Source organism: Spinacia oleracea, chromosome 3 (genome assembly GCF_020520425.1).
Source record: "Spinacia oleracea cultivar Varoflay chromosome 3, BTI_SOV_V1, whole genome shotgun sequence".
In the NCBI taxonomy this organism is placed as follows: Eukaryota; Viridiplantae; Streptophyta; class Magnoliopsida; order Caryophyllales; family Amaranthaceae; genus Spinacia; species Spinacia oleracea.
In genome coordinates, this window is record NC_079489.1 from 6721138 (window position 1) to 6793226 (window position 72089).

General features: G+C 34.8%; 3 protein-coding genes and 2 long non-coding RNA genes across 11 annotated transcripts in view; 4 read left to right on the forward strand and 1 right to left on the reverse strand.

The window, feature by feature from the left end:
- The window catches only part of LOC110797251 (uncharacterized), a 14811-nt gene extending 11224 nt beyond the window's left edge, over positions 1–3587 (reverse strand). For all 3 annotated transcript variants that reach the window (XR_008929810.1, XR_008929809.1, XR_002535792.2), the window contains exon 1: positions 3351–3587. This is a non-coding gene — a long non-coding RNA (uncharacterized lncRNA). The remainder of the gene's footprint in view (positions 1–3350) is intronic.
- A 13207-nt stretch (positions 3588–16794) lies between these two features.
- LOC110797257 (uncharacterized) lies at positions 16795–21084 on the forward strand. 4 transcript variants are annotated; one of them, XR_008929812.1, is made up of 3 exons: positions 16818–17225; positions 17320–20367; positions 20521–21084. It is a non-coding gene; the product is annotated as an uncharacterized lncRNA (long non-coding RNA). The 4 variants fall into 4 exon arrangements; XR_002535796.2 differs by having other exon boundaries at positions 16852–17225; positions 20046–20367; XR_008929813.1 differs by having other exon boundaries at positions 16855–17225; positions 20123–20367.
- Positions 21085–28912: 7828 nt separating this feature from the next.
- LOC110796874 (uncharacterized) lies at positions 28913–32308 on the forward strand. The gene has a single exon (XM_022001960.1). The coding sequence runs from the start codon at positions 28913–28915 to the stop codon at positions 32306–32308; it is 3396 nt and encodes a 1131-aa protein (XP_021857652.1).
- A 5631-nt stretch (positions 32309–37939) lies between these two features.
- On the forward strand, positions 37940–42231 carry LOC110797265 (putative disease resistance protein RGA4). 2 transcript variants are annotated; one of them, XM_056838494.1, is made up of 3 exons: positions 37940–38407; positions 39037–41853; positions 41926–42231. In XM_056838494.1, exons 1-3 carry the CDS (start codon positions 38361–38363, stop codon positions 41942–41944), a joined length of 2883 nt encoding a protein of 960 aa, XP_056694472.1. In that variant the 5' UTR covers positions 37940–38360; the 3' UTR covers positions 41945–42231. The 2 variants fall into 2 exon arrangements, with proteins under 2 accessions (XP_056694472.1, XP_056694471.1); XM_056838493.1 differs by having other exon boundaries at positions 37941–38407; positions 39037–42231.
- Positions 42232–43781: 1550 nt separating this feature from the next.
- LOC110796533 (syntaxin-related protein KNOLLE) lies at positions 43782–45773 on the forward strand. Its single transcript, XM_022001596.2, has 2 exons — positions 43782–44349; positions 45096–45773. The coding sequence occupies exons 1-2, from the start codon at positions 43967–43969 to the stop codon at positions 45637–45639; spliced, it is 927 nt and encodes a 308-aa protein (XP_021857288.1). The 5' UTR covers positions 43782–43966; the 3' UTR covers positions 45640–45773.
- Positions 45774–72089: the final 26316 nt, after the last annotated feature.

The following is a 72089-nucleotide window of genomic DNA, read 5'->3' on the forward strand; positions in this document are numbered from 1 at the left end:
ATCACTAAGGCCCAAAATCTCATACAGTAAATAATAACCATCAAAACATGGAAAACATGCCTACACAAACTTCCTCGCAATTCTTAAAAAATGTGCATCTCACACAATAATACACCTTTCAACAGTTACACAATTGCTCCAGAAAACCCATTCAGAATAGACTTTGTAATTCACAAAGAGTCACTACCACTACCTTAAAAATAACCCTTCTGAGAAACTACTTCATTAAAACGTGATTCAAAAAGTTGAGTAACTAGAAAGTAATGGTTAAAATCAATTTTTCACAGAAAATTATGTTTGAATCCTGAAAAACGACAAACATAAAAGAATCTTTTCATTAGAAATTATTTCACAAATCTGATATAAACACTTGACTTCTCAACACAGCTCTCACTCCTAATGACGACACAACTCATCATTTAAACCCACAAATCAAACAAAATAATAAAAGTAAAGAGTAGTGATGTTAGCTGCCCATTTTTTCTCTTAACAAAGTTGCCTAATACAAAATAATTCGTGTCCGAACAGGATGACTTCAAGTACGCTCTCAATTTCCATAAAACAAGAAAAACTTTACATCACCAAAACCTCAAAAATAAACAAATCACAAACTCGCCTACAGTCCACATTGTTAAGTTGTCAGGAGACCAAACATCTCATACAACAATAACTATCAAACTTGCCTAACTGTATTCCTTTCAATACTTGCACGAATCCTCAAAGAACTTTTTCAAAGTAAAACTCTCCATTAACCTCAAAATAAATACAACCACAATAAATCATGTACATCTCTTCTATAACAACTATGAATAACTGTCCTAAAAAGAATGTTTTTCATCATAATAATTTCACCTAGTTAAACAGGTAGTAGTTAAAATAATTTTCTTTAGAAAACTCAGTTTGAATCTGCATGAATGATAAAAGTTATAGTTAGCTCAAAAAATTCATATCACAAACTCGGCTAAAAGCTTTTTTTTTACTTTCTCTAACCCCTCTATTACTCAACGCCACTCAACATTTAGACCCATGAAACACAATTTCAACTATCGAAACATAATAATCTTGACTACCCAATTTCCTTCGATAAGTTCACTAATTAAAAGTACTTCCAAAGTTTTAATAAGAGAACTCCAAGTACGATACAGTCTGCATATGCCAAAAAATAAATTCTATCACCAGAACCTCATATTAGACAAATCATGATCCCTCCTTTAGTACACATAACATCACTTGGACACCAACTACCTGATACAACAATAAGCATCAAAACATGATAAACTTCCCCATCCATATTTCTCTCCATTCTTAACTTCTACGTAGTATAAAATAAGCACTTAGTCAACGTTATTCATCATTTAGACACTCAAATCAAACACAATAATAAACCCCATAACATGGGGAAAAAAAAATTCCTAACCATATTCCTCTTGATACTTACACGAATGCTTCAAGAATTTGTTTAGAATTTAACTTTCCATAAACCACAAATATACACTACCCATAGAACCTCAAGAATAACTCTCTCGAAACTATTTCGTTAAAATGAGGTTCAACGGGTAAAATTAAGTAACTAATAGTGAGAAAATATAGGAAAATGTGTACGAATCCTTACCTATCACAAACATCTTAGTTCTCACATAGCGCTCCCGCCTGAAGTCAACACCACTCGTCATTTAAACCCACTAATTAACACAATTATAACTTTATAAGCATAAAAAAAAAAAAATGATCGTGGCTTCTCATTTTTCCTCTAAAAGTTGCCTAATACAAAATACTTAGTGTCTGAATAGGATTACTCCAGAGTACACTTTCAACTTCCTTGTACCAAATCATTCCATCAGTAGACCTCACAGATAAATAAATTCCAATATCTCATTTAAACAACATTGTTCTATCACTTAAGCCAAAATATGTCATACAAGCATATCAATCAAAGCATGATAAACTTGGCTACCTATATTCCTGTCAATACTTAGTTACTTACATGGATTCTCAGTAAACCTCAAAATAAACACCACCACAATAACCTGAAGTAAGTAACTAAAACTTAAAATATATACGAAATATCTTTTAGAAAAATCAGTTCGGTTCCTTACATATTGTAAAAACTAATGTTAGCTCCTTTAAGATCATATCACAAAATCCACTTTAAACCTAATTTTTGCTCTAATATCACCTTTACTCGACAAAACTCAACACTTAGACCCATATATCAAACTCAACCTTAACCATCGAAACATAACGATTTTGGCTACCTAGTTTCCGGTTTCCTGAAGTTAAAACACTTCTAGAGTCTTAAGAAAAGAACTCCAAATACTAATATAAAACCATCAAGAATAATGATCTTAGCTTCCCATTTTTCCTCTAAAAGTTGCCTTATACAAAATATTCCGTGTCTAAACAAGATAACTCCAAGTACATTTTCAATTCCCATATACCAAATAATAAATTAAAGCACTAGAACCTCAAAACTGAACAAATAATGATCCTTCCTTAGGTTAACATCTTTCATCACTAGACCCAAAATATCTCATACAATAATAACCATCAAAAGATGGAAACTTGCCTGCCCATATTTCTTTCAATACTGAACTACTAAATAAGTCTTTAGAAAACGGTATCCATAATTAATACCCAAATAGTAACCCCCAAATATGATAAACTTGCCAGTTGCCATCCAATGTTCCTTTATTAACTTACATCAATTCTCAAAGAACCCTTTCAAAGTATAACTTTCCATAAAACCCACAAACCACAAACAATTATAGCCAATAAAACACACTCAGTACTGAAGTTGGCTTCTCATTAACCTCGAATAAGTTTCCAAATACAGAAGAATGTCATAACAAAATTACTTCAAAAACCACATAGTATATAGAATCACTAGATCCCCAAATGCCTGAATATGCCTCACAGCTCACATGATTAGTCTAAATATGCTTTGAAACCATGAACAACTTACTATAAATGTCTGATGTACTATAACAACAACATTATAAGATCAAAAAGAGAAGTAAGTGGACAATTTAGAAATTCAAAAATGTTTTCCACTGGGAACCAAAGCTTTCATCTAAATTAAGTCCAACAAGTAACTATATGAACTGTGGATGTTTCATGGTTAACATAAGAACAAAAAAAATACTAGACCGGTAACTTTTAACACCTGAGCAACCAATTGCATGACCAATTCCATACTCAGACAATACTTCAGCTTTACTTGGCAATTTGGTATACCACAAAGAACTCAAAGTAGGAATTTACTTACGAAGTAACAATTATACACTCATAATTCAATTAAACAACAAGAGAAACAAAACTATGAAAGAAAAAACGATCAATTCCACAATTACCTGATAATTTTCATCAAAACCCTAATTCCAAGTCTTCAAACCCTAGCTTTTCCCCCCAAAAAGTTTATGGAACACGAAGAGGGACCACGAACAGGGAGAGAGAAAGCACGAAGAGGTTCGACATTGGTTCTGAAGAGCTTCGCGAAGGTGGGAGAGTGGCGAATTTGCCAATTTGGTTAACGGGAACGACAAGGCGAGAGAGAATTACAGTTCTCTTTTAGGTGGCCGGCACTGTTTCTTTTTTCATACAGTAAATAAGTAATTATTTAGTTGTTTTTGTTTGTTAAATTAGAGTTTAATAATAACCCTAATGCTCTGTTCTATTGAACTTATTTGGATTAAACTTATATTATCTGAATTTAACTGTAACTATCCGAACTTATTTTAGAACGATTTTCCCAGATATTGATAAAAGAAAAATAAATTTCCGATTTGCATCGATTTTAAAACTAATTCCCATGATACTGTCCACGTAAGATTGGAACTCGCTAAAATAGAACCGCTATTACTGATAACGGTTTTAAATAGTAGAACCTCTAGCGGTAATAGCGGTTCTATTACTCTTATTGTTGCCCTTTCATCATTGCTTTGAATTATATGAGCAAATTTCTAATTTCATTACAACTTTGAGAAGTTCAACTTGAAAATCCATTACACAAACTACCATTTTCGACGATCTTTACCATCACCGGGAACCAAATTGTTATCACGAGTCTCCAAAATTAGAGGAACGTCTTTATCCAATAGATCATCTGGGCAAAATCTACAGGGTAAAAAGCAAGATAAGGGAATAAAACAATCTAATTGATCATCTAGGTATTCCTTAATTTATTCAGATTCTTGTTTTTCTTCCTCATCTAATTTGTCAGATGTTAAAACCCATATTTCTTGAAGGAATTGACAGCAATGTCCACAAGGGTAGGTCGAGACGACGATGTTTTTGAGATGGGTTTGTAGGTGGAGACTGGAGAGAGATTATTGATGAGGAAATTGCTCGTGCGTGGATTGAGTGGTGGAGGGGTAATACTGGGAAGCAGTAAGAGTAGTAGAACCGCTATTACCATTAGCGGTTCTAGTGTTTAAAAATTAAAAAAGAAACGGAGCTACACCAAATCCTACGTGAACAGTATAATGGAAATTAGTTTTAAAACCGATGCAAATTGGGAATTTATTTTGCTTTTAACAATATCTAGGGAAATCGTTCCTTATTTTATCTGAAAAAACTTATTTTGTTTGAAATAAATTTATTTGTGTGTGAAAATGTCTTAAAAAAACTTATTTTTGCTGAACTTATCTAAACTTATCTGAAATTAACTGAACTTATCTGAACTTATTTTGTCTGAAATAAGTCAAAATAAGTCGAACAGAACATAGGCTAAATTAAAAATGAATACATATTTTTTTCAATTACTTTGGTGGGGTTTGCTACTTTGATATATGCTTCTTCGAATCCATCGGGTTCTCATCGAAAAAAAACCTCAAATTCGTATTCTGATAACTAATTACACTATATTGTTCCCTCAAACAAGTGACTGAAGTGAACAACATATTGACCTCCATCAAACGCTCAAGTTCTAGTCATGGACTTATTGACACTATTTATAGGTCACTATATAGCTACTTCGCATTAGATTCACCTTTGAAACTCTCAAATTCAATTCTTAAAAACTTCAATTCAAACTATTACGTTAGCATAAACAACTAAACATGGTAATCTTTTGGGTTGTGCAAGCAGCCCAATATCACAAGATTTCCAACTTATTGTGTCCAGAAATACGAATATTGAACTATTAAAAATTAGATTTGGCAAAAGTTAGTGCGTAAAATGAATATAGCTCGGTGGTTTTGAAGCAAAAGGAAACAAGACTTTATTTCAAAGGATATATACAGGTTGTTTAGAAATTCCTAGTACGGAGTATATCTTTACTAACGTGTCAAATTTGTTTATATGAATAAAAAAAACTATCATTTGACTTTGGAGAGAGATCAAAGCAAACCAAAATACTAATCAAACATTTTCATTTACCTTTGTAACTATTCATCTTTTAGATTTTTATATAAAATGTCACTCAAAGAACGCGTGAATAAACACTGGTAACACTATAAAGAAGCATACTTTGTACTTTTTTTAAAAAAAATTATAAAGGCTACTTCTTTAGAAATATAATATCAAGTAGATGAATTATGTTGCTTTGTCTCCGGCTCTCCGCCTTATTTCAGTAATTTATCATTTCCATTTTTGTGAACCAAACAAACCAATCCAACCCAACAGATCTTGTCCTGATCAAACCAAATCAAATAAAACATCAAATGCTCATACAAAAACAAAATCACCTTAGTTCAAAATTCCTAAACAATACTATTGGTTGATAAAAAAAAGGGGGGGGGGGGCGGAGGATGAACCTGCATAGTTATCGTACCCAAAAGTGCATTAAGCTAAGTATTATGTGCTTTACGGAGTACTGTGTATCAATACTCGTATATCATTGCTCGACAAACTTAAGTTCGAGTACTTATATTTGTTAGTACATTTTCTTAGGTACTCTGCATAGATATCGTACCCAAAAGCGCATTAAACTAAATATTACGATCTTTACAGAGTGCTCCGCATTTAATACTCTTATATCATTGCTCGACATACTTAAATTTCAGGTACTTATATTTGTCAGGACATTTTCTTAGGTAGCTAGGTGTAAAAGATAAAGGATTGCCTTTTCATGGCTTTGGCTTTGATCATTAGCGTATCTCCTAGCTAGGCATTATTAGGCAAGGGAGATCACGTAGTTGTCGAAATGTTGGAGTAGAATAGGTCTTGAGTGTCTTGGCAATATTTATGGTGTGCATGGGATTGTTTGGCCCATGCATATCTAAAGTGTCCATGTCCATGTCTTGTATTTTCATTGTTTTTTACTTTAGGTCAAGTCTCCTAGCCAATCATCAATATGGTCAAGTCATGCCTTTTATCAATTTCCCTACCTTGTTTTTGCCTTTTTGAATTTTTGCTTTTTTTTAAAAGCTTTTGGCCAATACTCTTAAATTAGTGTAACGATGTTTTCACAATAAGAAAAGTTAAAATAATTAATTTTGGTGTAAAAGGGATAATCAAGTTTAATTTTCAACTAAAATAAGTTATGGTAAATTTTGTTTAGGGAGAATAAGTTAAGGGGTCGTTTTGTTGGACATTTTGGAGTGGGTTGAATAGAATTAAAAATCATTCCATCTATTTTATTGTTTGATTGGGCTTTTTAGGAAAGAAGTCTCATATCAAGGGGTCTATCTCCCCCCAATAGCCCTGAAATCTCATATCCACCTCTTACGGAATCCAAGTAAAGTTTTAAGGTCTTCGCAATATTTAAAGAGGACAACAAAATGAACCAAACCAAATCAAATAAAGTGTAGAATGGTCATCTTAAAGGTAAATTCCTCTAACCATGATTTATCAATAGTTCATCTACAATGACGACTACCTCATTAGTTTGACAATTAATTAAAGGACTTTCGATCTGAAAATGAGCAGAAATTCCACCAAAGAAAAAAAAATCAATAAAATGACTCTAATTGTCCGATATCTTAAAATACAAATCATTGTTTACCATTTAACATAGAGAACTAGTATAGCACCCGTGCGATGCACGATTTATGATATGAATATTAAATTTGCTCTAAACTTTTACTAAACTATATCTATAGACAAGTATCATTAAAATAGAGCTTATATATAATCTTATTATTGAAACTAATGATGGATAGATCTGTTACTGTCTCATTCCTTGTCTTATTTATTTAACAAACTCAAAGTAAAATAATATAAGGGTACGTAGATACATTTACGTTCGTTCTTCCCCTCTCATAACCCATGTCAAACATAAATTTATTCTCATCCGTTCTTTACCTCGATATCATACCCACTTAATAGTCCCCTACCATCTATATCATTACCCCATCATTTAACGCACGCCCCACCATATACCTTATTCAGCTAGAGATAACATCGAAGCGGGGTGGGTTGGTCCCTCAACACATGTATCTGCGTAAAATCATCATCTCCATGCTCGTCACCACGATAGGTATGATACTCATCATCCCCGTCATAATCCCCGCCTTGTGGGTGAAAAATAAAATTAACCAAGCTTCATCGTCCGTTCGTGTATCCACACCCGCCTCAAGCCAAGCCCTAGACAACTGAACTAGACATTATTTTTTGATAAGAGGGTTTTGACTTTTAAAACTTTAAGAGTATTTGACAATTTGTTTGTCGGATTACATTATACTTTGGACACATATAGCGTATAAATATTTTCTTAATTAAAATTAATGATGGATAAATTTGTTATTGCCCTTTTCACTGTCTCGTTTATTAGAAACAGAAAACAAATAAAGGTACATAGACAAAATTATTTTCATTCTCACTCATCACATGTGTCAAACCTTGCCCTAGAAAGCTGGACCCGACATTATTTTCTGGTAAGAGATTTTGTAATTTTAAAACTCTATTCTAGAGTATTTGACAATTTGATTGTCTGATTAGATTATACTTTGGACACATATAGCTTAAAGATATTCTCCTAATTAAAACTAATGATGGATAAATTTGTTATTGCCCCATTTGGTGTCTTGTTTATAAAAAATAGAAAATAAATAAGGGTACATAGACCAAATTATTTTCATCCTCATTCATCACATGTGTCAAACCTTGCCTTAGACGGTTGGACCCGACATTATTCTTTGGTAAGAGAGTTTTTAATTTTAAAACTCTTTTCAGAAATTAATTGTCTAATTACACTATAATTTGGACACATGTACTGTACCGTATAGATATTCCCCCAATTAAAATTAATGATGGATAAATTTTTTATTACCCAATTCGGTGTCTTATTTATTAAAAAAGGAAAACAAATAAGGGTACATAAACAAAACAAAAAAATCATCTATCAACACATGTGTCAATCATAGTGTTATTCTCATCTACCTTCCACTTCGATAGTCACACCTATCTAATCATTTTATATTTACATCATTACCCGATCACTTAACACCTACTCCACTATTTTCTTTATTCATCTAGTCATGACTTTGAGGTTGGTCAGTGTCTCCGCGCTCGTACTCATCTAAAATTCTCATCCATATCTCCGTCACTCACAATAGGAAATATACTCACCCCTACCAATCTCCTTAAAGGGTTAAAAATAAAAACTCATCCTCGATCTATCACCGACTTGTGTATCCACACTCGCTTCACACCCACCCCTAGACTAACACTGCTGCATTGGCTACTGGCGACATGCCTCCCTAATACTACATATACCATTAACAGGGTATTTTTGGTGAAGAAACAAGGCTGATATCTTCACCTTGGAAGTATTATTACTTGAGATTGTCTGAAAGTAGGGCTGCAAATGAGTCGAGCCGAGTAATAACCTTATCGAGCTAAGCTTGTTAAGAAATATTGGTGTTCAAGCAGGCTCGAGCAGGCTCGAGCAGGCTCGAGCTTGAACGAGCTTTTATTTTTTTTGTTCGAGCCAAACTCGTTTAATAAAATACTTGCTCGGGTTCGACTCGAGCTTGCTCGTTTGTATTTCGAGCTCGAGCTCAAATCGAACGAGCTTTAGTAAATGATGGAAAACCTATAGCGGCCATAAAGATTGACAAAATCTGAAGAGGTAGCTAATTTAGAAGTCCAACAAAATTCTTGCATATTGTCGTGATTGAGAGGACTAAAAGAGGAAGCATGCAATATGAATATATGACTTCGGGATTTTGCTTGAGTTAATTGACAAAATGCAAGAAAATATACGTTGACTATTGAGATTCTAGATATATAATTCCTAAAATTTCTTTACTTTTTACAATATTAAATTTTGACTTTGCCATTATACTAAATAATACTTCGTATATATATTTATATTTAAATTTGTATTAATCTATTAAAGTAGTTTACGAGCTAAAAACGAGCTACTAACAAGTAATTAACAGGCTACTAACGAGTTATAAACGAGCTATAAACGGGTTGTTCGTGAACATTAACGAGTCGAACGGGATGTTGTTCGAATAAAGCTCGTTTTACTAACGAGCCTTAAATATTTGCTCGAGCTCGTTCAATTGCTTAATGAACGACCTTTGACCGAGTTTTGACCGAGCTTGTTCGTGAACGTCCTAGCTCATTTGCATCCCTGTCTGAAAGCAAGAGAAGTAAAGGAATTAGCCATTATGACCATTTCAACGTGGAAAAGTATACGACATACATATTAAATTTCCATATCAATTGAAATTTTGAAACACATAAAACTTCCACGAGAAAGACCAAAAATAAAGATCATGAAAATGGTTAACAATACTTACTATAACCCAATCAGTTCGAGAAGGGTATATTCTCAAGGTCCTGAAAATCTCATTTAACCACCATTATATTGACATTTGCGCTCCCAATTCACGTCGGCACCACCCTTGTATTGACATTTGAGCTCCCGATTCACGTTGGCACCGAATAACATCTTGTTACCCTCCTTGAATCCTCCTTTATTCTAGTCACCGTTTCTATCAACTGGATTTAAAGTGTTGTCCAAATGGATATGTACTTCGTACAACATCCATCGAGTCAGATATGCTCGGCCGTACGTATAGTACCGGCTCCTTCCCCAAAACATTTGTCAATGCATTGAAAATGTCAGTGGCTATCCCTTCCCACCATATCTCATTCTCAAATGTTACCTGGGTCAGACGCAACTCTCTAGCAGCAATTAAAATAAATATACAATTAGTTATTTATCTATCTATCTATCTATTATTATATACTGAAAGACACACCATGAATGACACGTATCACGTCCTGGTGAGTCCTTAGTATTTTTTCCTTTTTTTTGCTGAAAAGATTTCACCATATTTTAAAGAATCACATCTTTTTATTTTTTTGATAAAAAATCATTCATTATATAAAAGACACACCATGAATGACACTTATTACGTCCTGGTGAGTCCTTAATATTTTTTTCCTTTTTTTTTGCCGAAAAGATTTCACTATATTTTAAAAAATCACATCATTCCTTTTTATTTTTTTGATAAAAATCATTCCTTATCTAATTGATATCTTTAATTAATTTTTTTATGCATGTTATAAATATCTTTATATTATATTATTTTCAAAATATATTAATATAGCAACATTCATCTTTTGTACTACGCAATATTATTATTTTTACAATTTCATTTCTGAACAATCAATAAATAATTACAAACTTTATTATAAAATAATATCAAAAAATATTACGTTTTCCTTCTTTGCGAGAATGTTTGTGGTACATTTTTAACTACCATGATCAATAACTATAACTATCAATCAATCCATCAATTACTATAAACTTAAAGACACGCAAAACTCCCTCAAAAAAAACGCAAAACAATGCACGTCATCCCCTGGTGCGTACTATATTTTTTTAATTAAAAATATATGATACGTATATTTATTTGGAAAGAAACAAAATTAATTTACATTGGAAGAAAATTACATAGAAGTCTATTAAGGAGTAGAATTTTGCCATAATTAAGCCTCAGTCATCAATCAATAATCATCAATAATTAATAACTGTATACTAGAAGACACGCCAGACATGACACGTGTCATCTTCTGGTGAGTCTTTAGTTTGTTTTTTTTGTTTTTTTAATTTAAAAAATGTTTATTAATAAAATTTAAATGTAGAAAATAATTTGCCGTGGCTATAAATTCTTATTGTAGAAAGTCAATTATAGTCCATATCTCTTACATGCATTATATAAGTTATTATTTGGAAAAAAAAGTACCCGTATTGATTAACTTAAAAAGAAATAAATTTTCAAAACTTTTTAACAACATTTTAAACTTCTTTGTATTATATTAATTTAATAATGACTTAAAATCCTTTTGTCTTATGAAAAATGAATGTGTCATATTTTCAAAAAAAAATATGTAACGAAATTAATAATTTAAGTAAAGAAATAAGCTGGAATATGAGTGAAAGGGGGAAAAGAAAAAGTTGCGAATAGTAAATTTGAAAAACTTTATATAAATAACTGAAAGAAAAAATATTGGCACATTGTTACCTTATATTGAAAATAAATATGAGCACACTTATTTCAAGGAATATAAGTTTAGATAAATTTAGTTAACTTAAGGCTTTGTTTTATTCGACTTATTTTGTCTAAACTTATATTAACTCAACTTATTTTATCTGAAAAAAAATTATTTTGATTGAAATAAACTTATTTGTGTGTTAAAATGTCTGAAAAAAACTTATTTTTTTTAAATTATTTATTTAGGGAAAATTAAATCAATTGGAGTTGATGACTCATTTACGAAATATATTTTATTTTATTAACTTTTCTGTAAATGATTATTAAATATTAAAAGTATTACAAAAAAATATTTACGGAGTAGTAATAATCGTGCGTTACACGGGTACTAAACTAGTTAGTCAAAACAAGTTATCATGTCATATATTCTAACACTTACTAATAGACTATACAAATATGTGTAAATATTTTTAGTCAAAGTTTTTGTAAATATGGTTAGTATACGTTGACAATATTCTATCAATTAGTTTCTAGTTTCTAGCAGTCTAATCAAAGCGAACTCCAAAATTACTGGATTCCTGTTGCAGTCTAAGATTATATATAACAATTTGTGTAGATTTCTGTCGACATCCCATATACCAATTTGTCCGTGTATATAGCCATGTACCACAGAATAACTCTTAGGAGACTGTTAAGCAAGGAAAAACACAATATATATCACTGGTAGTGCCGGAAAATAAAAAACAAATCTACTATATGTATGTTTGGCTATATAATTACAATACCGTGCAACGCACGGGTACTATGTCAATAAACAAAACGTTGTAATATGTACGTTAGTAGGTTATTCATTCAAAATTGTCATACTCTTAACTTAATTGACCCATTTAAAATTTTATTTTATTCATCAACTTTTAAATCGAACTTAATATAAGTCATAAAATACAAAATTAAAATTTTCTAGGTAATATATATGAATATGCTTACCTATCTTATTTTTCTTATGTATTTTTTATATTATAAGATTTTAATTTTTATTACACTTTTTAAAAAATTGTTAGAAAAATATATAAATTCATTCGATCTTCATCATTCTCATCTATTACATGCCCAATTAATACCCATTTTATGTATACCGGCCCACCACTTATCTTATTATGATTCTTTTTATAATTGGGCAATAAATTTCTTTTATTGTTCTCGGCTATATAAACATAAACAAGGGGAGTATATTTTTAGTTAAATTTTTGTATCGATATTACGACATATACTTTCATTAAATTAGTTTTGCATGTACAATTGCATGGACATAATATGAAACAGATCAGTTGCGTTGACATATACTTTGTATGTCGAAGTAATACCATTTAATGTTTACTACTTTACTAATACATAAATATAAAATTAGTTTGACAACAATATCTTTTAAAAATATACTTCGTAATAAGATATTGAACTGAAGTATATCCTCCGTATAATTGATTTGTTTAATTAAGAAGGGGAAAAGATCTGAAAAATATTTTTAGTATGTTTGCTATCAACAGAATTTTTAGGATTTATAATGAAAATCCATAATATTATTCTTAACTAAAGTGTTTAAAAAAAATTGTTTAATTAAAAGAGAGGCGAATTAATGAGTGACATTTGTCATCACCACGTTGATTTTCTTTCTTTTAGTATAATAAGATATTTTTTAGTTTGGCAACAATATCTTTTAAAAATATACTTCGTAATAAGGTATTGAACTGAAATTTATCCTCTGTATAATTTATGTGTTTAATTAGGAAGGGGGATCCGGAATTGTTTTTGGTATGTTTGTTATCAACAGAATCTTTAGGATTTACAATTAAAATCAATAATATTTTTCCTTAACTAAAGTGTTTTAATTAGGTATTGAACTGAAGTATATCGTCCGTATAATTGATTTGTTTCATTAGGAAGGGGAAAAGATCTGGAAAGTATTTTTTTGTATGTTTGTTATCAACAAAATCTTTAGGATTTATAATGAAAATCAATAATATTTTTCCTTAAAAAGTGTTTTAATTAATTTTGTTTAAGTAAACGAGAGGTGAATCAATAAGTGACATTTGTCATCACCACATTGATTTTCTCTCTTTTAGTATAATATATATAGATTTAACTATCAACTTTAAAATTGAGCGATTTCCTTCAATATTGCTTAAAGATCCAATAATTCCCAAAATATGACTTTCTAACTTATTTTCCTCCATACTGTCCACGTCAACATGGAAGAAAGAAAGTAATTTTTTTTGATTCAGCTTAGAACCGCCAATTGAAATGGCGCGGTTCAATGGCATAAACCGCTAACTCAATTGGCAGTTTGCTTTATATGTTATGTTAACCGCTACCTAAAATGGCGGTTCATTAAATACATAAGCTGTTATTTCAGATAGCGGTTTACCCCTTTAAACCGTTGTTTCAGCTAGCGGTTTATTGTAGATTTTATATATAAAAAAAAATAGACCGGCTTTCTTATTAACGTGAACAGTAAAGTGAAAAATAAGTGAAAAATAGCATATTTTGAAAATTTACGAATCTTCAAACATTATTGAAGGAAATTGCTCTTTAAAATTACCTTCTATAAACTCTAATCTTTTTCCTAAAAAAAAATTTACCTAGGAAAACAAAAAACAAATTACCTAGGATAAAAATCTTTTTGTAAAGGCTGATGTTGTTCATTTCACTGTCATTTTCCTAATAGTCCTCTACTCCAGAATAGAGTACTTGATTGCTATAATGTGAACTTAATTAAAAAATCTCATAAAGTGGAAAGAAAGAGGGAAACAAAGACTTTTTACTAAAGACCTAAATTTGCAAAAAACAATAAATAAAAATCAATCAGAAATTACAAAACATGAGCAAATCCTCCTCGATTGTACTTTTAAGTTGCCAAAACTTTAATAATTACCTGCACCTCGTGTAGATAAAGCAGTAAGCTAAAGTCGGCCTACAACAATCATATCATTTGACTCCAAGAATTACCAACATCTACATTTTTTGTACAAGTTTTAATTTTCTGTAATTAATCACTTCACTTAGCTTATACGCCGTACATGATAACAATTTAAGTAATTTGTTCGATGTAATAACAAGTCATGTCAAGAAAAATATGAATTTTAAAAGATAAAATAATTGGTTGAAATTAGAGGGTCCTGAATTTATTTTTATTTCCAATCATACATTTAATTTATTCACCTTATTCTTAGACCATATGCATCATTGACCTTAGATCAAATGTAAAAGAATTTCTCTCTCAAATTTCCCCCTTTTCAACCTCGTCTTCCACTAACTTGACATACCTTCTACCTTACCTCCTTTTTTTTCTACTACAATGTTAACGTGGTGTCATACTCTATTTACCCCATTATAAAAAATTAATTAAATAAAAAAAACAATGAAGCACGAAGTTCAATGCATTGCAGCAAGACGGATCAAATACAAAACAATATGAAATGATGAAAATTATATTGACATAGGGGGCAGATATATGCCATACGGTGGAGGTTGGTCAAGTGTTGAACCACACTTATGTCAACATTGTAGAGGTTTGTTACAAGCAATTGAGGCTTGCCCCTCCTCATCTGTCAAAGTTGATGATGGTCTTATTGCTTATTCGATTAGATCAGAAAAAAAGTAACAGTCACAAAAAATATTCAGACCAGACAAAACCAGATCAGAAACTAGAAAAATCAAACCAGGTCATATGAAGAGAATAAGGCTACAAGTCTAAAATCACTTGTCAAACAAAAAAAAAAGAAATTGGCTAAGACCACTGGTCCACTATTGAGTCTTTGGCTCTTTGCCCCTAGATGAACCTCAAGGAAACATAAGGGGATTCCAAACAAGTTTGGGCTTTCAATCCCACATCAATGGTCCAATAGGCCTTAATTTTTTGCAGGGTTTGGTTGGAAAATGTTGATAACTTAAATATTCGACACTTATTTTTTTCAGAATCACACTATAATATAACCCTCCGTTTCTAAATAAGTGTCACATTTCAATTTTTGACGTTTCCTTATAAGTGTCACATTTCTATTTTTGAACATGTACTTTTCCCACTTTTCCATACACTTTTCACACTTTTTCATACATTTTTCCCACTTTTCTATAAATCATAATTACTTTTAGTTACACATTCTACACTTTTCCACTTTTTAATCCCCACATACACTTTTATTTGTACTTTATTCAATTAAACATGCAACTATCTATTTTATCCTTTCCCCAAAAAAAACATTTTCAATCATTAACTCTTACACATTTTACAATTTTATTAATTACCGTGCCCGAGCCAAAATGTGACACTTATTTAGGAACAGAGGGAGTACTAATCCGTTTTAAATAATTGCGTAGTATTGACACTATTAATTGACACTATTAACTTTTTTACTACAAGTCAGCCACAATTTTCTATAATAAATAAACATAAAATGTTCTCTATAATAATTTAAACTAACACATAATTATAAATATTGATGGTCAAAATTACACGTTAGAAAGCATTGCAATCAAAATAGTGCAACTATTTTAGAACGAATAAAGTATTCAATTACACAATAAAATGACTCAAATTATAAAAACAACCTTAGTAATTACATTGTACTCCGTACTAGCAGTTGTTCTTTTAGTCATTCTATTAACTATTGATTTACGCAACATTAAATTGAAATGATTGTCTTATCATACGAGAAAGACATATGACCACCCTCGGTCCTAAGGCCGTACTCGAAAAGTCGCACTTATCTCCCAAAAGCTTAATTTCCTCCTAACATTAAAATGTCAAGGCGACTCTTTGGCCTTGTGAGCAATTCACAAGTTGTTGTAATCAGCTCATGTCATTACCGTTTTTCCGTTTTTTCTTTGTTGTCCAAGTTTAACAGGTTTTAAGGGAACTTTTCAATGGTTATCAACCCAACTGCTCAATCTTCGTAAAAGATGTCATTAATTAAAGGAAATGGCTTTGGCTCGCTAAGTTCCAAACAACGTTGTAAACAAAGTCGTGCAGACAATCAAGGGTTGGCAAGCAAAGGTCCTACTACTCATACGACTTTTAGTCACTTGTTTTTAGTTTGTGTAAGGTTTGTAAGGGGTCTTAATGACACTTTGGTTTAGTTTGTTTTAGTTGTAGACTTTTAGTTGTCATATCATATATATAACCTTAATGCAAATTAAGCATATATCAAAAAAAAATTAAAGATGTCAAGATCTATAAAACCCAAAAAAATCAACTAACACTCACAAATGGAAACAACTTTTTGTTGAGGAGAAAATTACAACAACTTATTACCTAACCTAGTTGACATTTACAAGTTTATAACATCATTAGCTAATTATTCAGCTAATTAGCTAACCTAAACATTTTCACAATTTTGTCATTATTACGAGATATGGTCATATAGCCATAATATATACCTAGGTCTTTGATGGCTCCTACTTTCTACAAACAACTCCATATCAATTTACCAAACTACCCCTCCCTTATCTCTCTCTCCTCTCTCAAATAATTACTCTCATGATGATGTCCTCTGTTTCACTCCACAAACCCCCATAAAAATCACTCACTTTCTTGTTTCTGAATCGAAAAACCAAATCATCTCTCTCAATTCCAAAAAAAAAAAAAGGAAGCTGGATTCTTGAGGGGAATGACGTCTCGGCTCGAAGGCTCCCAATTCACAATCGAAAGTTCTTCAATTTTTAATTTTAAATCGTTAAATTTCTGGGATTTTTCCGCCTTCGGACCAGGCTTCATTCCCCTTAATTTGAGCTTTCAAATCACACAAATTCAGTTTCTACTGCTTCGATTACATCTGGGTATGATCAATTTAATCCATCTCTTTCAATTCAATTCAATTAATTTGATTAATTTTCAATAATTTTTTAATGTGGTTTTCGTGAAATTCAATAGGGTTTTGATCTTCATTGAGTGCAGATTAGTGTAATGATGAAAAAGTAGGTATGGTTTTTGGTTTGTAGATTGATTTCTCTTTATTTTGGGGAATTTTTTGGATTTATTAATGGTTTGAGAATTTCAACGCTAGTTATCATATCATATCATCATATCATTCATACATATGTCTGCTTATGTGGTTTTGTTTGTCAGTCATTTTGACTCTTTCTTGTAATCCCTAGTTTTCCATCATTGAACTCATCTTTTTTCATCATTACCATTTTGAACCTTCTACCAAATCTAGGGTTTGTAGTACTATCATCTTCTTCTTCTTCTTCTTCTTCTTCTTCTTCTTCTTCTTCTTCTTCTTCTTCTTCTTCTTCTTCTTCTTCTTCTTCATTTCCTTCCTATTTTTTGTTCCAATCTTAATCTTTTATGCTCGTATATCTTGTATTTGCCTCCTAAAACTTGCAAATAGTGGATACTAATAAAGGTTAAAGGTTGTGTACATCTTGACCTGCCTCTTAAAACTCGCAAATAGTGAAATCTAGTAAAGGTTAAAGGTTGCGTTTATCTTGACATGCCTCTTAAAACTCGCACAATTGTGGATACTAGTAAAAGTTAAAGATTGTGTATATCTTGATCTGTCTCTTAAAATTCGCTTTTGACTAATAGTGAAAACAAGTTTTAAAGTTGCTTACATCTTGACCTCCTAAAACTCGTATTATGAGCTATTGTTGTTGAAATCTATTTGATCTTAAGCATTTTTTGTTTACATTATAGAGATTTCAAAGAGAGAGATTTGATTGTTTTTTTTGCTCTTATTTTATCAAAATGTTGGTAGGCTTCGTACATCTTGACCTCCTAAAACTCGCAGTTCCCCGATTTGTATTGGATTGTTATTGTTGTTGTGGTTGTTTTTTTGATTGAATCACGTGTTATTGTGAAATCTATTTGATCTTAATTAAGCTTTTTTAATATGAAAGACGATCATCTTGTTGTTTTATTAAATGTTGGTAGGTGAATATATAAATTACATACATACACATACCAATAAGGTGATAATTTATTTAATGTGGTGCATAGTGTGTGAGGATCATTGAAGATTTTGCAGGCAGCAGGCACTAATTAAAATGTTGCTAGAAATGTCGTCAATGCCATTGTTTTACTGGGAAAAGAGGTTTCTCTGATATTTTTATTTATTAATAATAAATAAATAGAAATGCTCGTCCCTTTTGATTTTTTTATTTAGAACTAATTAGATTCCTTTTTGAGAATAAATTTATTTAGTGAATTTTGTTGCAAGAATTAGATGCACATTCGTCATTTCGTCACTTGATATGTTTGGAATAGGCAGAACAAACTATGTTATCCAAACTCGGATATCCATATCGAATACAAATATATGTTTAAGTATCAAACACGGTTATTTTGTTAAAAAGTTGCATGATTTTGATCTAAAAGAATGTCAAACTGTCTATATTCATGTTCGAGTGTTAAGGATTCCATGCCTCCGTGACTCCGTCCCTTAATACTCGACCGGTTTTGACTTTTTACACTATTCACATAATTCACTTTAACCCTACTTTATTTCTAGTATATGAAAACAAATGTTAGTATATAATATATTGTTGGCTTCATCTTAATATATATTTTCAAAATATTAATATTTTTATAAGTTTTTATAATATGTAGTTAAAGAAATTGGTGGTTAAAGTTGTGGATTGGCAAATGTGTCCGATCAAAACAGGTCGAGTATTAAGGAATAGATAGAGTAATATACAGAGTAGAAGAGAAATAAATGTACGGAGTAGTATAATGCAATTTGTCACGAAGTTACAGTGTGTCCCCTTGGCTTATTCTCTGAATCTTTTTACCCCCTTTCCCTTTTCTTTTTACTTGTCTGCTACGAAAGTGAAACTTGCATAATTAAAACTAAAGGAACAAATCCGTACAGTTGTTTCCATTTTTGTTTTTATTGGATAGTTCATTGTTGGATCTAAAATAGCACATCGAGTTTGATACATTGTGATATTACCAGTGATGATAAGCTTCCTAAATAGGGTTAGTATAGTATAAAATGCAATAAAGACATAGAGTAGCTAGGTCTTTACGACTGGTTGACTACACGATCGAATATGACTATATGAGACGATTTTTGTGATGAAGGATAACTTTGTAGGAGGTTGAATATAATATAAATGAAAAATGGGACGATTTGAGACATTTTGTGGTATGATCTAATTTGGTTTGAATGTTTTATGTGATTTTATTTTTATTTTTCTGGTTTGATCTAATTCGATTTTTCTGTTTTGATCTAATTCGATTTTTCTGTTTTGATCTAATAAGCAGTATAAATAAGGTGAAGAGAATAGGGCCTAATACTCACGGAGTAACTATTTTCACCTTACAAAATAACATGAAAAATGATTTCAAACAAGATCCAAATTCTAGTCGCATTTGTCGCAAATTAATTTTAGCGACGGAAAATAGGTGTTTTGCGACTACTTTGTTCAGTCGCAAATTCACGATTTTCTTGTAGTGATCAATAGACTCATATAAGAGTTACTCCCTATCAAGTTGAATTAACAATTAATTAAATCTACTCTAATATTTTAAAACACAATGTTTGCATGAAGTGATGCCACGTGTCATCTCTGCCACGTGTCATCTCTTTTATATTATTTTATTTTTATCAAATCATCATTTATATTTACAAACTTTTGTGTAAGACGGTCTTACAGGAAAGACCGCATTGATGACACTTAAAATGCCACGTAGTCACGCTGACGTCAGCAATATATATCCCTTTTATTTTCAGATTCCAAACCCTAATTCATTTCTCTGCCTCCCTCCTAAACTCTTCCCCCTCTTTCTCTCTCCTAACCCTCTGTCTCTCTCTCTCTTAACACTCTGCCTCTCTCTCCTCTCCGCGGAAGAGCTGGCGTGTGGCCGTTTTCGGCGATGTTGAAGCGCGGAGAGGTGGTGTGTGGTCGTTTTCGGCGACGTTGAAGCTAGAAGACGGTTGATTCGGCGAGGAAGGCGGTGGCGTTGTCGCTACATGAGGTAATTATTCCATATCGCTCCTCCTTTCTTCAATTCTGTTAGGTTTTTGAATTTTCAATTCATTTTAGGTTTATGATTTTTCAATTCTTTTTTTTTAGATTAATTTTTTAGATTTTACATTACGGATTTTGAATTTTTTGATTTCTTTTGTAGATTTGAGACTTTGAGAGGAGGTGGCAGCGGCGCCTGGAATTACTTTACTGGAGGTGGAGGTGCCGTCGATGATGGAGGCAACAGAGGCGGATAATTAGGTTTTGGATGATGGAGGCAACAGAGGCGGATAATTAGGTTTTGGATGATTAATGCCTTGTTAACATTTCTCGTCGTCGTCGTCGCACTCGCTACAACTCTTTGAAGGAGAAGGTGAAGGTGGATGCGGCATTGGCTGCAGCGGTACAAAGGTGAAGGTGGATGCGGCGGTGGATGTATGTCAAAGAAGAGAGCAACACTATCGAGGCACACACCAACCTTTACCCTCGCCCCTGGCCTGGTGGTCGTTGGTGGCAGAAGAGCACCTCCTGCTCATGTTGTTGTTCGATGTTGTTTATAGCTGGTGGCGTGTTTGTTGCGTTTGTTTGTTTGATTTGTTTTAATTGAGAATAATTTTGGTTTAGTTATGATGATTTCGTTTTAATTAAGAATATTGTTGTTTTAGTTAAGGTTTTTTGAGTTTTAGTTAAGTTTTTTGAGTTTTAGTTACGTATTTTTCAGTATCAATTCAGGGCTTTAGTTATGATTTTCCGAGTTTTAGTTATGATTTCACGAGTTTTAGTTACGATTTTCTTGGTTTTAGTTAAGATTTTTTGAGTTTTTGTTATGTATTTTTGAGTTTCAGATAACGAATTTCAGAGTTTTAGTTAAGATATAAAATTTAAGAATTAAAAATAATTAGTTAAGCAATTGAATCAATTAGTTAAAAATGAAACTAATAAGTTAAGCTTCAGAACCAATTAATTAAGCAATGTAATACATTAGTTAAGTAATGTAACATATTAGTTAAACCATGCAACCAATTAGTTAAGCAATGTAATAAATTAGTTAAGTAATGTAACATATTAGTTAAACCATGCAACCAATTAGTGAAGCACTGGAAACAATTAGTGAAGCACTGGAAACAATTAGTTATGCACTGGATTTAATTAAGTTAATCACTGGAACTAATTAGTTAAGCCTGAAATCCATTAGTTAAGCTTGAAGTCCAATTAGTTAAGCTTGAAGTCCAATTAGTTAAGACTGGGAAAAAAATTTCGGAAAAAAAAATTAAAATTTAAAAAAAAAAAAAAAAATATGCTGACGTCAGCACATGCGCCAACATGGATGCCAATGGGGCTGACAGCAAGATTGCCAACAAGGCGGTCTTTCCTGTGAGGCGGTCTCACACAAAAGTTTCTCATTTATATTCATCCTTTTCAATCTCCTCCTTAATTAATTAGATATTCATTTTATTTCAAAAAAAAAAATTATTTGTTTCACATTCTAAATTTAATTTCTTAATATTACAAATGCTTCACATTTTAATTATTACTTCAAAATTTGTGTATCCTACTTTATATTACATATTTACATAAATGATGTACCAGAATGTTTAAATTAAGAAACTCGTGCATCGCACGGGGTAAAAACTAGTTTTTATTCAAGTGTCATTGGATAAATTGTGCCTTCGAACAAACCTAACGAAAGAGGATATATACAAGGGCCTTTTGAAGAATTTGATTTTAAAAAATAGACATTGTGTGACAAATGTGCGACAATTTTGTAAATTTAAATCATAAAGACAACTAATGAGTCACAAAATTAGTCAGAATAATTTGAAAAACTCAATGCGTGAGTTTCACTGCTCCTAATATACTTTTTCCGTTCGTTTTTACTTGTAATATTGGTCATTCACGCATATCAATATGCAATTTTGATCATTAACATATTTCATTATCTTTAACCAATAATTATAAAAAATTGATATTTTGAAAATACATATTGAGACGAATCTAATAAGATCTCACATGACTGTATTTGTCTTACGTATAAATCATCAATAACATTCAAAGTAAGCTGTGCGGATAGTGTAAAAAGTTATTTTTCTCTTTTTTTTGGTGTTTTCGCCTCATTTCTCTCCCATTAATTTTCCTGATACTCGATAATTGTCCCTTCAGATAAACCTAACAAAATAGTGTACATGCAAGTATAGTTTCTCTCAGTATCCTGTTTATATGGTCAAAGTATCGAAGTTAGAAAAAACTGACAATATATATATAGTGATTTAAAAAAAAAAGCATTATCAAGCAGAATGTGACTATGTGGAGTACTCCCTCCATCCCTAACATATCGTTTTAATTTTCTTTTCGGTCTGTCTCTTTAAGTTTGTCTCATACAGAGTACCATTTACAATATGTGGCCCTCACATTTCTCTTCTCATACGCTATTATTTATTTTTAATTGTATTTGCAAAATATTACTCCGTACTCCACTACTCCCTATGTATTTATTAGGAGTCACAATTTGTCAATTACTACTTCCGGCCATATTCTTTTAGGAGTTATTCCATACAATTCCTTTTTTTTAATTTTTTCACCTACTCCCCGATTATTTTTTATTTTTCACTTTCATATGAGCTCACTTAAATCATACACAATTTCATTTTTGATAACTTTTACATCCCGCTTGTTTTTTTATATTTCTTCATTGACAACTACCTCGCTCATCTACATCATTATTATATCAAATTCAATTATGTTTCTCCATATAATTTTATTAATGTGTAATTAAATATAAAAATGGTCAAAGATAGTTGACCGTGAGGATAACTGTTGTGTGTGAGATTCGAGATTGTGACCTTCATTCTGATAAAATGGAAATATTTGAAAGACAAGAAGACAACTGTTGGAAAACTACTCCGTACAAGTATATGAGAAAGAGTCTAAAAATAGTGGTAACTACAGTCAGCGCAAACATCGGGTGTAGGCTGGCATATATATCAGGACTGCAAGATGAATACTCCCTCCGTCCCGGAATACTTGACCTGTTTTTTTTATCGGGCCGTCCCTTAATACTTGACCTGTTTCTAAAAATGGAAATATTCTAACAATATTATATTATTTCTCACTTCACCCCTATTAACCCACCTACCCCCTACTCCATACAAAAAATAATTAAAAATTCAACCCTTACTCTCCCCCAACCCCACCTCTTAACCCACCTCCCACTAACTACATTAAAATAATACCCCACTATCAACTACTACCTATTAAATTAAATAAGTCAATTCAAGTCCCTTAAACTCTGTGCCGGTCAAACCGGGTCGAGTATTCCGGGACGGAGGGAGTACCTTTTTTAAGCTTTAGCTTTTGAACCCATGTCAGCCCCTTGCCGGTTTCTATTCTCAGCTTCAAAACATCGAGATTCATTCACATTGTCATGCTCCTTATCCTATTTTAAAAATATTATTAAATCGAGTCTAATAAGAATATAAGATTATGCATAAGTATAAGTATAGGTTGGTGAAATTTTATAATTAATATTTTTAAGTTTGATCCAAAAGATTACGAAGGGGGCAGGCATTAAGGGGAAAAAAGAGTACACACGTAGTAGTGAAACATTCGAGTAATTTCTTTCGTTTAGAATAGTTTACAACATTTTAACATGTACAGAGTACTCATATGTGTATGCTAAGTGACAAACAAGTTTATTATCAGATTGTCTGGTTAGTTAATCGTTAGTTTCACCACTTTAGAAAAAAAATCATTTAAATTGTCGGAGTCGCATTGAATAGGGACAATTTTATATTGAGTAATTTTGTTACGGTAACTTTTACTCCGTATAATTTTTGTAGAGTAGGAGTAACTTTCATTTAAAGGGTAACTTTTATAAATTAACCTATAAAGGTCGTCTATTTTGCCGTATTAATCATATTGAGTTAAGTTCATGTTAGATATAATAGAAAAGGTGGTAAAAGCTCAAACAATAACAAACTACAAAAGTATAGTATGGTCTTTTTCGTGGTTGACAAAAAAATAAGGTCATTTTCTCTCGTCAATTAACGAGTAAGTACCACGTAATACTTACTTTAAAAGGGGTGTATTTGACAATTTTTTACTCCCTTTATCTCATTTTACTTGTCCAATTTTAATCAAAAAGCTCTTAAAAAAATCGAAAATAGAAACAAGTAAACTGAGACCTAGGGAGTAAAAAATAAGAAGTGAAGTGGGAAAAAAAAGTTATAAAACGAAGGACCCTTTGGTACCACCTTAATTACAATCTTTTTTAAGCTCTGAGCCTTTGACTATTCTAGTATTCCCCCCGTCCCTTAATACTCGACCTGTTTTGACCGGACACGTTTGTCAATGAACAACTTTGATTACCAATTTCTTTAACTACATATTATAAAAACTTATAAAAATATTAATATTTTGAAAATATATATTAAGATGAAGCCAACAATATATTATATACTAACATTTGTTTTCATATACTATAAATAAAACAGGGTCAAAGTGAATTATGTGAATAGTACAAAAAGTCAAAACAGGTCGAGTATTCAGAAACAGAGGGATTATTCTCTTTGGACATGCATCACCTTTTTACTTCTTTCTTTCGAGCCTTTCTATTCCCCCTCTTACAAACACACGGAGTAAAAATAACAAGAAACCAAAAGGCAAACATAGACACATAGTACATATGCTGATATGCTATTTGAAATGTATGGGTGACATTGTAAGGTGAGTGATAGATATGATTAATAGTGAACATTCTAAAACAACACATTTGATCGATTGAGTGACAGATGGAAAATGTAAATGGTGTAAATATTTCAGTTATGTTTTAATTTATACAAACTTTTATATAAGGCGGTCTTTTACATAGTTAGTTCGTATTATCTGATGAATGAATGATACTACATCGTGTATTAAAAAACTGTGACTATGTGAGTATCATACTATCATGTACTCCCTCCGTTTCGAAATAATGGGGACGGTATCCTTAAATGGGTGTTTCAAAATAATAGGGACAATGTGCTTTATTCTAATTTTGGTATATATCATCATGTTTAATTTTTTTTGGGTGTAAACTCATCATGTTTAATGAATTCACGCTACTCCTTTTTTCACTTTACTAACAACTTTCGACTCAATCTACTTTTACATTCTCTTTTTACTCAAAACATTCCATCCAACCTACGGAGTATTTTTTTATTCTTCTTTTCTTACACCACTCCACTCAACCTAATTTTTTATTATTCTTTTCTTACAACATTCCCTTTTCCAATACTTATTTCTTACATTCCAATCATTTATCTTGATTGTTGTGAAATGCGTAAGTGTCCCCATTATTTCGAAACAGGGGTAGTACTCCGTATCTTACATTATTGAAAGATAAATGTACGAAAGTTCTAGTTTATAATACAAATAAGCTATTCAAGTTATTGGCAATTAATTTTAGCATGAAACCTCACTTTTAATTTTGTTAACAGGGTTCGCTTCAATTCCATGTCTCTACTGCATTTGTTATTTTGTTCTCCACATGAAATTTTTAATTCTTAGACCACCTTCGAATCTTCAATGTGTCTTTTTTAACAATACTGCCATGAATATACCCATTATGATTTGCATGCGGCTATGTTCTATTCTTCTGGTCTGTTTTGGTCTAATATTCCTGTTCTGATCTGTGTTTTATGTGAGTATTTTTCGTTTATTTATGATATGGTCTAGTTTTTCTAGACTGGTAATATGGTCTAAAATTTTCTTATCTAATCGCATTTTAACAAAACCAATTAAGTACTACTTCCTCCGTTTCAAAAAAATCTTTACAGTTACTATTTGCACGAACTCCAATGCAATATTTAACTATTAATATATCCAATTTCGTATGTGAAAAAATTATAAAAACTTGATATTCTGAAAATAAATACTGAGACCAATCTGACAAGATCTTACATGTAACGTTTTGATGTATATAATAGTGAGAATTTACGGTCAAAGTTTTTATATTTTGGACACATTTTCCAAAGCGTAAAGAATTTTCAGAAACGGAGGTAGTACATACTTTGTATAAATTAAGAAATAATAAAAATGTGTGTGAGAATATAATTTGAGTATTAGACGTATTTTTTTTTTTTTTTGACGATGATACTATTAATCTATTATGAACTCTTCGTGGGAGGCAGGTGCGCAATTCTGCGCAGGCGAATTATTCTAGTTGACGAAGGTGGAGTACAGATTGTTGTACACTTGTACCTTGGATCTCTCCATTTTATCTGCTCATCATATCTTATATTTTTAATTAGATAAACTACGTAAGTACTTGCTGTTAGGTGAGGAACTAATCAAGATTAGCAATATAACACATGTTTGGGCTCCCAATTGATTCTCAATTGGGCCACTAAGTCCAAAGCCCAATGGCTCTAAACAACAACATCAAACCTACCAATGGCTATTCAGCCATCCATTAAGGCCCAAGGCCCAATAACAATAAGTGACCTATGGGCATTTATTATGCAAACACTATAAATAGGCCGCCAAGGCTCACACCTCAAGGTACGTCCAATTTATCGCCTTAAGACTACTCTTCTAGAGAACTTCTCTCTAGAATCCGAGCATCATTCTTACTTAGGCATCGGAGGGGCTTTCCTCGGAAACACCCCCGAGGCCAGTGACTTTGCTCTTGTGCAGGTGAATTCGGACTCCACTCATTCAAACAAGCAAGATCTTCAACACATACAAAAGGGCCTTCATTCGAAGCCCATTGTTTCCATCTTTACAACACCGGAACAACACATATTACATTAATTATAATGATGACTTGTATTATAGTCGTACCAAGTACTCCGTATATTTTACTTCGATCGTATTATTTTCGATCTAAATAATACTCCGTATATGTATAGTTTTCTACTCCTATTCGAATTGTAAACTGGATATTGTTAAGACGATACTTGTCTATTTAAGTATTATAGTTTTGTACTGTAATTTTTTTTAATTTTTTTTTTTGGGATCATTAGCCAACATATCGAATAATGATTCAATCTATTTAGTTTATCATTTGTTTGTTTGATGTCAAAACTGCACCAACTTAATAACCATAAGGAGTATAAATTTTTTGTTAAGCAATTTCAATCGGACAAACAAGGCATTGTTTACACATGAATCTTATGGTCTAACTGAAAAATGAAATTATCAATAATGCCTTAATTGGCCTAATTAATGGTTGAGGGTGGAGAGGCATATGTCAGATATGTGCCTCCAAACACATATATGAGGGTAGGGTGGTAATTCCATTATTTTGAAAACTTTTGATTACCATATTTGAGAAACATCATTTTTTAACTTTTGAGTACTATTTTTGAGCACCATTTTTGAACTTATTTTGGTCTGATATGTTTTTGTCAAAATATATATGAGATTGGAATATAGTCTCCCTAATGGTTAAGATTGAAGACATGTGTACAACAGGTGTCATGTTCGAATCCCTTCGCCCCCATTTATAATTTATACTTTCTCCGTTTGGAAATACTCGCGACATTGGTCACTTTCACGCATGTCAATGCTCAATTTTGATTGTCATTATCTTAAATTTTATTCAAACAAAAATTATAAAAAATTGGTATTTTGGAAATACGTATTGAGACAATCTAACTAGATCTCTCATGACTTTGTTTTATCCGACATATAAATTACCAACAATGGTCAAAGTGGAATATTAAATAGTGCAAAATGTCCAAACGTTGCGAGTATTTCTAAACACATGTGCTTCCAACATTTGCTGGTCCATATTCCAACATTTGATTATAGGATGGAACACTATAAAACTTGTATGTGGTCAGACTGTTTATCCAATGTAGTTTTAAAAACATTCCAATAGTTGTAGCTATGGACTTGCTTGCGATTTGCAAAAGTATCAAACTACTAGCTTAACCATCAGAGTGATTCTAGTAATTTAGCGTGGGCAAGCTAGTTTACTTGAAAAAAATTGCCCAATTGGAATTTATGTCATAATTAAAATAAAATGGTTAAATGTAAAAGCGGAACCATTTAACTAACTATCAAGCTAGTTTTATGAATTAACTTAACATTATAATACAAACTAGATAACCAATTGTCTGTTGATTCAGTGGTGATTGGGGCTGAACTTGGTAGGGAAAACTCGTGTTCGATCCCCCGCAACAACAATTGGGAGGGGACTGAAACCTATCCACCCAGAACTCGCCCCGAATCCGGATTAACCCTAAAGGTGAATCGGGTGTTAACAAAAAAAAAATACAAACTAGATAGAAACTAGAAAGTTAATTAACTTTTCCTCAAAAAAAAAAAAAAGGTTAATTAAGTTAAAATTTTAGGTGGCATGACAAATTTGGCATTGAAATTGCTATCATTATTCGATTCAAGTATATGAGAATTATCTCCAACCAAAATACAACAGGGGCGAAGATGGATGTGTTTATGAGAAATTAGATAGGGGATATGCATCAGTTGACTGGAATGATTTGTATCCAGAAGCAGAGATTTTGAATCTACCTATCCTAGTTACGGATCATGCCCCAATCATTTTAGAAACAATGCCTAAAGTGGGAAAAAAACGCAGAAGTTATAAAATTGAGGGGTGGTGTTTGAATTTTGAGCAAGTTAAGGATATAATTAAAAATGGGTGGGGTATGGATATGCAAGGGTCTCCAATGTATTCTTGCTCTAGGAAGCTTCAGCAAATAAAATATGCTCTAGCAGGATGGTGTAGGGAGTTCAAAATGAATAATAATATTATTTGGGATGATGTTGTTAGGAAATGTTTAAAGAGTCAGCAGGACATGGAAGTCACGGATATTGAGGACAACAGCAAGTTAAGGAGAGAGAGTTTTCATGAAGCCATGATCAAATTGGCTTACTGGAAACAAAGGGCTAAAGGAAAATGGCTGGCTCTTGGGGACTCTAATACTTCTTTTTTCTTTAGATGTGCGAAATCAAGGAAGACAAGAAATGAAATTAAGTTCATTCAAGATAAGAATGGGAACTGGATTTCGGATCAAGATGAAATTAAGCAGGACATTAATCAGCATTTTCAAGAATTGTTCAAAGCAAATACGCAATGTCTAGGAAGAATAGAAATTCCAGAACATTTAAGGGATCTTCCTTGTAAACTCACAGATGAGCATATTCAAATACTGAATAAACCATTTACAGAGGGTGAAGTAAGGGATGCTGTATTTCAAATAGGTGGATTAAAAGCGCCAGGCCCAGATGGGGTTCCTGCCATATTTCTACAAAAAGCATGGGATGTAGTTGGGAACGATATAACAAAAGCGGTTCTACATTTTTTCTCCTCTGGATACATGCTGAAGGAATGGAACCATACTCATATTGCTCTTATTCCTAAGGTAAACTGTCCAGAAAAGGCCTCTCAGTTTAGACCAATAAGCCTCTGTAATGTCATATACAAAGTTGTCTCCAAGTGCCTTACCAACAGGTTGAAGCAGTTAATGAATGATCTGGTGGGACCATACCAGAATGCGTTTGTGCCAAAGAGACTAATGGGTGACAATTGTCTACTGGCGCATGAAATAATGACCTATATCAAGAAGCAAAAGAAGGGGTATAACAGGTATGCTATTTTAAAGATTGATATGAATAAGGCGTACGATAGAGTGAGTTGGGATTTCATTGAATGGCTCCTAGATGCCATGCGTTTCCCAGCTCAGTGGAGGCATTGGTTATTACAGTGTATCTCTACAGTTTCTTACTCAATTCTTGTGAACGGGGAGCCCACTGTTGTTTTCAAGCCCAAGTGTGGTATTCGGCAGGGTGATCCCATTTCACCATACATCTTCATTCTGGTAATGGAAATGTTATCTAAAATGATGGTGTGTTTAGAAAAAGAAGGGCATATTACAGGGATTAAGATAGCTAGAGGATCCCCGAGCATCTCTCATCTGCTGTTTGCTGATGATTCCTTGTTTTGTTTTAAGGCAGATAATTACTCATGTCTCAAAATCAGAGAAACAATTGATTTGTTCTGTTCAATATCAGGTGAAGCAATAAATTTTGAGAAATCAAGTGTGATTTTTAGTCCTAATACCCCTGGGCCGTTGAAGAATGTTCTTAAAGGAATTTTGGGTACCCCAAGTGCTGATTCCCTAGGTAAATATTTGGGGTGCAATGTTGAAGTTGATGGTAGATCCTCTCAAGCTTATCAGCCTTTGATTGAAAAGGTGCAACGGAAGATCACATCATGGAAATATATGCATCTATCACATGCTGGTAGAATAATACTTATTAACAGCATTTTGGCGGCTCTCTGCACTAATATATTGGCGGTATTTCTTCTGCCAAAGTCCATTACAACAAGAATCACTCTCATGTTGATGCATTACTGGTGGAAAGGAACCATGGAGAAAAGGGGAGTGTGTTGGGTTAAACGAGCAGTTTTGGAGAAGCCTAAGGGGATGGGAGGTATTGGGCTCCGCAATCTTGAACTCTACAACAAAGCTTTCCTGATGAAGCAAGCTGTTAGAATACATCAGAATCCAAAGCTTCTGGTTGCACAAGTGATGACATCTGCTTATAAAAAGACTCCTTTGGAAGCTGGTTTAGAGAATTCTGTCAAGCAAAAAACATCATGGGGCTTTAAAGGTATGGTTAGAAGTGTTCAATCAATGAAGGAAGGGTTTGGTAAAGTAATAGCTGCAGGTAACTCTCTAATCTCACATTGTTATTGGGTACCTTCTCGGGAAATTAAGTTAAAAAACAACCATGTCCAGAATGAGAGCAGGCCTGTTAGAATTAGTGACCTCTTCTGCAACAACTCGAGAGACTGGAATTCATGTTTAATTTGGAAAACTTTTGAGAAATCTTCCGCCAAAGAGATATTGAACACCTACATTTCGAAAGATGCTCATGAAGACAAAATACATTGGGTGGGATTCCATAATGGAAGTTCATCTGTTAAATCGTTTTATGCATACCAAATCATATGTAATTTAGAAGGTAAGAAGGCAGCCATTCAGGATAGGTTCTGGAAGAAACTGTGGAGTTCTAGAATGCTACCGAAATGGAAGATGTTTATATGGAGATGTTTGAATAAAGCTCTGCCATTAAAGGATGGGCTGAAGAAACGGAAAATTGTCCATGACAGTAATTGTGTGTTTTGCCAACAGCAGTCTGAAACGGTGCATCATCTTTTTCGAGACTGCTGGTTAGCAGAGTTAATGTGGAGATCAAGTCATCTTGGTATTTGTTCAGTGAGTGCCTCTTGCATACCAGTTACTGTTTGGGTTAAGAATTTTATGTTATTTATGTGGAAGGAGGACGGGCATGATAGCCCGCGAGTAAGAATGTTTGTTGCTGTTCTTTGGGGAATTTGGATACAAAGAAATAACATCCAATTCAGAAAGGAGAAATTATGCCCCACTAGATTATTAGAATGGATAAGACAAACTTTTGAGGAGAGTGAGAAAGCCTTGTTTATTAAGTATGGCCCTCATAACTTAGATAATTCAGAACGCCGTACTCACAGTGCTAGAATAGAGGACAAAGTTGTATGGCTAGTAGGGAAAAGCAGTATAGATTCTGATGTTCTAGTGGTAGATGGTGCGTGGAAAAGACGTACCGCTTCTGGGGATAATGCTGCTGCTATTGGTTGGTGCCTGATACACAACTCAGATATAATTAAAGAAGGAGGTAATCAGGTGCGTGCTCATACAGCTCTACAAGCAGAAGCTTTAGCAATGTTAGAAGGCTTGGCTCAAGCAGCGGCTAATGGTGTGGCAAACATCATTGTCAAAACGGATAGCAGCAATCTAGTTAGTGCTTTAAAGTCCTTCCCTGCTTGCCCTATAGAAAAAGTTGGTGTCTGTCATGACATTCTTAGCACTGCTAGGTTGTTTAGAAACTGTTGTATTAGGAAGTGTCCTAGAGATTCTGTTAGTTGTGCTCATGCCATAGCTGTTAGGAATAGGTTGTAACTGTTTATTTTTCTTTGTTTGTAATTACTGCCAAAAAAAAAAAATAAAAAAAAAATACAACTCATGAGCAATATACATGTGGGATATGGACCAGCAAATTTATCCCATTATGAAATGGCTGCCGACGCACCAAACCCATTAATAATTTACGAACAATAATTCATCTGGAATTTATGAAGTTAGCAATCACTAAGCACAGTACAACAAAAGATTTACATGAGTCCGTACGTTTAAAACAAGCACCAACCTCCTTTAGATAATTGCACTTTGACTAGGTTACTTTGTGCACTCTCCTTTTTTAACTAATTTTCATAATTAGTCTATTGGAACCAATGACCATATCCACATGCATTATTTGTCTAAGGTCCAATGCATTCTCATTATGTATACTTGATCATCTCTTACATTCACTCGGATTCTCTTTATTCTTATTTATTAAAGTTCATCTAAATTCTTAATTATATACATCTGAGTGCACATACTGATAAGACCCGAGTAATATATCAACTACCCACAAGTATCACCTCCAAGACAATAAACCAAACAATACAACTCGATCCAATTAATATACCACAAATAATCGACCAAACAAACAAACAACATATATAGCAATTAACTAATAATGGACATCAACTAATAAATATTGCGGAAGAACAAAATGCAATCAACACACACGAATTATACGTGGAAAAACTCCTTCGATGGGAAGAGTAAAAATCACGGGACTTGTGAGTAGTCCACCCTTGTCACTTTCTCTTATTATGATAAAATTGAGGGAAAAAGGTATTCAAATCAAGCATACCAAGGTTCACAACCCATGCTCATACATAAAAGATCAACAATTGAGAGACAAAAGATTAAGAATATCACCCATTCTCGTAGGCTCTGTCCTGCTGTGACCACAAACAAACCGCTAACAAAAAATCAGCACAATCCGACGTTTGAAAATTCGACAAACGACAGTTTCGTGAACATTGTCCTGAAAAATTCGAGCACTCACTTCTCTCTCGATCTAACTCCCTTTAAGTCTTCTAACATAAGTCAATCCATATCGTCTTAAGTGGATTAAAAACATAACCCAACATTTTGGGATGGACCCACAACACATACCGTTAGTGTTAGATGTAACAAAAGCTTTTGTGTAAGACCGTCTAACGGTTAGACCACTTTTTTGGTACTAACTAAATTAGTGTAAAACATAACTATAAGTAATAAAATCATAACTAATTGAATAACAAAATAGTTAAGGTATAAAGCCAAATAGTTAAATTTATGAGTCGAATAGTTATTATTTTCGAACAAACTTATTAATAACTAAAACTCATACAATCTTAACTAATTGATCTCATGGCTTAACTAATCAGTTTCATTGTTTAACTAATTGGTTTAGTGCTTAACTAATAGGTTCGGTTGCAAAACTAATTGGTTTCGTTGCTTAACTAATTGAATTTCAAACTTATACTAATTGGTTTCAGCGGTTAACTAATTAGTTAAAGTATATGCATAAAAGTGGTCTAACCGTTAGACCGTCTTTCCTAAAAGTTTGTATAGATGTAAATCGTGTAACCAATGACATATTTTTTGCCACTTGATCTATTTTACTCTTACTGACTCAGCTACAAGTATGTAACATAAACCATAAAAGAAACTTGTCGAGTCAGTGGAATAAAATGTATCGACTAGTAAATAAAAAACAAATAGTGATTGATTGCACGACTTGCACCTAATATGCAATGCATTCTAGTTATTTGTACTCGATCTTCTATTACATTCCTTTTATCTGGATTCTCTTTATTCTTATTGATTCAAGTTCATCTAAATTTTTATATACACCCGAGTGGCCGAGTATACATAATGATACTATTAGTGTTTGGTGCAAGTCGTGCAACCAATGATATTTTTTTTGATCAATTGATTACATTCTACTCCTATCGGCTCGGCTTGCGAGTATATAACATAAACCCTAGAACAAAAACTGTGGGTACAATGTATTTGCACTTCCGGATGAATAAAAGTGATGATTTTTTTTTGATGGTTGAATAAAAGTGAAGATTATTCCTCAATAATTTTGATTATCCTTTATATTATCCATAAAGATTGATATAATTAAAAAAAAATACAGCTGGTATCTGTAGTGTGATACAACCAAAGACCCAACTCTCTCCACCAAAGCACCAACTAAGATACCCAATCAACAAATTAGCCAATACAAGTACATATAATAGGTCAAACTCTAACTCCTACAAATTTTAATTAAAATAATAATTTAATTAACTATCCAGCACATAATTAATAAATAAACCCCAATTAAAATACCCAACTTTTTCTTCTTCTTCTTCTCCTTTCTCTAATCTTAACAATTCTCCCCCGAAATTCAAGCTTCTCTCTCACAAAAATCCCAAAAAAATAATTAAAAAAAACCCTTTTCTTTCATTCATTTTTTCTTTCCCTAAAAAAAAATCCAATCTTTTTTTTTTGTTGCAGAATTCAGAAACATTCCCCTGTTTTTTGAATTGAAAACAGGGGTAAGGTGGGGCTTTTTTGCCCTCCTTCTCCCCCAATTACCCACCAAATTCATGAGAAACAATACGAGATTCATCACATTACAACCGATCAATGACATCAATCACCACCGATACATTAAACGCAGCCGTAGCCGCCACCGCCGCCTCCTTAAACATCGTCGCTCCGCCACCATTGTTTTCTCCCTCGCCGACGACGTTGGTTTTTCCTTCCATAGAAAGATCAAATAATTCTTGGCCATTCCCGACAATTCCCGTATTAGACACCTCCTTTGATATCATCACCATTGCTCTGATCATCTGTTTTCTGTTTCTCTCTCTCCTTTCTGTTATCTTCATCCTCCACCTTCGGATCAAATCCCGCCATTTTTTCAAGCTTCAAGGTTTCTCCACCCACTGGGGCCCGCGTTTTCTGTTGGTAGTTTTGCTTTCTCTTTGGTCCATCAACGAATTTTTTCGGTTGCCTATTTTTAGAAAGAGTTATATTCACCCTTCTTTACCCTCCCTGCCAATTACCCACCAGACCCATTTTTGTAAATTCCATGTTGTGTTCTCTTTCGGGTTGTTCGAACCCGGGTTCTTGGTGGTTCTTCTCTTCTTGGTTAACATCTCTATTAAGAAACGGAGCCCCGGTAACTTGTGGGCCATCGCGTTCGTTGCAATTACTTGTTTACCCTTAGTGGTTGCGCTTTATTTAGCGGTTTATGTTTCACCTGCCCATTTTAATTTACCGCCTGTGTTTACCCGTAGTTCGGTCTTATTAAGGGATAAAAATAGCCAGTCCAACGTGGTGTATTGCACGTACCCCTTAATCGGAAGTGTGATTTTCGCCGGATTTGGCGTTGTGTATGCACTCGCCCTCTTGGCGACGTATTGGAAGGTTGTTGCGCTCGTCATTAACAAGCGACTAAGGACGCGCGTCAACGTGCTCGTTGGGACCGTCTTGGTGTGCCTAGGGACTCAAGTGTTAGTCTTGACTATATCGGCATTTTATGATCCGGATGCTGTGTGGTATAACGTTTTTGTCCTAGTAAATTTCATAAGTGTCCTAACTTGTGGCATTGCAATTGAGGGTATTTTGGTAATTATGCCGATCATCGACTCGCTTGATGCTGCGAGTTGCCCATTAGAGGCAGGGAGGGAGCATATCTACGAATATGTTTGAAAGGTGCAAATTGGGCATTTCAATTAGTCAAGACTCGAGATTAAGGGCACTTTTGTCCATCGGTGAACAGGTTAGGGCTGGCCACGAACAGAACAAGAGATTTAATTGTAGACGTGGAAGAAAGGTGAAAGATGACACATGAGGAAAAAGATTTGAATTGATGATGATGAGAAGCAATGTAATGTGATATTTTGATGATCCTTGATTATGATCGATGATCTTCTCTTTGCCCTTTGAAAAACACCATAAGATTTGTTTGTGTATTTTTCTTCTTTCTTTCTTTAGCATTTAATCAGATTTTTGGTTTAGTTTTGCTTAGTTATTCTATTAATGTACATAAGCTTTGATGAGCACTAACCAAAATAGTCATGAGTTAGAGGAAAAATTTTGTCATCAAAAGGAGCACAAATGTAAATTTTTATATGCTTCTTCAAGTACTAACATAACAATTTAGTGTTCTTTATTACTCCCTCCGTCTCTTTTTATTTTTTACGTTTGGTATTTTGCACGCGTTTTAACGACCAATTAATGTGCATTGAGATTCTTCTAAATTTTTTATTTTTATGTAAACGAGAAAAATTACGTTTATTTATAATATTTTCACTCTTATCAAAATTCTGATATTGGGAAAATGAGAAAAAGTTAATGTCCCAATGGAAAAGTGTGAAAAATTAAATGACCCAATGGATTTAATTGGTTAAAATAATAATTGAACACAAATTTTGATAGAATATTAAATCATTTATGTGATATTATAAAAGGAAATATAAAGAACATTTTGGGATACCCAAAAAGGAAAACGTAAAGAACAAAAAGAGACGGAGGGAGTAGATTTGTTATTGTTTTCTAGACTTTTTTTTTTCTTTTAATTCATGTTTGACAACAATTTCAGCTATTTGTTGAACGAGTTAAGAAAATTAAAATAGAAAAACTTAAAAACAAAATTAATTGATATGAGAAAAATTAACGATACAATATAAATTTGGCATTTTAGTCAACCTTGTCTAATAAAACAACCACAAATGAATATTTAAATAATGCTATTCAAGTTTAATGGTTAAGAACTTAAGAATGAGGCCTATGGACGATAGATCACATGTTCGAATCCCTCTTTCTCCATTATATTTAAGCTAAGTTAATATGCATGGTTCGTAGTAGTATCAATTAATCAAGTTGCAATCTCGAAATACAAACCAAAATTGAATGTTTCAAAGGGCTAGGCCTTTGAACTTGTCCATAATACTTTGAATTTAATTTGCCGAAAAAATAAACATTTTGATTTACAGATGAGATGTGTTGTTACAAGTTGTATTATTAGATCTGTTTGGAAAGGGCTGAAGTTGAACATATCCACAAACTTCAAAATAGAAATTTGATGGTAGCATTTGATGGTAGCATTTCCACAACTCCGCCGGTGAAAATGTAAGCACACATTCTTATTTAAAGGTAGTATGCAATAAATATTGAACATTAAAGTAAAAGTTAAATCAAAATGTTTTAAAAAGTTATTTATTTTTTAGTGATTAAATTTTTTACTTTAATAAAAATCATCACTTCAAAGTCACTCCTTTAAAATCTTTATCCATCAAGAAAAATATTTACAAGTGGCGTACAATTAATAATGTACTTTATAGTAAAAGTTAACTTAAAAGGCTTAAACATTACCCTTATGTATGTTAAAGTTGTCTATTTCTTAGTAATAACATTTTTCATTTTAATAAAAATAACTTTTTAAAATTACTAATAATAATAATAATAATGTATAAAATTAATCTTTTAATCCTTTAAAATGTTTATCTATCATTTTTTTTAATAATAAAAAATAAATTAAAACATATTAAAATTTACAAAAATATGACACATATTTAGAAATGGAAAGAGTACTACCAGCCGAGTTGGCACAAGATGACTCATGTGTAGCCGTGTAGGCGTTTAGCCGTCCTTAGACCTTTTTGACTAACACCAATTCACATTTTGTTGTTTGAAAACAAAACCTTTCACACTCCTTAGTAAAATTAAGGAAGTGATCAAAATTCCACATTGTTTTGATGATTATAATCAGATCATGGAGATAAAAGAGCAACACCTCCATAAGCCAATATTGTTGAAGATTGCAATAAGGCCTTCTAAATTTCTCTCATCTCACGAACAAAGGCAAGTCAAATCACACTATTTTGTCACCAACAATAATCAACACTTTCAAGCAGATGCAGTACATATGTCATATTATGCACCATGTAATTCAGGAAGAAAGATATTTCATCAAACTTAAGAATCGGCCAGTTACCCCCTTCTTCTTGAAGCCATTGAAGCTGGTCGAGACACTGCATCCAATGAATGAATTCTACTACAAGACTTGGCGGCCATGCTGACAAGGTGTTTGTTAAAATGTCCAACAGACTATTTGCACAGGTAAACTCAAACTGGTTTTGTGTATCTCCACTACGCACATTGTTAAATTCTTATAGCCATATTTTAAGTGTATGAATTTCTTCTACAAGACCACAGTTACACTATTGAAGCCAATCTTGTTTAGCCAATTATACTCTAAAATCTAAACCCAAGCAATGAAATCAGTCAGTCATCAGTTCGTCACTCTTACCAGTCCTTGTTTGTACGTCCTATAGCCCAAATCTGGATCAGTGGAATATTTTTGCAGACTATTCACAGTCAGCTCATATGTTAATTTGATACAAATTGAAGATTAAACTTCAAATAAATATAGTCTCCCTTAGAACAAATTGCAAGAAATGGTATTTTCTAAACTTTTCTTTATACCTAGTTCGTTGTTGCGAAGCTGTCAGCCTGTCACATTAGATGTTACAGGGAGTCACATTACCATGTTACAGCCTTACAGGTTATCCGGCTTAGCCCTTTTGCCTGATATACTACTTCTTTTTTGTAATGGCACCAAGTCAGATGTACCTTTCATCCCAAAAAAACTACCAAGTCAGGTATACCAAAAATGTTATATGCACTAAACTACGAAAAAACTAACTCCATTACTTCTCATCATTTCCTTTGCATTCCTCAAAAAAAAGCAACACTAATTCACAAGAGAAAAGAGAGATCTTGATGGATGTGGCAGGAGGTCTTTCACTGGTGCAAACTGTCATCCGACTACTGGGTTCTCCCATTTGGACAGAGATTGAATCTGTGTTGGGTGTGGAGTCCCAGCTAGCCAAACTCAAGGTCACCATGTCCACCATCCAGAACGTCCTTCTTGATGCTGAAGTTCAGGAGCGGCTGCACCACGGTCGTCGCACCAACGTGGAACAAGGCAGACTTGAGAGGCTTAAGGAAGCTCTTTACCAAGCTGATGAATTGTTTGACAAGGTTACCACCCTTGCTCATCGCAAACAACTCTTTTCCAGTAACAAATTCAGGAAAGAGGTATGCCTTTTCTTCTCTTGCTCTAATCAGCTTCGTTCTGCTTTTAATTGGTCTCGAGAGATCAAAAAGATCAGGGAGGGGTTGGATGATATTGTCAAAGATCATCAACATGACTCTGGGTTGAGACAACCGATTGGTCTCGAGGTAACTCAAGTAAGCCGTGAAACTCACTCCTACGTGTGTGAGGAGAAAGATGTGATCATTGGGAGAGATGATGATAAGAGGATTCTGATTGATATGTTAGTGGACACCACTATTGAGGCTGATGTTTCTGTTGTCACCATTGTTGGCATTGGAGGTTTGGGGAAAACGACTCTTGCCCAACTTGTCTACAATGATGAGAGGATTAAAGAAGAATTTCCTTTCAAGATGTGGGTTTGTGTCTCTGATGATTTTAATATCAAAATTGTTCTTCGTCAAATCCTTAACTCTGCAACAATTCATAAAGCTCACCATGGTGACATAGACATGGATAACCTCCAGAAGGATCTTCGACAAGCACTTGACAGGAAGAAGTATCTACTTGTTCTGGACGATGTTTGGAATGAAAATTCCGAAAAGTGGCAGAAATTGGAAACCTTGTTGATTGGAGGTGGCAGGGGTAGCAAAATTTTAGTGACTACACGCTCTAAAAATGTAGCTTCTGTTGTGGGAAGTTACCGGACACATGAATTAAAAGGTCTCTCAAACGAAGACTCTTGGAATTTGTTTGAGAGAATGACTCTTCGACCAGGGCAACATCATATAAAGCCACAATTGGTTGATATTGGTAAAGAGATTGTTGGCAAGTGTGCCAATGTTCCACTTGCAATAAGGGCCATTGGAAGTCTTCTTCGAGGTAAGGATGAAAGTAGGTGGCTATATTTGAAAAACACTGATTTGGCAAAAATAAAACAAGATGATACCAATGGCATTGTATCTGTTTTAAAGATTAGTTATTATTATCTGCCATTCCATTTGAAGAGTTGCTTCCGTTATTGTGCTATATTCCCCAAGGATTACAAGATTGTCAAGGAGGATTTGATCTGTCTTTGGATGGCACAAGGTTTCATTATGCCATGTGATGTAGATAATTTTGAAGATGCAGGTGAGGAGTATTTCAAGCAATTATTGCAAATGTGCTTCTTCCAAGATGTAAGACGGATAGAGGGTACTGATATAATTATATCATGCAAAATGCATGACTTGATTCATGATCTCGCTAAAGAAGTAGCCGGAACAGAAATCATCCAGTATAGCACAAGGTGTTGTACCGAGAATACACGCCATATATTTATTGATAGTAGTGCTGCAGAAGATATTTGTAGCGACTTCACCAAGATGAACAAGATGTGTTCAATTTTAAGTAGTTATTACGACGAGATTTCTTCCAATTTAAGAAGTCTTGTTGTGTTATCAAAACTGGACCATTTAAGGGTATTAAGCTTGAATTACTCTGGTGTGAAAATGTTACCGAGTGAGATAGGTAAATTGTGGCATCTAAGGTACCTTGACGTATCTTGCAATAATATGCTCTCTATGTTGCCCTCGTCCATTACCAAGCTTTACAACTTGCAAACATTGAAGTTACGAAAGTGTATGGGTCTCGTAAATTTACCAAGGGATTTGAGGAAATTAGTTAACCTCAGGCACCTGGATATACGAGATTGCTGGGGGTTGACACATATGCCTACGGGGATGAATAGCATGACATCTCTGCAAAAGCTGACAGGGTTTGTGGTGAGTGGAACAAGAAATGATGGGAATTTGGTCGGTGAGCTTGGAGATTTAAAAAATTTCATCAATCACAGTCACACTATGGAAATCTTAGTTGTTGAAGGTGGTGTCAGATACGATGCAGTGGATGATAGGGAAGGGACATTTCTATTAAAAAGTCAACATTTGAGAGGAATAAAGTATATATGGCGTCGGAATTACTATAATGCAGATGGATTGCTGCAAGGGCTGCAACCCCATCCTAATCTCAGAATATTGGAGTTGAAGGATTATACAGGGTTGAGGTTCCCGAGATGGGGGGGCTCATTAATGAATTTGCATAAGTGTCTCCCACTTCTTGTTAAGATAACAATATCAGTTTGTAGGAGGTTAGAGCATCTTCCAACGATGAGTCAACTACGTCATTTGAAATTCCTTACAGTAAAAGAATTATGGGACTTGGAGTATGTGGAGAATAGAAGTATTAGTGTAGTATTAGGGTCGAGACAAGGTGACGACTTGGTTTTCTTTCCATCCCTTGAAAAGCTTGTGCTAGTAGATTTGCTAGAGTTGAAGGGATGGTGGAGATCAGAACCTGGGAAAGGGGAGACACGAGAAGAAGCAGGGTTTCACTCAAATTTATGTTCGTTCCATCAACTTTCCTATCTGGAAATAAGAGATTGCCGTAATTTGACAACTTTTCCCCTCTGTCCGAAATTGGAAGAATTGAACTTTGTACTAAAGCTAATTAGAAAACGGAATCAGAGAGAGTACGTTTCTATAATCACTTGAATTTACGTATTTCTGAAGACTGGTATCACTGCTGATCACCTCATTTTCAGGGGTTTAACTCAGAGCTAATGGAATATGCCAGAAGTGTACTTCCAAGACATCCAAGACATTCAGTTTCATGATTGAAAGCTCGTCATTGTCATTTCCTGTTCTTATCATCCTTTTCATTCTCCCACATTTTCCTTTTCTCTACTTTTTTTTTACTTAAATATTTATCTATCTGTAGCTGAACTTTTAATTTTTAGTGGACATTTATTTTCCACACCATGTAAATTTCCTTTGGGTTTCTCTCTTTTAAGATTGACCAAAGTGGTAACCTGAACTTACAGTTTTATTTAACTGAAATATTCTGCTAACAGGTCAAATATGAAGTATAAAAGCTGGGATTATATAAGCTAGGATTATAGCTAAACCACATCTTTGTATTTAACTAGCTTTTGAGCCCGTTCAAAGAACGGGCGGTTGTAAATTGGTTGTTCAGATGTCTTTTGAAGTTTTAATTAGTTAGTACTTCTGATTTTTGGTAACATATGAATTAAATGGAGGTGTAATTTAGAGGTTGGAATGATGGATAAATGCAATGAATTAATCTAAGTACCACATTTGGCCAAAAAAAAGAAAAAAAGAATGATGGATAAATATTGGATGTTAAAGTGGTGGAGTGGAAGAGACTAATGAGTATAGTAGACTATTAATAATTTGATGTTTAATAAGGAAAACGGAGTAGAAGAGACATCAAAAGTTGTAAAACATAGAAACAATAAAGAAAAATTAAAAAAAACAACAAAACAAAATGATGGATGAAAAGAGAGATGACACATGACTTCTAATAATGAGATGCCACATGAATTCTAATAATCTATGGTTTTCCTTTAAATACTATGTATAGATGTATAGATTAGTCACCTGATGGTGTCATGTATGTTGCTCTTCTTAAATCATGTTTTTTCCCTTCACTTCTTTTATCACATAAATAGCAATGCGCTTTATAGTCGGTATTGTCCAAGTTCACTTCTTTCATTTGATCAGTTCTTATTTGGAAATGAGCAAGAATATAATGAGATAAATTTTGTAGCATTTCAGAGGCAGATTATTGAGAAATGTCAAAAAATATGTGAACAATATTTTGATTGGAGCAAGCTTTGATTTCGACAATGAATGACTTTTGTACTGGCGTAATTAGGAGATGACTGGCGGGGGCCATGACCCTCTATGTTATATTTAAAAGTCAAATATACATTATTAAATCACATGTCTAATGTAAGTGGTAATATGACCTTAAAAGTTAGAATTTGTTGGAGTTACATGTTTCAAATTTTGCCAACCTAACTTTTATACTTGTTTATTCGACATTGCAACAAGTCCTTAAAACGGCTCATCCCGACATGATACATAATGTTGGGCTGTGCACATGCCTCACATCTCATTTTTTATTTTCATTTGGGACTACTGGGTAGAGTCGTAAAAAACTGACTCAATCCAACCGACATCCGATAAAAACCTAGGTGACTTGAAAAAAGAAGTTACACGTTCAATCCACATTAGAACAATTACCCGACCCGTAAGGCCGTAACCAATTGATGACCCAATTGTGACAGCCCTGTCTTGGTTAATACAAGGCCCATTGTAGCCACAGCACACTGTGGTGAATAGCCCATTTATGCAACATCCAAGCCCAATTATAGGTGATAGCTGTCAACCTTTCACCCATTTCATCTACAACGGCTACTAGATTTTAAATAAGCACAATTGACAAAAACACCCTCCGCTCCTCCAACCACAAATCTTCAATTCTTAACGTTAACCCACAACAGTTACAAGGCCATTAAAGTCATTACACTTCACAACGTTCAAATATCTGTTCTTGTTCCTTCCCCAACGGTCATCTCCCTAGACCTTCCTCCAACAAAAATAAAACCTCCCTCTTTTCTTCCCATTCTCAACACACTTCTCTTCTCTCTCCTCTTTCAATCAGATCTCAACAATAGCTTACTAGATTTTTTTCCATATCAGGTGAAAAAAAATCCATCTTTTTTCTTTTACCAAAAATAAAATAAAAACATACTCCCAAATTCTAAATTCCAGCAAAAAATGAATGATTTAATGACAAAATCGTTCCTGAGCTACGTTGATCTGAAGAAGGCGGCATCCAAAGACGTTGAACAAGACTTAGAAATGGGAATTGGAGGAGCAAACAGAGACCCTAAAATGGAGGAATTTCTGGAAGAAGCAGAAAAGGTGAAAACAGAGATGGGGTTAATCAAAGAAGTTTTAATTACTCTTGAGGTTGCAAATGAGGAGAGCAAATCTCTGCATAAGCCAGAAGCTCTGAAGGCGCTTCGAGGCCGAATCAATTCTGACATTGTCTCTGTTCTTAAGAGGACTAAAGCTATCAAGGCTCGCCTTGAACAAATGGACCGCGCTACTGCTGAAAATCGCCGCCAATCTTCTGAATTGGGTACCCCAATTGATCGGTAAGGAACACTAATCAAGAAACTAATTGGGTTTTAAATTGTATTTTAATTTGTTTGTTCTGTAAAAAAAAATCTGGGTTTTGGTTGAGAATTGAGATGAAATTGATAGATTTTGGCTGAAAAATGGGAAAATTTGTAAGATTTTGAAATTGATTAGGTTTTAATTGTACTTTTGTATTGTTTGTAATGTTTGTTCTGTAAAAATTTGTAAATTTAGAAATTAATTAGGTTTTTATTTGTGTGCTAAATTTTGTTTCGTAGAGTTTATTTTGGGTTTTGGTTGGTACTTGAGATAGAAGTTGATCAATTTTGGCTGAAATTTTGGGAAATTTGTAGGATTTAGTGTTCTAATTGAGGTTTTTAATTGTATTTTAATTTGTTTGCTCTGTAAAATAAATTATTGGGTTTTAGTTGGGAGTTGAGATGAAATTTGACTTATTTTGGCTGAAAATTGTAAAATTTGCAGGATTTAATGTTCTGATCAGATTACTGCAGGCAAGAAAGTATTAAAACATGATCCAAATTCAGAAAATAATTGGACTTTTTTTTCTTCTGTGTGTTCAATTTTTGTTTTGTACGGAGTACAACTTATTTTGTGTTTTGGTTGGTAAATTGAGATAGGATTTAACAAATTTTGGGTGAAATTTGGGAAATTCCTTCCTAGGATTTAAAAATATGATCCAAATTGTTAATGGTTAGGTTTTTTTTCAATGAATTTCAATTTATGTTAATCCTTCAAATTTCAGAACAAGGTCATGTGTGACAAACGGCCTAAGAAAGAAGCTAAAGGAACTAATGATGGAATTCCAAGCACTCAGACAAAGAATGATGTCCGAATACAAGGAAACAATCGGAAGATGCTACTACACCGTCACAGGTGAACACCCAGAAGACGATGTAATCGAAAAGATCATATCAAACGGGACCGGAGAAGGCGAGATCTTATCCCACGCCATCCAAGAGCACGGCCGAGGCAAGGTGGTTGAGACGGTGATCGAGATCCAAAGCCGCCACGACGCGGCCAAGGAAATAGAACGGTCACTGTTGGAGCTTCACCAAGTGTTCTTAGACATGGCTGTTATGGTGGAAGCTCAAGGGGAACAAATGGATAATATTGAACATCATGTGATTAATGCTTCACATTATGTGCAAGATGGTAGCAAGAATCTGAAACAAGCTAAGGGTTATCAGAGGAGTAGTAGGAGGTGTATGTGTATTGGGATTATTGCACTTTTGGTGATTATATTGTTGATTGTCATTCCAATTATTGCTAGTTTTAGTCATTCTTAGATTAATTTCTTGTAATTGGGTTATGTGTAGTTTAATTTTATGTAATGGGGGCTGTTACTCGAAGCTCCCTTAAACTTTAAGAACTCGCTTTATTTATATATCATATTTCTATGGAAGTACTAGTTTTATTCATATATCATATGAAAGTAGTGTGACATGTTACTTAATTGCTTAATCGGTTCTTTATATTAAGAACTCGTTTTATTTATATATCATATAAAAGTAGTGTGATGTGTTGCTTATTGGTTCTATATTACGGAGTACTTTGCGAGCTTTATGTTAAGAACTCGTTTTATTTATATATCATATAAAAGTAGCGTGATGTGTTGCTTATCATGGATCGATTATAGAGCTTCCAATTTATTTATTTTTTGATTTTTTACTATAATAATCCCGAGAGTCAGCCAAATATTTTCCTCGTACTTTGTAACCGTATTTCTTCGTAACAATACTTTGCAAACTGCCCTCAACTAATTTTTCTTCGTTAAACAAACTGTAAGGGTCAGCGAAACATTTTCTGGTAACTAACTAGATCATAAAATCTTAAATTTTATATTGACAATCCTACTATTTTGACAAGCATCAAAATCCAAATCCTACTATTTTGACAAGCATCACTATTGACAACAACCATCAAACAACAAAGAACGTACTTATATTGACAATCCTACTATTTTTCAATGAATACACTTAATTAGAAATCCAAATCTTTCAGGTGATGTGACAATAATTTGATAAGACATAAAATTTGACCATTATACTATAGATCCGTTTAACATTATTTGTTCTTTAAATATGGGTTACTTCTTTGTACTTGTACACTTGTTGTAAACTTCGTATATGTTACTGTTACGTAGTTGTAATCTTAGTTCACATCATAATCAATAGAAGCTTCATTAATACAATGGTTCGTTGGTAATGGTCGGTGCAAACTGGTCCATGGCTATTAATGTTTAAATTTGATGCTTAAATCAAATGTATGTACCTCAAATAGTGACGAAGCACCCCCTCAGTCGTATGAATCACATTAGTCTATAATAGGGGAAAGCAACATTTGATTTTCATTATTTGAGTAAGAAATTTCCCAATGTTGGTACGTAGTTAGAGAAACTAATACAATTAGGACCCACAAATGGAATGCTAAATTTCCAATTTGAAACTAAACAGGTAAGCATTGTTATTATTTATCTTTACACTAAATTAAAAGTCATTGGTAAAGGAAATATATGAATAATAGTTTGGATATAACGATTTCTGATTTGTTATACGTACTTAAAAATAACATGCACATTTCACATAAACAAACTAAAATACACAGAAGAAAATGTAAGGAGGAGTGTATATCTGAAAATGTTAATCCGAGAATCATGTCATGGCCAACTACAACACAACAAGTTAGATCCGGAAATCTCTAACAACAAATATCTTGGACTATCATTAACGGATGCAGTAATATAAGTTGCATAATTCTGTACTACGTACTCCAACCATTTCAGTGCTAACAAGATGGCTCTTTTTGTAAATGCAATATATAATTCACTCAAACCCGGAATATGTTCACAAGTTTCGAATAAATTAAACCTAAATTTTGCCCATAAACTAAAATTAGAAAATCTGCAATATCTCATACTCCATATCCAATTGTTGCAAGTTCGTAACCAGAATTCCCCACATCACACCAAACCAGGCCCTGAACAAAAATCCAGAAGATCAAATGTTTTTAATAAAAAAACAAAAAACAAAACTACGAATCATTTGTACAAACGTTTGATGCCTAACAAATAAACATAAGAATCTCTTTCCTTAATAGAATCTTATTGGATTGCTGCAAAAAACCAAGAAAATAAGTGGGTATAACATTTGTAAAAGTTGGTCCTAAATTTCTATAAAAATTCTAAAATTTGCTTCAAGTTTTCCAATCTTATAAATGATTGTCACTCTTTCTTTCTACTCATAAATTTGATATATTTTTTTTGATGCAAGCTAGGAGTTTTAAAAAAAATCACAGTAGAAAACCGCAAGTTCAAGGAGGTAAATCCTCCAATAATACATCATACATGAAATTAGGGTTCTTTCCACAGGTTAACATAATTTAATTCCAAATTTTTCCTACAATACTTAGCTAGTTTGCAATTGGTAAAAGGTACACCCGGTTGTACATAGCTCTACATGCAACCGGGTAGTTTTGGTTTTTAACCCCTCAAAAAGCACAATTTTATAGTTTAAAGCACATTTTTATAGGTTAAAGTACATTTTTATAGCTTAAAAGCAGATACATTTCAAAAGAACACATTGTTAGTACAAAAGAACATACGAGCGCGAAGAATTTGAGAGGATATGTAAACTGATGTTGGTTGCTCACCTTTTAAGTTTAGGTTCTTTTCCAATTGGAAGAAGATCTATATTCAATATCATAATATTTGAAAAACATATGTGCATTAAAATTGTAAAAATGTGCTTTTAAACTGAAAAATGTGCTTTTAAACTGAAAAATGTGCTTTTTTTGAAGGATTAAAAAATACTTCCTCCGTCTTTTAATACTCGCAACGTTTGGACTTTTGTCACTATTCATATAATCTACTTTGACTATTCTTAGTGTTTTTTATATTAGATAAAACATAGTCATGTGGGATCTTGTTAGATTCGTCTCAATATGTATTTTCAAAATATCAACTTTTTATAATTTTTGCATAAAGAGAATTTAAGATATAAATGATCAAAGTTGTGCATTGGCATGCGTGAAACTAACAAACGTTGCGAGTATTAAAAGACGGAGGAAGTACAAAACAATCCGGTTGCACGTAGAGCTACGTACAACCGGGTGTACCTAATAATTTGTGGCTAGTTTGTCAGAATCCTTGTTTCCCACACTTGCTTCATGCTCCAATTTAATCTCTTTATTCATTCTCAACAGGTCCCTGCATGTGTTAATTAACAGAAAATTAACATCTCAAATAGTTAAACCTTCAAGAATGACGTTAACAGCTTGTGCTGAATCCGAGCAGAGAACAACATTCCTCCATCCTCTTTCAACAATCAGCTTTCAACAAAATTTGATAATTTAGATATCAGAATTCTAAGAATTGCTTGTATTCTCTATTTCCTTTCTCTGTCTATTAACAACCATTAATCAAATGACTATCCTTTTCTTATTTAAATGACACAATTATTTAGTCACGTTTGCCAAAGAAAAAATCATGAGAGAGAACGGAGAGAACGGAGAGAATAGAGAGTCATCTATCGAAGAAGATGACTTGATGAAAAGGTCGAACAAAAAGACGAAACACCATGGAAGAAACGAGGGAGACATGGAGATGGAGAAGGTAACTTCCCATCTGAAACAAACTCATGTAAGAGATGACAGTTCGAGAAGAGAAGGATACTCATACAGGAATGCTACCGACGGATTCCAACCTCGCTTGACACAACAGGTTCATTTAGGGCAAATGGACTACAATGGAGAAGATGACTATACGGACGATGAACAAGAAAACATGCTGGAGATCGAAGATCCACATTGCCCTGTAATCCAGTTATCCAAAGAAGAAAAGGCAAGATTGCGAAAGCCATGGTTAAATACATTGATAATCAAACTATTTGACAGAAGGATGAGATACGAAGACCTCATTAGGAATCTTCGATACAAATGGAGCCTGAAAGGGGATATCTCACTGACGGATGTCGGATGTGCCTATTATGTAGTACGGTTTACCAACCAGGAAGACTACAATTTCGTGTTAAGCGGAGGACCGTGGATTATTGGTGAAAGCTACCTTACGATAAGGAAGTGGATCTCCAACTTTGTTCCTGATGAAGCACCAATTAAGGTTCTCACAACTTGGGTACGCATTCCCAATCTATCTGTAGAGTACTTTGACAAAGCTTTTCTCATGAAAATAGGTGAAAAGATAGGTAAAGTGGTCAAAATTGATAGACACACGGAAGCCATGAGTCGAGGCCAGTATATTCGGTTATGTGTGGAAGTGGACATTTCAAAACCGTTACTGTCAAAGTTTAGACTTAATGGAAGAGTTTGGATGATCCAGTACGAAGGTCTTCGTCAGATTTGTTTCAAATGTGGAAAATTGGGACACAAGGAGGAACAATGTACAACATTCACAAGGGAAGATAGTAGCAGTCAAGGCCTCAATGTGGAAAAAGGGCAAATTGAAGCCAACAAGATCAAGGCAAGTGCTACACAGGTGACTGAAGAGAGGTATGGATCGTGGATGCTAGTTCAAAGACCGTCTCTGACAGGCTAAATCGCACTCCTATCAAAGATAAACCTAACGTTCACCAACTAAAAATATAGTAAGGGAAGCAGGGATCGTATCCACAGGGAAACAATGTTCTTTCTACTATTAATTAACTAATCTAGACTATTGTGAACAAAGTTGGTTGATGGTTTGTATACTAAGACTACGAATGAATATTAAACAAGAATGAATCAATATATTAAGGAATCTAGGGTATAGGTTTGCCAACAAATAATAATCCAGGACATTGAACAATCACGATAATCAGCAAAGTAATTAATTAGATTAGCATGCTCTCTCAAGTCGATACTAATCATAGACTTAGAATTAACGGGCTCTCGCTACGTATTAACTCTAATTCTACCTATTGACACAAGCCTAAACATCAAATTGCATCTCTCGAATCTTAATTTGATATTGCATAACTACCACAATTAAACCTGCGCAAATCTAATTGTATAGTGAAATAAACCAATCAATAGGAATCAATTACAATCCAATCAATCATAATCATTCAATCATCCCTTCATATTATTCATGGATCCCCAACCCTAGAAATTAGACTACTCAAGCATGTTAACAATAAACAAAGCAATTAGCATGATTGAAAACATAATTAAAGCTAAACAAAGAATTGAAATAAAGAACAATACCTTAATTGAAGAACAAGAGAAATAGAAAGCTTGAATTTTTATTGAAATTGAAAACTAAGTGTTTGCATAAATTTAGAGAGAAAACAAAGCTAAGATAAATAAACTAAGGGGCTAATACTAGAAAATAAGATGTCACTAAAAATATAAGGGGCTAGTATTTATAGTTTGCCCAAAATAGAGCCCAAAATCGGAAATAAAAACTCGCGAAATACGCTGGAGGTTGGCGTGGCCCGATCGGGCGAGGCTTCGCCCGATCGGGCGATGTGCTCGATAGTCGGCCCGATCGGGCGAAATTCCGCCCGATCGGGCGGTTGCAAAATGCCCAGAACAGCGCCCAGAATGACCGCCCGATCCGGATCGGGCGAAGCCCGCCCGATCGGGCGCGTGTTGAAACTGCACGATCCTCTATCTTAAAAATACCATATCTCCTTCGTTATAAGTCGGAATTAGGCGAGTGACCACTCGTTGGAAAGCTCTTGAAGTCTAGAATCCAACCCAATTTGAATCGCTGCATTTGGAGTTGTATAACTCGAGTTATGATCAAAAGAGTGGACGACATTCAGTTTTCTACTTCTTTCACTATTCGCTTTGCATGAAAATTCTTCCAACTCAATGTTTGCGCTCTCGAAAGTATATAATCTCTTGTATTGATTCAAATGAGTAGGAAATGCACAAAAATATGCTAATTCCTACAATGATGAACCTGAAACTACAAACACACTACAAGGAGCACATTAGTACTAAAATCGCTCCGAAGAGCTCATTTGAGATCAAAAAGTACTAAGGGACGGGGGTAAAAGCTCTATATAAAACGCATATATCAGTCTCGTCAAACCATAAATCGGAAACAGGCGAGCCAAAGCAGGAACCTTGGTTCGAACCTAGAGGCCAACCAAGTGAGCAGGCAACAGAACAACCATGGAGAAAGGGTTTGGAAGGAGAAAACCCAGGCGCAAAATCCGGGATTTACCTTGACGAAGTCAAGATTTGATATTTTGAAAGAAGGCAATGAAGTAGGTAATCAAGGCGAGAATTCAGAAGAAGTTGAATTAGTCAATCCAAGTAGAGAAGTTATAGAAAGTGGCAACAAAGAGAATAAATCAAAGAAAATCAATTCAGTTGAAGTAGAACCAAAATTAGGAGATATGAATTCAAAAGATACGGAGCAGATGGAAGGAAATTTGGATGACAATAAATCCCTAGAAATTAGGGATTCGGAGAGTATCGAAGAGGAAGAGGTGGAAACAGAAGAGGAGAATAACACGCCAGAATTAGGGGAAAGTCAAGAAATTGATACAAGGATAATTGGTGAGGTGGCACCCCCTACTTTTAGGGAAAGGAAAGAGATTAGGCAAGGGAATATTTTACATAGGGGTAATTCTAATGCGAATCAGAATAGGAGGGCAATAAGTCCAAGAAGAGTCCCATTCAAAGAGAATATTCAGCCTACGAAATTAAAATCTTTCGAACCCCGTGTTCTACTTAGTTCAAACGGGTCAAATCTTGTTAACCTAGGCAAAGAAAACCCTATTGCTCTTTTTCCCAAGTCAAGGGTGAATCAAGATCCCATAACAGACCCACTAGAGAAAGAAGTTTCTGGTTGCAGTCATGGCATCGAATCCTTGTCGAATCCCAATAACACTAGAAGTACGCATCCCTCCAGAATACACAATGTTATTGGAAGAACGTTCCGAGGGACCGACCATGGTTTCCGTACATCCACTACTGAACAAGGTGGAACTCAATTTGATGGCAGGGTTACCTCCAGTTCATGTTCCGAAGGTGCTGTTAGCTTCAATTCAACCACCATTGGAGCTAATCCATCCGATGAAAGCGCTTCGAGAGATGTGGGTGAGAAGGCTACCTAACGTGTCGTTGTACGTGTATGATCGCTATCCCCCCTTTACAATGATTAATAAGCAAATAAAAATAATGATGTGGAACGTTGAAGGAGCAGCGAAGCCAGCGTTTATGTCGACGCTTAAGGAGATAATTAGGATCAATAAGCCGAATGTTCTTGGTTTGGTGGAAACTCATGTCAGTGGAGACAAAGCTCAACAGATTTGTAATCGAATTGGGTTTAGTGGTCAAGTGAGAGTAGAAGCGCAAGGATTTAGTGGAGGCATTTGGTTATTTTGGAGAAAAGAAGAAGTAGATGTAACCCCTATTGAAACCCATGGGCAACATATCACTGTCAAGATTGCGAGGGTGGGAGAAGAGCCATGGATGTTCTCGGCCATATATGCAAATCCAGATTCCTCAATCCGTAACGACCTTTGGAGAGCTCTAGAGGACATTAAGAGGAGTTTTAATGGACCCTGGTTAATTGCGGGTGACTTCAACGAGACACGAACAATTGGAGAACGTCATGGAGTTGGAGGCTCAGAAATGCAGAGACGTTGTAGAGCGTTTAGCGATTGGCTAGACACTAATGGTCTCATCGATTTACACTTCTCAGGTCCTCCTCATACTTGGTTTAGAGGTGATTCTGAAGCAACATTCAAATCCGTTCGATTAGACAGATTTGTTTCGAATGAAGACTGGAAACTGAAATTTGAAGAAGGAACAGTGAAGCACCTTCCTAAAGCCTGCTCGGACCATTGTCCCATCCTTTTGAGCACTTGCGGGTTTGCACCAATTCCGACTTCTCTTAAACCCTTTCGATTTCAAGCGGCGTGGCTAACTCATGAAAAATTCAAAGAATTTATGGAGCTGAATTGGAATAATATGGAACCATTAATTCCATTCCAAAAGATGTTGGCGATTAAATTGAACGAGTGGAATAGGGATATTTTCCACAATATTTTTCGGAAAAAATTGCAACTTTGGGCCAGACTGGAAGGGGTTCAAAAGTTGCTAGCAAAACGTAGACTTCACCATCTAATTGAAAAAGAAAAGGAGCTACGTAAGGAGATGGAGTTGGTGCTGTACCAAGAGGAACTTTTATGGTTCCAAAAATCCAGGTTAGATGCTTTGCGTGATGGTGACAGAAACACGAAGTATTTTCACCTTTCAACTATAATTCGCAGGCGTCGTAATCGCATTGAAATGCTGATGAATAGTGAGGGAACTTGGGTGTCTGATCCAGAAGAAGTGAAGCAAATGATAGTCAATTATTGGGAGGGCCTGTTTCGAGAAGAAGACCCAAGCATTCAATCGTTCGATTTTCTCCATGACTGTTTCCCCCCCATTGCACATGAAGATAGACTGAACCTCTCAAAGCCGTTTGTGAGTAGTGAGGTGAAGGCAGCAATTATGAGTATGCAACCATATAAAGCCCCGGGACCAGATGGATTCCAACCGGTGTTCTACCAACAATTTTGGGACCTAGTTGCTCCATCAGTGACTAAAACTGTAATGAACGTTCTTGGACGAGAATTTCCTGAAGACCTTAATAGGGCGTTTCTGGTGCTAATTCCAAAGGAGGAAAATCCTTAGTATGTCAATCAATTTCGCCCTATCGGACTTTGTAATATTGTGTACAAAGCCGTAACAAAAGTGTTGGTGAACCGATTGAAGAACATGTTACCTTCGGTTATATCTCCAACTCAATGTAGCTTCGTGCCGGGGAGACAAATCACGGATAACATCATCATAGTCCAAGAAATGCTTCATTCAATGCGGCGAAAGCAAGGTAAAGTGGGGTTTATGGCCATTAAAATTGACTTCGAGAAAGCATACGATCGTCTCCGTTGGAGCTTCATCAGACGCTCTCTCATGGAACTCCGTTTGCCTCAATCTACTCAACTTCAGATTCTGTGGAATGGAGAGCCAACCTCGAGTTTCACTCCATCGAGGGGGATTAGGCAAGGAGACCCATTATCTCCTTACCTTTACGTCATTTGTATGGAGAGATTAGCCCACTTGATCAACAAGGCAATTGAATTTGGTGCCTGGAAACCAGCTAGGGCTAGTCGAAATGGGCCCGAGATTAGCAATCTTGCTTTCGCAGATGATCTTATCTTGTTTGCAGCTCCTGACCAAGCGTCGATAGTGGCTGAATGTTTAAGCCAATTTTGTGAGGCATCTGGTGGGAAGGTTAGTTGTGCTAAATCGAGGGTTTACTTTTCGCAAAACACAGCTCCTAATACCAGAGAAGTGAAGGAAATAATGCCCTTGGTCCAAGTATGCATTCTATGTTAAGTCTAATAAATGCGGTTCAGTATTAATTAACAAGTTAATAATTCAGTGAGATCAAGTGAGCTGAATGCCTAGCTAGAGGCCGCTTCAGTTCAAGTGGAATTGATGATATTAATCCACAGCTTACTCTTGACTGAACCCGTAGGGTCACACAAATAGTACGTAAACGGATCAAGTATTTAATGGCATTAAATACTCCATCTATGAATATTCGAAACCGACGGATCTTGGTTTCAGTGGGAGCTAAGATCGTCACAGGCAAGAAATGAATACTCCGGAAACGATGATATTGCCGGAAACGGAAATATGGATCGTATCGGAAATATGAATATTATCCAAGTCGTAGATGTTGCCGGAAACGGAAACATGGTACGTATCGGAAAATAGATTCCGGAAATGGAAATTTAATCGGAAGCGTATCGTACGAATTAGCATCGGACGAGGCCTGCCGGACGAAGGCCCAGCACGAAGCCGGGCCATCGCCCAGCAAGCACGCACGCCACAAGCCCAGAGCGCACCAAGGCCACGGATGCGTGGGCCGCGCTGCATGGGCTGCTGCTCGCATACGCATGGGCAGCCCTTGTGGCTGCCGTGTGTGTGTGTGAGTTTGTGCTCATGCGTGATTCCTAAAACTGCAAGAGTTAGTGTGTGATTAAATTCCTATTCCTAATTAGATAAATTAATTAAATAGAATTCATGTAGGATTCTAATTTCAATTAATTCGTATCCTACTAGGATTGCGATTCCTTTTCCATAACTCTATAAATAAAGGCCTAGGGGTCATTATTTATATACAAGTTTTTAAGTATTCAAAACTAAGATTTTTAAGCAGAAAAATCAGCCAATATTCTTGCCTACCTAACCGAAAATATTAGAACCTTAAGGGCGATTCTAGTTGGTCAATCTTAAGGCGGATCCGGACGTGCTGTGGACTATCTACGGAGGGACGACACTTGGAGTCCTAAAGACTTGTTCTTGTTCGGTTCGGGCGCAGCTAGGGAAGGCACGCAACAAAGAGTATGCATCTAAACTATGCTAAATGATTATGTGTAAATAATATGTTGTCCTGGGTTAATGGTTGTTTCCGCATGATCTATGTAATGTCATATGTATCATAACCTAACAGTGGTATCACGAGCCCCTTATTATTTTCATAATCTAAATTGCATGAACATGGTTAAATATTACAAATTTGCAAGAATTAAAAGGGGTGATTAATTTTCGTAATTGTTAATTAATTGCAAATTGCGTTTATTTAATTATACGTACGCAGTTTTTCGGCAGTTTCTTCATTACTCATCCGAATTGAGTGATTTTTGTGTCAATTCCGCATGTAAAAGGCATTCTAAAATTTTGACAAAAAAAGTATTTTTCTGCCGAACCCAGAATTCTCAAATTCGAAGCCTAACTATGACTTTTCGAAGGTTTTAGTTTTTCGAATGCAAAATTTCGTAAATTTAAGATGTTAAATTAAATATTTGCGATTCTTGTTGATAAATCTTGAATTTTTGATTGACCTACTGCATATGTTTAACAAGTTTGAATGCCTAGTCTTGTTAATTATGCAATCTAATTTGTAATTATGATTAATTTGTTGAAAATTAGAATAATTTAGAATTAATTTGATTTTCATAATTAATTGTAATTTAATTAGAAACCTATGATTAAAAACCACCATAAAAATTGTAAATTTACGATAAATTTTAAATTTTTATGACCTAGACTTGAATCCATATCAATCGGAAATCAATTGGATAATAAATTTTCGATTTTTTCGCCCTAAAATTATGAAATTAATATTATTTATTAATTTGTCATTAATTTTAAATATAAAATTTTAAATTTTTATGCGATTCGTTCAAATAACTTGCACGCACGAAGCAATGGACGCTTCGTGTTACCCTTAAGGGGTGTTGTATAATGCGGGCATGCGACGACGAGCAAGGGAGCTCGTCGCCCGTGCGGCACGAATGCAATGTGCAAGGGCGTAGTGCACGAGCACAAGGCAGCAGCCCTGCCTTGTGTTGTGTGCCACGAGCAATGAACGAATGGGCATGGGCGAGGGGCGAGCCAAGGCAGTCGCGTGTGGGCAGCAAGCGAGCTGCGCCACAACGCGCGCTGCCTCGCACAAGTGCGCGCAGCGAGCGCAAGCTCGCGTGCCACGAGCGCTGCGCCCAGCACTACTCGCGCGCACAGCGCGCGATGTCGCTCGCCCAGCGAGCGATGTCGCGCCCCAGCGAGCGATGGCTCGCGCTCACAGCGCGCGATGTCGCCCGCCCAGCGAGCGATGTCGCGCCCCAGCGAGCGATGGCTCGCGCGCACAGCGAGCGATGTCGCGCGCCCAGCGAGCGATCTCGCGCGCGCGCACTGCGAGCGATAGCTCGCGTGCGATGGGGCGCTGTGCGGAGGCTTGCGATAGGACAGCAGCAGCTATGCGACGAGCGCATGGGCTGCGCGCACATGGCCAGCAATGGCTGTGTGCGTACGGCCCATGGGCGTGCAACGCGTAGGGTGTTTGCGTTACGATTAGATCGTTTTGAATGTTTAATTTGAAAATTTCAGTTCACGTAATTTTAATTAATTTTAAAATTAATAATTTGAATTAATTTCTTGGATTTTAATTTTGAATATTATAATTATAATAAATGGAATTTATTCTAATTATTTTACTAAAATTAAAATCATGAATTAATTTAAATGCGACTGAAATTAAATTAAATTTTTGGATTCAATTATAAATTTATATGAGCTTTAAATTTTAATTAAATTTGTATGTTTCCGGTTAGACTAGAAATACAATTTTATGTTTAAAATTAGTAAAGCATATGAATTTATTGGTTTAAGTGGGAGCGCTTTTTAGTCATAAACTCTTGATTAGGTCTACAAATCCTTAAGGTTAAAACAACTTGATTAGAATTAATAAGGACTGAATAATTGGTAGATTATTGGTGCCCTTGATTAATTGCTGCAAATGTTTACGTGATGCATAATGTGTTTTACTAACCAGCTATGTGGGCCATTCATGATAATGAATGGGTGAATGGTATATATTGTATATGTACTGTTTTGCAGGTTATGAAGTGACTAGTATGGCCCAAATAGGATAGAAAATATGGTCTGCGTACCATTAATTTGAATGTAATTGGTCTAAAGTACCAAAGTTATTTTTCAATTCAAATATGGTCTGCGAACCATCAAATAGTTGTAATTAGTTATAGCTTATCCTATTTGAAGAAAATGGTGCCTCCCACGGAGATTTTCAAGACGGACTTTGAAGTCAAAGCTTCAAGATGAAGTCGGGTCATACTAGATCACAAATATCTTATGCATGTTTTAAGTTATTTATTGCTTTAAATATGTCTTAAAATGCATGAGATCAAAAGCTTGATTATGTTGCATGATTAAGGATTTTAGTTCACTTAAAATCTAACCAACATAGTAAGAGCCTTAAGTTCCAAACTTAAAAATTGAGTTAAAAGGTGCCATGCCAAAATATACACTTGCTTGGATATCCTTTACATCAATCTAGTAATAGTTTTCGCTCAGCGAGGTGTTACTTATTGGTCCTAAAGGGGCAAGGTACACAAATAATTGTGAGTACATGTTAGTTTTGGTGAAACTCAACGATATAAGTAAGGAGTCCTTTTATGTCGTGGCAAAATCGATAGGTTTACCTAACAAGTTCTTAGACGTACCTATCAACCAAGAGTAGTTTTTAGACTATTAGCAAAAGGCTTTTGCTTACCTAAAATGTTTTAGAATTGAGTCGACAAACTGTGCTTAATTCTTCAATGGTTTTAGGGTCTTGGAATCATTTTATTCACACCTGCCGGAACAATAAAATCGAATAAAATGCTAATAACTTGTTTGAATTGCATGGTTGCTTTAATTTCAAGTTATTATTCATGATAAATGTTTAGACTTTGCATGCTTCAATGTATGTTTTAATTATTGTTTATAATTAAATATCTTGCACTGCAATAAATCCTTTTAGAAAGGTAACAGTAAATTTCCTCGATTGGTAGTGAATCCAAGAACGATTCACGGAAAAGAGAGAAAGTGAGCAATTTAAAATGTACGTTTCTTATATCGACTTTTATGGTTGTTTTCGAATATCAAAATCGAATGGCAAACCAATTGGTGCTTGTGAATTCAAAATACACTGTAGTTTTGAGATCATAAAGCATTGAGTTTAAACGCTCAGCTTTACCAATGGTTAACAACCTAAAATCCTTTTTCCATTTAATTCTCGAATGAGTCTAGTTCCTAGACATTCGAATAGATTGATGCTTAGAGAACTTTAGAAGCTTCTGGTAAGATCATCTAGTTGAAACAGAATATTCAACATAAATTAAAATGGTAAAGAACCTTGTTGGTGACATTGGACATGTCTAACAAAGTATAAAAGTCAACACTAAAGAATTCAATTCTTAAGACTATAAGAAAGGGTACAAGAAATAGGAAAACGAGGAACAAATGAAAGGAATTTACGATTCCGTTTCTACCTATAAGTTTATATTTAAAGAGAAGTGACCTAGCAATCAAACTTCCTTGGTATCATATACCGCTTGAGGTTCTTACTTCGGTAATAACTCAAACGATGGAAGCTAGGATACACTAATGACCTACAAGTGGGAAATGAAGCATGGCAATGCTACATTAGTTGTAGGGTCATCTAGTTTGTTTTAAGTCCTTTCAAAGGCTGGAACTTAATGGCTATTTTGTTCCATAATCAGCATACCTAAATTTCTGCTTCAAACACAGAAAGACTCACATTCAGAAGAACAAAAACAATGCTTGTTTGTTTGTTTATTTGAATGAAATGGTCAATTACAGGTTGAGTCAATATGCTTGATTAAAACAAACAACTCTTTAAAGAACTTTACTAGGTTCAAATCAACCCCTTGATTTGAGTTCCACTAATCTTTGGCATTGTTGCTTAGACCATATCAACAAGTTAACATTCATAAGCTCTATTTTGATGGACTTTTGAAAGTTGATTGATTTCTAGATCAATTTAAGACGACAAGTCTTACTTGTTGAAAGTAACAAAAGATATGAACTATTGTTAGAACGCCTAGACAATAGAGTTCAAAGCTAAAGAAAGATTTTATGACTTTATTATTTCACATGGATTTGAGTGAATATAGGTTTATTTACTCAAATGTGATATAAGTTGAATCTGTTTGGCTAGTTCAAAGATTCAGAAGTATAAAATCCACTTGGCAAGAAATCATAAAGATCTAGGTTAGATCATGTTGATGATTACTTGAGACCAAATATGATCATCAATGATTGTGTGTTGTAATTTCACAATCTAGGTCCATAAGATATGGCATATCTAAGTTGGAATGATCGAAGTCGATTAGTACTTGATTCGATCAACGATGAATCATAAAGACTTTTCCTATAATTTCTAAAACAAAATGCTCAACTACCACCAAACTAAACCAAATTCGTCAAAGCTATTGAAAAGTAATTTCAGGATATCTTTTCAATTATATATATATCTAAAGAGTTGCTAAACTCAGTGGGAGCTTAGTGTTTGTTATTCAACAAACTAAGGCTCAAGTCTAGATATATGTTTCATTGTGATTTATTCAAATGAGACACAAGGGTATTGTTTCTACCACGAATTTTTGAGCACATAATGTTTGTTTGCTCGAAATAATGTCCTTTTGGAGATTCGTTTCCAAAATGACAAGTGGGAGAAAATAGACCTCGAAAGTTTTCGAGGCGAACAACAAACATAAACGGACATTCCGGAGGCTTTTCGAAGTGCTTCAGAAAATCCGAACTTATTCTTTAAGGACTTTAGAAGTGGCTTTAAAGAATAGATATCTCTTAGAAGACTTTACAAGTGCTTCAAGGAGAACAGAATATTCAAAGGACTTTCAAGTGGCTATTGATATTCTATTGTTTGATGTTCTATACCCAAGTAGGCATAGAATTCAAGTCACTGAAACTATGAGACTCTTCTATTAGATAGTGAAGAAACATAGAGATCAGGTCAATGAAACTATGAGATTCTTCTATTAAATAGTGAAGAAACCTACAACTTGCAGTCAAACTATTATCATGTAGATTAATTAGTTTGTGACTTGTAAGAAAGCTATGACGAAACCCAGATTCCCTAAAATGGTTAGAGGCCATATATAGACTCAAATGTTTTAAATGGTTAGAGGCCATAAAACATACTCAATGTTTTGATGACAAAATTGAAATTTTGTTGATTTGCAAGAATGGGTTCACACCTATTGGTTGCAAGTTTGTTTTAAGGATAAAAACCATCAAACATGGAATTGTGTTCACACACAAAGCTAGATTAGTTGCTAAAGGTTACAAGCAAATTCATGGTGTAAATTGTGTTGAAACCTCATGCATAATCGTAATGCTCAAGTCTATAATTCAAGCAATGATTGCATATTGGTACATATAGCAATTGGATGACAAAACGTATTCCTCAATCAAATGTTGGAATAAACTATGTACATGGTATGTCATAGGATTTGTGGATCCAAATAAATGCTTGAAAAGGAAAGCTAGCTTATAAAATCTAAGTACAGATTTAAGCAAGCAATTGGGAATTGGAACTGTATTTTAAGTGAAGCTAATAAGCATTTTAGTTTCATAAAATATACATGATTCTTATAGATGTATAAGAAGTTTAGTGGGAGTACATAAAAACTTATTTGGTCCTATGTGTATCACACACATATCTCTCTATTGTGAAATAACATTCAAATGCTAATGACTTAGATTTGAAATTATTCATCAATGATGGACCATGGCGAAACTTAGTACATACTGGGTATTAAGATCTATTTACAAAAATCTTATGATATTGTTTTGGATTAAGTAATGGCATTTACTAAATCAAACACGAAAGTCTCCATTGGAGATATTCGACCCATGTGAATAAATCTAAGTAAAGGATGTTTGAACTATGTATAAGCATTTACTAAGTTAAACATCAAAGAGTCTAAATGAGATTCTTAACCTATATTATATGTCAAAGAATTTAGCTGGATTCAGTATCTGCTGAAATTGAATAAGCTAAAGTTACATGAATAGAATTCAATTGGGAATTATTCTGCAAAAGAATTTATCATGTATGATATAATATGAGGATCGCCAAAAACGTATCGTATGACTTTAGCCATGACGAACATATACCAATCTCTATTGATCTAAGTGAAGATCAACTAGATTGAGATCAAGAATACTTATGGTACTTGAAAAGGTACATAGGAATAGTTCTTGATTCAAGGAAATAAAGATATGCTAAATATTGGTGCTACACGCATAAACACTAGCAAAGGATCAAGCAAGACCCTTTGGAGTTAACCATTGACAAGGACGAGCTAAAGAGCATCGTGTTTCGAAATGGCAACATGGGTTGGAGACCATGAGTTGTTGCGTGGGAAATTAAAATAATAATTTCTATGTTCTAAGATATAGTTGGAGAGTCTTCCACATATCTATGAACTGCTTGGATAGGTAAATCCAAACAAAGCATCACTAGCAACCTATACAGTTGAAGTAAAAGTAATTATTGCCTAAGAAGCAATAAAACAGGGTTGTTTAAAGTTCTTCACTGAACTTGGGTAGATCACCTATCTGCTGGCTTGATGATTCTTCATTGAAAAATGCGTAGAACCACTCTTGAAGCAAGAAAAACGTCTGCTATCTTGATGGTTCTTCATTGCAAAATGAGTAAAACCACCATCGAAGTAAGAAAGACTAGATCACATAATAAACAAACTCGAAAAGATCTTATCATCATATCTCGAAGAACATTCGATGAAAAGGATATTGAGATTGGCAAAGCATGATAACTAAACCTATGCAACAAGTGAGAAGCAACACTCACGTTGTAGCACTGGAAATCAAGCATAGCTTTGAATTCCATGAATTGTTTTAGAAGATGGGTTTGAGGCCCATGGTTATAAAACATTTGGGTTGAACATTTATCATATATGAAATGTATTTTCATATTCCATTTAATCTTGGTTTAGTATTAAATGATGAGTCCCTTCAAATTTGACGATATATTCAAGATAGACTGTCAGGACCAGTCCTGTGACTAAGAAATGTCTATCAAGTGAACTTGAATGTCAAAGGTTGAAAATGGTCCCTAATCGGAGTTTTCTATAAAATTGGACGCATAGAAAACGTTAGACGATTAGAATGCAAGATGACTAGTAGTTCTGTTTCTTGAACTATGTGGACATGGCAATGTCATAATCATTTGCATAGATACTTACTTTGGGAAGACTAGTATCGGACAAGACCTATGAAACTTTACTGTAAGAGATGAAAGTCTGTCATAAGTAAATTTCATTAAATTATTAGACACTAAATCCTCAATACCTGAGTGATTTGAGATTACTTGTTTGAGAACTGGTTGCTTTGACGTTGACCAACCGTCGCACCGTAAAAGGAGGCTATAAAGGCAACGCTCAGGTAATCACCTATCAAACGAAGTCTAATCTCAAGATCGCAAGATTGGGATTGTCCTCCCATAAATCGGGAAGAGATGCTTAAAAGTTGTACAAGGCCACTCGGAGAGCTAGAAACTGTGAAATGCATGGCCGTGCTCGGATGAATCATAGGCTATGATTATCTGTTTATTTGATCAGTTGAACTCTGAAACCGAGGAACACCTCTGGACATAATAAGGATGACAACTCTTACCTTATGTTCAAGAGCAAGCATCGAGCGACAAAGGAATTAGGAAATGCACACTTGTCCCTAAGGACAAGTGGGAGACTGAAGGAAATAATGCCCTTGGTCCAAGTATGCATTCTATGTTAAGTCTAATAAATGCGGTTCAGTATTAATTAACAAGTTAATAATTCAGTGAGATCAAGTGAGCTGAATGCCTAGCTAGAGGCCGCTTCAGTTCAAGTGGAATTGATGATATTAATCCACAGCTTACTCTTGACTGAACCCGTAGGGTCACACAAATAGTACGTAAACGGATCAAGTATTTAATGGCATTAAATACTCCATCTATGAATATTCGAAACCGACGGATCTTGGTTTCAGTGGGAGCTAAGATCGTCACAGGCAAGAAATGAATACTCCGGAAACGATGATATTGCCGGAAACGGAAATATGGATCGTATCGGAAATATGAATATTATCCAAGTCGTAGATGTTGCCGGAAACGGAAACATGGTACGTATCGGAAAATAGATTCCGGAAATGGAAATTTAATCGGAAGCGTATCGTACGAATTAGCATCGGACGAGGCCTGCCGGACGAAGGCCCAGCACGAAGCCGGGCCATCGCCCAGCAAGCACGCACGCCACAAGCCCAGAGCGCACCAAGGCCACGGATGCGTGGGCCGCGCTGCATGGGCTGCTGCTCGCATACGCATGGGCAGCCCTTGTGGCTGCCGTGTGTGTGTGTGAGTTTGTGCTCATGCGTGATTCCTAAAACTGCAAGAGTTAGTGTGTGATTAAATTCCTATTCCTAATTAGATAAATTAATTAAATAGAATTCATGTAGGATTCTAATTTCAATTAATTCGTATCCTACTAGGATTGCGATTCCTTTTCCATAACTCTATAAATAAAGGCCTAGGGGTCATTATTTATATACAAGTTTTTAAGTATTCAAAACTAAGATTTTTAAGCAGAAAAATCAGCCAATATTCTTGCCTACCTAACCGAAAATATTAGAACCTTAAGGGCGATTCTAGTTGGTCAATCTTAAGGCGGATCCGGACGTGCTGTGGACTATCTACGGAGGGACGACACTTGGAGTCCTAAAGACTTGTTCTTGTTCGGTTCGGGCGCAGCTAGGGAAGGCACGCAACAAAGAGTATGCATCTAAACTATGCTAAATGATTATGTGTAAATAATATGTTGTCCTGGGTTAATGGTTGTTTCCGCATGATCTATGTAATGTCATATGTATCATAACCTAACAAGAAGCAATTTGCTCGAAGCTAAACATTGCAGAGACTCCTGATTTAGGAAAATACCTAGGGGTGCCGTCGATTCATGGTAGAGCGTCCAAAAAAGAATACCAGTACCTTGTTGACAGGGTTAACGGTAAACTTTCAGGCTGGAAAGCGAAGACCATCTCCTTAGCGGGGAGAGCTACTCTCATTCAATCATGCTTGTCTTCGATGTCGTATTATACTATGCAAACCACTCGTCTTCCTCGAGCCACATGTGATGAGTTAGAGAGAATTACTAGAAGGTTCCTATGGGGAGGATCGGAAGAGAAACGAAAGGTGCATCTTATAGCTTGGGAGAATGTGTCGAAGCCAAAGGGAGAAGGCGGACTGGGTATAAGATCGATGAGGCAAGCGAATTCGGCTTTCATGGCAAAATTGGGTTGGAGAGTGTTAGCTGAACCCGAATCCTTGTGGTCTAGAGTTTTACGCAGTAAATATTGCGAAGGGAGATGTTCGATTGACATGTTTAAGCCTAAAAGTGACGCATCGAATGCTTGGAAGGGAATTATCGAGAACGTTGATATCCTTCGAAAGGGATTGGGAGTGGCTGTGGGCAATGGGAGTGATACCTCGTTTTGGAGACATTCTTGGGCAACGTCAAAACCTCTTATAGACCTTGTAGTAAAGCCACCTCCTAGTGAAATACTAGATGTGAGAGTTCAAGATATGTGGAATGCTGATGTGGGCTGGAACTTCGAATTATTTGCGGAATATTTAGGCGCAGATTCACTCAAAGCAATCGACTCGTTCGAACTCCATGAGGATCCAGAAGCCATAGACACTATCTACTGGAATGGAGAAGCATCTGGTGGGTTCAGCATAAAGTCAGCAATGCAATTGATAAGAGGGATGCCAATAGAAAATTCTTCAAAAACGTGGAAGCAGCTATGGAGAACTCCAATTCCACAGCGTATCAGATTCTTTTTATGGCTAGTTACTCACGACAGATTAATGACAAATACGAACAGGTACATTCGAAAGCTTTCTAATGATCCTAGATGTGGGTTGTGTGGAGATGTTGAAGAGGATAGTGAACACATCCTGCGTAAATGTCCCAGTGCAATGCGGGTATGGAGAAAATTTCCATGGGTGAATGAGCAAGAGTGGCTGGCTAAACCATTTCGAGAGTGGATATATTGGAACCTGACTGACAACAACCAATCATGGATGGAAGGTTGGAATGTAGTGTTTGCAACAACATTGTGGTGGTTGTGGTCCTTGTGGAAGTGGAGAAACAACAGATGCTTTGAGAGGGTGGTGAATATTCCTATTGATCAACATACCTTCATTATGGCTAGGGTAGGGGAAATTAATAGAGCAATGGAAAGAGAGGAGCTAGTGCTGGGAAAAAGGAAAAGAGATATGATCATGATTCAGGTAAGGTGGGAGTATCCTAGTGTTGGATGGGTGAAATTGAACACCGACGGAGCATCAAAAGGTAACCCGGGTGTAGCTGGCTGCGGGGGTTTAATTAGAGGATACAATGGAGAACTTTTTGAGGTCTTCGAAGCAAATTGTGGCCATAGTTCGAGCATTAAAGCGGAGCTACTAGGGGTAAGAAGAGGATTGGCTATGGCTTGGAATGCAGGACACAGAAGAATATTACTTGAGGTAGATTCAGAAGTGGTGGTGCAGTTGTTGATAGGTACGACAATCCCAAATTCACCTTCGTTCCATATTATTCGACAGTGCAAGAGTATGATCAAGAGAGAGGGTTGGGAAGTTTTGGTACAACATTGTTATAGGGAAGCCAATAGAGCGGCGGATTGGCTAGCTAACTTTGGAACCAAGATGGAACAACGCCTAGTGTTCTTTGAAGCGGTCCCCTCGGATCTTCAAACCGTTTTATTGGAGGACTTAAGTGGAGTCACTATAGCAAGGAAAGTAGCAGCACTGGCAGCTTGAAGCCCACGAAGTGGTTGATGGTGAGCTCGAAGGCTGGAGGCTTTACTTTGGTGTTATAGTTTTATTTCTACTTTAGTTGTGTTAAGTTTGTTTTATTTCGTTTCTTTATTGTAATGCTGTCTCAGGGGTTTCCCCTCTTCTATCACCAAAAAAAAAAAAAATTAATCAAATGACTAAACAGACAATAAAGTATCAATCTTACAAAATTTAAGTTAATAATGCAAATATATGTAATTAGTATTGAACATAGTGTTATATTTGCCTTAATTTGTTACATTTGGGGCACATGTAAAGTGCTAATATATAATTAGTGTTTTTACTTATAGTAAGTGTATAAATGTCTTTGCTTGAATAGATTTCTCAAATAAAGTGGGGTTCAATGGCCTTACTAGAACTTTGTCACCTTTTAGAGTGTTCTCCTAATATCCACACAATTCTGTACAGGGCTCCTCCTTACATAAATCATTTCTATAATTTTCTATACAATTCATAACAACTACGTATATACAACTCTTGAGAATTATGGAACCTTCTAATTGAATTCTAAATCTCAAATTTGAGGCTAACAATTATCATTTTTTACATAGGGGAGATTATCATTTTTGAAATAACAATGAGTCTCTATAACCTTCTAATTGAATTCTAAATATCCATTTTGAGGGTAACAATTATTATTTTTTAGGATGATGATAAAGGTCGCAAGTTGGGACAACATTTAGTTGTCGCAATCTTACGTGTTGAAGTTTAATTGGTACACATAGACGCCACGTAAGCTATGCGTCATCAGAATATTTCTACTATCAATGCAATATTTTTACTATGAAAATATATAATAATTAAGGTAGTCGATTTAAAGAAGGAAACAAATTAGAATATTCAGATTTTCCTACCTTTTTTAAAACATGTATACTCCAATTTATACATTACATAAGTTAAATATTTTAATTTCCAATTTAAATCATGACACATAAACATGTCACGTCATCATTGTGACACGGCTTAAAGGTCGCATGTTGTGACTTTTATCATTTTTCGTATTTTTTAAATAGGGGAGATTAACATTTTTGAAATAATCAGTTTTACGTTTGATTAACTTGGCATCAGTAAAACGATACTATTGTTCGGTTTGTTATATTTACCCACAAATAAGATGCACGTATGATTTCACATAAAGAAACTCTAAAACTCGTTTGCAAAGCACTTGGGATGGAAATGTGAGGGGGGTACATCTAGAGATATGTACACCTGGGTGTATAATAGATGCTCTGCCTTAATTGTTGAAAAATATTTGATCAAGATCAAGTTCGACTAAAATCCTAACCTTTACACGAACAGCACAAATGTACTTATGCTAGTGTAGACTTTCTTTAATTAAGACTATTGATCCCACACATAACAGATTTATTAAAGCCAGTTTATGTGCGAGCTCAATGTATGTATTCCTGCAATGACGGATCTTTAGTATAAGTGTAATTTTAGTTCCCCGAAAATTTGAGTATAATTGCATAAAATTCATATTATATTGTTGGGTCCTTTTACTAATTTTCCTAATCAGTTTAAGATTCGCCACTAAATACACGCGAGGATGTGGATTATGGAAGTTAATTAAGCGAGGTAAACTCTCCACATGCTTAGTACGTTGGTTGTAGGCTATGAAGAGTTAAAGCAAGGATCTAGATCGATGATATATTGGAAGAGAATTGTGGACAGGCAAGTTTATTGTGCACTTTACTTGTGACAGTTAAAAATGTCGGTCTAAATAAATACAAGAAATACAAGTATGCAAATTGCACCTAAATTCAGCAAACATATACACAGTTTAGATGTGAATGGGTAGTTGTCTCTTGGTATGAGATCACCGCAAAAACAAATTAAAAACAAACGCAAGTAACAAACTTCCTCATTTACTTGTCCAATAAGCTAAGCCATACATACTACTACTCCGTATATGGCGGTGGTGCCGTGTTTGTTGGGTTTTCACCATGTTATGTGTAGACTCCTCTTACCAAGCAAGGGTTCGCCTGGAAACAAAGGTTTGGCCTCATATCTGCAATGTTATAAGATTTTCCCCCCACTTTCAATGATTCTGGCTTATAAAATTGGTTGAAAATACTTGTGCGACTTACCAGTTTAGTATAGTCTTTCATCTTATCTTCTAAAAAAAATGTATAGAACCCTATAGTTCTTCCATACTCAGTCTCTTGATAGCCCTTTATGTAACAAGGGGGCTGAAGAAGGACAAACTAGAATTTAACATCAGCTTGATAGCCCTTTATGTAACAAGGGGTCTTGGCCCTTTACGAAGCATGGCATACCTTGGCCAACAGGCTCAGCATAAAACTAGCTCCGGTGGTAAACCAATATATACGAGCGTATTAGTTTTACATTAGGGTTTAGAAATTAGACATGAATATATACTAATATTGTAAAACAAACAAAATTGAACACAATGATGCCACATGTCTTTCATTTGATTTTTTATTTTTTAAACAAACCATGATTTTTTTCTCTTTCCATAAGCAATTATTTTTATTTGTTTTCGCATTTTAATTTTATTAAATTCCAAGTGCGCCCTTTTCTATTCTTTGAGAAAAAAAATTGTATTATTTCGTAGAAAATATAACCAAAACTTTAAATTAAAAATCTCATGTATTCCGCTAAGTCAAAATATAAATATAGACTTCATTCTATTCGAATTATTTTGTCTGAACTTATATTATCTAAACTTAACTGAACTTATTTTATTTATCTGAGATAAAACTTATTTGTGCTTGAAAATATCTAAAAAAACTTATCTTTCATTATTTTATCTAAAATAAGTAAAAAATAAGTTGAACAGAATAGAGGCTTATATAATTATATATAGTCTATCATGCAAACCTTTGCACTTTATTGGAAACGGTCTCATTGGATCAAAACCGTTGTAGTTACTTGCATGAGATGTTTTCCATTTTATTCAAAAACATTATTGAGTCCACCACTAATAATCTGACTTTGAATTTGTTTTAAAGACCACATGTTATATTCAGCTGATGAATTTTTCAAACCATACGTGAATAACTGAATACATATATATTAAGTCGTGAACCCCTTCGTTCGTTTTATTAATATTTTTCTAAGTCAAATGTTTATGAAAACAACAATATATACTGCTTATTTGCCTATTTCTTGCGTAATTTCATCATGTTATCGTCAACTCCTAAGTGCTTGCTTCCGTAATAGTGACATCATAAAGGTAGATGGATAAAAGAATACAAACTTAATTGGGTAAATATGAAGTAAATAGAGTTATCCAAATTAATTTTATTTGGTGTTATTTTTTGACTAATATTCCTCCAAGCTAACACTTTTGGCACATCATTTCTTACTTACTTGATGTACCTTTCTACTTATTTAGATAATATGACGTCAGTAAATTTTATGATTTGTTTGTTTCATCTGAACTTAACTAATTTAAACTTATTTTTGCTGAGAAAAAAACATATGTGTATACTGATAGAGATGACTAAGTCAAGTCAATGTTTGTTAACTCTAGTATTTATCATTGTGTTAATATCTTCCGTATTTATCTCTTAGTTAGCCTAACTGCCTTTTGTATCTATCTTTTCATAGGTTGTTAATAGCTACTGTAAACCTAATGTATTTGTATAAATACTCTAGTGGCTAATGAGAATATTAACCTTCCAATACCTCCTCATTCGTTTATATGGTATCACAACCATTGTTCCTTTAAAACTCAAACTCTCATCATGTCTCACAACGGCACCATCCCTAACAACGGTGAACCAACAAAGCCACTTATCATGGTCAATGTTAATTCCGTTCAAAAACTCACTCCCTCCAACTACCTTACCTGGAAATCTCAAGTAGAGGCATTGCTCATTGGATACGATTTGTACCAATTCATTGATGGTTCTTTCTCCACTCCTTCTCCCACCATGACCAAGGAGGACAAAACTGTACCAAATCCGGCTTACAGTACGTGGATCCGTCAAGACAAACTCTTATTCGGAGCCCTCATCGGTACACTTTCACCTACTCTTGGTCCTCTTATCACACGTGCCACCACCTCCAAGGCTGCGTGGGATATCCTTGCCAAGACCTATGCCTCACCTTCTCGTGGTCATGTCAAGCAACTCAAATCACAGCTTCGTCATGTCTCCAAAGGCTCCCTTTCCATTACTGATTTTATGCAGAAAATCAAGAGAATTGTTGATGAGCTTATTCTCTTGGGTGAAACGATTAATCATGAAGATGTGACTGATAGAGTTCTTGAAGGCCTCAACTCCAGCTACCAATCGGTTATTGACTCTGTGCAGGCTCGTGACACTCCCATCTCCTTTGAAGAGCTTCATGAGAAGCTAATCAACAAAGAACTCCTCATCCAAACTCAAGAGAGTCAAGACAACAACCTGTCCTTCCCAGCTACGGCTCACCCTACCAATACCCGCTACAACAAACCAAGCACTCGACACTACTCCAACCCCAAACCTGCTAACCCGCACCCACCCTCACTCACTCCTCCCAAGCACTATAAGCCCTTTCAAGGTAAGTGTCAGTGGTGCAATGTTCAAGGGCATGTGCTTGCCTACTGCCCAAATTTTCGGGAGTTGCATCCATCTGTGACCCTTCCCTCTCGGTCTAACCGCAACACCACACCCCAAGCCAATGTAGCCACTGCCCAAGCTACATCAACGCCATCATGGCTCCTTGATAGTGGTGCCAGCCACCATGTCACATCTGATTTATCCAATCTCTCTCTTCACTCACCGTATGATGGCACTGATGAGATAGTTATTGGTGATGGGTTCGGATTGCCTATCTCACATATTGGTTCTACTCTACTACCCTTTTCCTCTCACTCCTTCTCTTTGTCTAATGTTCTTTATGTTCCCTCAATGCATAAAAATATCATTTCAATCTACCAATTTTGTCTTGACAATAATGTTACTGTTGAGTTCTCATCTTCTTTCTTTTATGTCAAGGAACCTAGCACTGGGACAATCTTATTCAAAGGACCGACTAAGGATGGAGTGTATGAATGGCCCAAGTCTTTTTCTCTTCCACCCAGAGCTTTTGTCACCACAAATAAGCAAGTTGATTGGCACCACCGCTTAGGACATCCTTCCATTTCCATTTTGAAGCAATTACTATCTAGTTTAGCAGTTCCTCATCTTCATGATTCCTTTTGTAACTCATGTTTGATTAATAAAAGTCATAAACTCCCTTTTGGAATATCTTCTCTTACTACATCTTTCCCGCTTGAGGTTATCTTTAGTGATGTATGGTCCTCCCCGGTCTACTCATTTGATAGCTACAAATACTATGTAGTTTTTGTGGATCACTTCACCAAGTACATATGGCTTTACCCAATTAAAAATAAATCTGGTACTGCTAGTATTTTTCCTCGCTTCAAATCCTTAGTGAAAAAACGTTTCAATCGCCCAATTATTACCTTATACTCTGACAATGATGGTGAGTATCAAAAGCTAGCACCCTTCCTTGCTCAACATGGTATATCTC

Excerpts from the sequence above, each read along its gene's own strand:
- LOC110797265 (XM_056838493.1), top strand. The coding sequence starts at position 38,361 with ATGCTGACAAGGTGTTTGTTAAAATGTCCAACAGACTATTTGCACAG. Across the intron at positions 38,408-39,036 it reads CCAACAGACTATTTGCACAG|CAACACTAATTCACAAGAGA; the intron begins GTAAACTCAAAC and ends CTCAAAAAAAAG.
- LOC110796874 (XM_022001960.1), top strand. The coding sequence starts at position 28,913 with ATGCCTAAAGTGGGAAAAAAACGCAGAAGTTATAAAATTGAGGGGTGG.
- LOC110796533 (XM_022001596.2), top strand. The coding sequence starts at position 43,967 with ATGAATGATTTAATGACAAAATCGTTCCTGAGCTACGTTGATCTGAAG. Across the intron at positions 44,350-45,095 it reads TTGGGTACCCCAATTGATCG|AACAAGGTCATGTGTGACAA; the intron begins GTAAGGAACACT and ends TTCAAATTTCAG.